The sequence below is a fragment of the Malania oleifera genome, chromosome 9 (genome assembly GCF_029873635.1).
Source record: "Malania oleifera isolate guangnan ecotype guangnan chromosome 9, ASM2987363v1, whole genome shotgun sequence".
NCBI classification, from domain to species: domain Eukaryota; kingdom Viridiplantae; phylum Streptophyta; class Magnoliopsida; order Santalales; family Ximeniaceae; genus Malania; species Malania oleifera.
This window is the reverse complement of record NC_080425.1, coordinates 57,892,875-57,964,963: the sequence shown is the minus strand read 5'-3', so window position 1 is coordinate 57,964,963 and position 72,089 is coordinate 57,892,875.

Sequence of the window (72,089 nt, the reverse complement as noted above, 5' to 3'; positions counted from 1 at the left end):
TTTGTTTTTATTTCTTGCTGTTTTTGACTGTTTAGGTTGTTGAATCGTTGGTTTATCGAGCGTGGGGTATCCTTTGGAGCGGAGGGCTCTATCCTGTTGAAGGAGTGTGTAAACAGTTTGCTCCGCCTAGTTAAAGGAGTGGTATAGTACAATCCTTGGGTGGTGTACCTAAGGCGAGGATAGAGGCGGGAATAGTCGAACCTTATAAAAATATCGGTGTCTTTCTTCCTTACTCTCTTTAAATTTTAGCATATATGTACTGCATGGTTGTGTACTTAATTTGCTGGATATTAATTTGCCTTTGAGAATTGTAGAAATCATAAGGGAGTACGTTGGTAGATCAATATATTGCGGAAACCACTAGGGAGTACGTTGATTGATTAATACCAAAGCTCATTAATATATTAGTTGGTTACATACTTAAATTCAAGTTACTTAATATCAATATTTGAATTTTGGAAGCTTGGTTAAATTTTATATTTTTTTTCATATTGCAATATTAAGCTTACTTCATTGATTGGTTTGAGTGTTGGTTGTTACAAATCAATTGTACTTGTGAAGTTGATTGTTGTCATTACAAATTAACTCAAATTAAAAAAGGGGTTAATACTTAACTAAAAGAACTTGTAACACAAGAAATAAAAAAGAAAGCTTTTAAATCCCAATTCACCCCCCTCTTGGGAGTACACCTTTCTTATCAATTGGTATTAAAGTGGGGTTATAGCAAATCTTAATTTAGAAGCTATATAAAGATCTCTATGGCACACCTAGGCATATCTCCCTTTGCCGAGGGTCAATCCTCAACTAGACCTCCTATCTTTTGTGGGATTAAGTACACCTTTTGGAAACAAAGAATGAGAATCTATTTACAAACTATGGATTGGAAAGCATAGAAAGTTGTCACACATGGTGACCTTATCCCAACTAAAATTGTTTATGGTAAAGAAATACCTAAAGAAAAAAAGGAGATGACTGACAATGATCATAAGATGTTGCAAGAAAACTCAATTGCTATAAATGCATTATATTGTGACCTTGATATAATTGAATTCAATAGAGTCATGGCATGCAAAACAACCAAAGAAATATGGGATAAATTAGAAGCAACCTATGAAGGAACTGTTGACGTAAGAGAGAATAGAATAGACGTGCTCACTAGCAAATATGAAGCCTTTAGGATGAACCCAAATAAAACTATTACTAGTATATACACTAGGTTCACTCATATAATAAACTCCTTCAATGCTTTAGAGAAAAGATACTCTACATATGAGATGATCCAAAAAATCTTTAAAGGACTTCCACCAATTTGGGAACCTAAAACCACAACAATTATGAAAGGAAGAAATCTCAAAAATACCTCCCTGGACGATTAATTGGACCGCTTCTCACCTATGAGATGGCTATGGATGAAAGGAATTCTGAAAAATAACAAAAAAAAAAAAAAAAAAACTGAAATCGATAGCCCTCAGGGCATCAAAAGAAAGTTCTAGTGAAGAAGAAGATAATAATGAGTTAGATGATGATGAAATAGTTTTACTCACTAGAAGACTCGGAAAATTCTTCAAGAAAAATAAGAAATTTGCTAGAAAATTTAGAAGTGCAAAATTTGAAAAAGGAGAAACAAGTAAAAAGGGAACTAAGAATGAACCTCCTACTTGTTACAATTGCAAAAAAGTTGGACATATTAAACCTCATTGTCCACAGCTCAAGAAAGACAAAAAGAAGAAGAAGAAGGTTATGAAAGCTACTACATAGGATGATACAAGCTCAAGTGAATCGGAGAACGAATCAAGTGAACAAGAAGTAGCGAACATCTACTTTATGGCAAAAAATGTTGTGGTAAATTATTATTCTAGCTCATCAGAAGAATCAAGTGATGAATTATGTAGTGACTCATGTGAAAGTATGTCATCATATAAAGAAATTCAAGCTGAGTTGTTTGCATTACATAATAGGTTTATAAAAGTAACAAAAAGAAACATAGCTTTAAAAGAACAAAATGAAATAGTCAAAAATCCACTAGAAACTTCAAAAAAAGTTGAGGAAGAAAAAGAATCATACATTGATGAACTTATGAAGAAAATAAAAAATATGTCTCAAGAGTTGGTAAAACTTCAAGTAAATGGTGAAACCAAGAAAGAGTTAGAAATAAAATACCTTAGAAGTAAAATTGAGGATAAGGATAAAATCATTTACAATTTTATAAAAGGAAAAAAAAACTTTGAAAAATTAATTGGAACCCAAAGAATGTCATTAGACAAAGAAGGAATTGGATATAATGGAATTGAGAACAAAAAGAAAAAGAATCTATATATGAGATACTTTGTATAGGAATCAAATTATTATGCAAGTACATCTTCCACAAATATTTATGAACACACTACGTGCTTCTTGTGTAAGAAAAGGGGACATGTAAAATTTGAATGCCCATGTAAAAGAAAAAATGTTAAAGTCAAGAAAGTATGGAAAGTCAAAGAAAATAAATCTGAATAAAAAGACCTAAAAAGGTTTGGGTACCTAAAAATAACACATTGAACCTTCTTGTAGGTTTGCTTTAGGAGAACCCCATCAAAAGACAAATGGTGCTTGGACAGTGGGTGTTCAAGGCACATGACCAGAGATGAATCCAAATTTACCACACTAATATAAAAAGATGGTGGATATGTCATGTTCAGCGATAATGCTAAAGGTAAAATCATTGGAATTAAAAAAATAGGTAAAGAACCTTCTTTGACCATTGATGATGAAACATAATATCTTAAGTATAAGTCAATTAAGTGATAAAGGATTTGACATAATTTTCAATCAAGACAAATGCATTGTTGAAAAAATAGAGAAAAACATAATGTTCTATTCACCGCTAAAAGAATTGATAACGTATATTACATAAATTTTGAAGTTCTAAAATCTCAAGACATCACATGCTTAGCAACCATGAATGAGGCATGTTGGCTATGACATAGAAGACTTGGACACATTAGTATGGACTTTCTATTAAAGCTATTTAAAAAGAACTTAGTTAGAGGACTACCAAGCACTATGTTTGTAAATGATAAAATATGTGATGCTTGTCAATTAGGAAAGCAAACTAAGTCTAGCTTTAAGAAGAAGAAACATATTTCCACTAGAAAGCCCTTAGAGCTTATTCACTTAGATTTATTTGGCCCTACTAGAACACAAACTCTAGGAGGAAAGTAATATGCTTTTGTCATCGTTGATGACTACTCCAGGTTTACCTGGGTACTCTTCTTAACTTCAAAAGATGAAGCATGCAATATATTGATAAACATGTGTAAAATACTTCAAAATGAAAAAAAGATATGGTGTTTTAAATATTAGGAATGATCAAGGAAGAGAATTCAATAATAAAGATATTCATAAATTTTGCAATGAACATAGAATAAAGCACAATTTTTTAGCACCTAGAACTCCACAATAAAATGGAATTGTTGAAAGAAAGAATAGATCCCTTCAAGAAATGGCTAGGACCATGTTAAATGAGCACAAATTATCTAAGTACTTTTTGGGCTCAAGTAGTTAATACTACATGTTATGTAATGAATAGAGTTTCCCTAAGATCAACCTTAAATAAAACCCCCTATGAACTATGGAAAGGAAGAAGGCTAACATAGCTTACTTTCATGTATTTGGATGCAAGTGCTTTGTACTAAATGATAAAGATAACTTAGGAAAATTTGATGCAAAATCAGATGAAGGAATCTTTTTAGGGTATGTGTTGACTAGAAAAGCATTTAGAACCTATAATAAAAGAACACTCACAATTATAGAGTCAATTCATGTAACCTTTGATGAAGTAAATCCATTTACATAAGCAATTGATATTGAAGAAGTTAAAACTGATGCTACACAAAAACTAGAAGACTTAGAAATCATAGAAGTGAAAAAAGAGAAAAATGAAGAAACTCAAAATAATGATTCTACTGAAAATTTTGAATTACCTAAAGAATGGAAATTTATAAGAAATCATCTAGTGGATCAAATCATAGGAGAACCATCATGAGGAGTATCGACAAGATCTTCATTGAAAAACCTATGTAATCATTATATTTTTCTATCCCAAGAAGAACCTAAGAACATTAAAGAAGCGTTAAGTGATGATTCATAGATCATAGCAATGCAAGAAGAATTAAATCAATTTGAAAGAAATAGAGTATGGAAATTAGTTTCTAGACCCGATGATCATTTAATAATTAGAACTAGATGGGTATTTAGGAATAAAAAGGATGAAAATGTAGCAAGAAATAAGGCAAGACTCATGGCTCGAGGATATAATCAAGAAGAAGGAATAGACTACGATGAGACCTTTGCTCCCATAGTAAGAATGGAAGCCATAAGAATGTTATTAGCCTATGCATCTCACAAAGAATTTAAACTTTATCAAATAGATTTAAAGAGTGCATTTTTAAATGGATTTATAAATGAAGAAGTATATGTAGAACAACCTCTTGGTTTTGAGGATATAAATAACCCTGATCATGTATTTAAATTAACAAAAGCATTATATAGGTTAAAATAAGCTCCTAGACCTTGGTATGAGAGGTTAAGTGGATTCCTACTAGAAAATGATTTTTTAAGAGGAAATGCTGATAGCACCTTGTTTATAAAATCTAAGAATAAAGATATGCTTCTCATTTGGTGCTACAAATGATGATTTATCTAAGGAATTTACAAAATGTATGCAAAAATAATTTGAAATGAGTATGATGGTAAAATTAAATTATTTCGTAGGATTACAAATCGAGCAAGCTAAAAATGGTAGCTTCATAAATTAATCAAAATATATAAGAGACATACTAAAGAAGTTTGACACGGAAAGTAGCAAGCCTATAAGAACACCAATGAGTACTTCCATAAGCCTTGATAAAGATGAAAAAGGAAAACCAGTTGACATGAAAAGGTAGTTTGCTATACTTGACAGCTAATAGACCGGATATAATGTTTAGTGTTTGAATGTACGCCCGGTTTCAATCAGCTCCTAAGGAATCTCACCAAATAGCAGTAAAAAGAATCTTAAGATATTTAATAGGCACTACTGACTTAGGACAATGGTATCCTAAGAACACTGGATTTGAAATGATTAGTTATTCAGATGTAGATTGTGTAGGATGCAAAACTGATAGGAAAAGCACAAGTGGAACTTGTCATTTTTTAGGACAATCTCTTGTGTCTTGGTTTTCCAAGAAACACAATTCCATAGCATTATCCACTGCTGAAGCTGAGTATGTTGCAACAGGTACCTGTTGTGCTCAAACACTTTATATGAAACAACAATTAAAAGAATTTAATTTAAAGTACTCAGCTATAGCCATTAAGTGTGATAGTACAAGTGCTATAAATATTTCTAAAAATCCAATATCACATCCAAGAACAAAACATATAGATATAAGACACCATTTCTTAAGAGATCATGTTCAAAAAGAGGATATAATTCTTGAATTTGTGAATACAAATGATCAATGGGTAGACATATTTACAAAACCACTTTCAAAGGATCAGATTATCTCTATTAGACATGAACTATGATTATTGCATATTAGAGAAGTCGTTTAAAAAAGAAAATATGAACTCTGCATGTCAGGTGACTGACCATATGAGTCAGGTAACTGACTCGTTACTGCCTGGAGAAATTAAGTTCATTAGGTGCCTGACTCTTCGATTGTCAGGTGACTGACATGTGGCTGACCGCATACTTATATATGCAAAACCCTCATTTCTGAAACCCTTAGCCACCTAACTCTATTTCTTCACTCGTCTAACACTTCCTCTCCTTCGATTACCAGCCTCTCACTTCTTATAATCCTTTGATTCTCACTTGAAGTGCATACTCCTACTTCATTTCCTTTCAAATACCTAGGGTTTCCATCGAATCACCATGCCACGTACAAAGACAACTGGGAACAAAGCTTCATCCTCTAAGCATGTTGATAATGATGAAACTGAAAAATGGCTAACCTCTCCACATGCGAAGCAACTATATTGAAATCATATTCATTCTACGGATCTTATATTCTGTAATGTTCTTGTTACATCAGTCCTTAACACTAATTTTCCTAAAATATTGCCTATGTTTAAGGAATTAGGATGGAAGAAGTTTATCACGTATCAAGCCATTGGATATTATCCAACTTTGATTATAATATTTTATGCCAATTTGGTTAAAAGAGATTTGGGACTATCTACCGAGGTCATGGGGAGTTCGATTACACTCACTTCACAATCCTTAGCCAAACTTCTCCATATTAAACAAGGTGAATTTGAATGTCCTCCAGCTGAGAAATCATGGATAATGGCTCAAGACTTCACTCCAGAAGAGTTTCTGTCATTGGTTATGAAAGAAGCACCTATTTATTTTGGAAATCCCCCACTTTACAAACAACTAAACCTCCAAGCTCTGGTCCTTCAAAAACTAATCACATATAATATTTTACCATGAGCTGGATCACATGACCATGTTACATTTCTGGATTGTTTTTTCATGTGGTGTCTTCTTAAAGAGAAGAAGTTAGATTTTAAAAGCCTCATTCTTAAGTAGATGATTACGAGGGAAGAAGCTCATCGTATTGTTCTTCCATGTGGTGGGATTCTAAACCTAATATTTGCACACCGTCATATAATCACACCATCCTCACCGTTTGTTAAAAGAAATCACTATGACATCTTTTCCGCTACTACCCTTAAGATGATTGGATATGAAAAGCATGAACAAGGGTGGTTTCCCAAAGGAGGTAGGCAACGCTACCAAGCTCCTGAACCCCAACCACCTGTTTAGCAACCAGAGCAACAGTTTGTTCCTCAAGCAGAAAATAGTCCTCCATGGTTCCTTCCTTTTTATCACAAATTCTCCACTTTTAGTAGTGACATGAGGACTGGACTTAACTCTCTTCAAGATAATGTTGCATCTCTTTCTGTCCTATGTATCTTAGTTATCTATTTATATTTTCTCTACATTTTAGTTTTCTACTTTTGTACTTTGGTTTGTATCTCCAGATGTTTTTGACACTATGTAAACCTCTGAATGCATATGAATATCTTTTGTATGGTACGTTTGCCTTTACTAAGTTACTTTTATTTTTGATTGATGTCAAAACGGAGAGAAATTTTGAGCAAAAATGAGAGCAGAATTAATGAGCGCAAAATAGAGGAGATAAAATGCAAAGATAAGAAAGCTTGCAAAGATAAGAAAGCTTAAAGCAGTGTAGAATATGAGATATGATATGATATTGTTAATAATGGTTTATGATGAAATGAATTATGATGCACTAATACTTTACTGATATATTATAATGCACTGATACTTATTTGATATATTGATCTTGAAAAATGAACTTACATGATATTTGAAGATTTTTTTTCAAAACATTGTTAAAAATATGCTTATTTTAAGGGGGAGCCTTATCAAGGTTCACTCTCTTTTACTTTTTATTTGTAATCATCAAAAAGGGGGATATTGTTGGCCTAACAAGGCTTACAAATCTTATTTTGATATTTACAAATCAAGAGAATTTAACATGTTTTGGTTAAAGTGATGACGTTTTGGGAAACAAACATTAGAGTTCAAGATCAAAAGTGCTTTGATAGCCTACATTCCAAACAAGTGATCAAAAGAAAGTTCAACAGATCAAAGATTGACAAATCTTATGAAAGCTTAAAGACTTTTGAAGCTCAAAGTCAAGATGGACTCAAAGCAAAATATATATGAAGACTTCACACTTAGAGAGTTTTAAGTCTTAAGGAAGTCTTGTGTAAGTACTTCAATTTAAAATCAATACGGATGTTTTGAAGCTCTTTAGGAATGATTATGGACTTAGAGACCCATTTTTAAAACCTTGGGAAATATATTTTTCAATTTTCAAATCAGAGATTCCAAGTTTAAAAGCCAAAAGAGTTTTCGGAAACAAAATCTTAAAAACAGTGAAATGGCACTCTTAGGCCACTGACTGTATTTTTTCTAGCAACTGACAATTTTTATGGTTTTTAAGAAAGGCAAACAGAACTATGGCAGGTGCCTCACAATTTTTTCTCAAGTGATTGACAGTAGTTTGACGATTGACAAAACACACTCAGGCGACTTACAAAGCACTGACTTTTGAAATACGCAAATTTTTAATGTGACAGGCGACTAACACCTTTTAGTCAGGAGACTGACGTTCATAATTTTTGAAATAAAGCAGCATTGAAAAGTCTTCAAAAATGTTTGCTTGGGCTCCAAACTTTGTATAAACTTGGGAAATACTCCAAGTAAACTTGGGCAACAAGGAATTACTTTTAGAACTCTATAAATACATGGAAAACCAAAGAATTTTTACAACACAACTACTTGCAATCAAGCATTCAAAGTCTCTAATTCTCAATACTCTTTTAAAGCTCTCTTACTCACACATTCTTGCTGAAGTTATTTTGAATTCCTGCTGATACAACCACTCAAGTCTTGTGATCGTACTAAGCTTCTTTCAATCTCAAGAAGAACTCGGTGAATAATTTCTCGAGCTTCAAATTCATTCTTTATTGATATTTAATTTGAAGTATATTCATGCTATAATTTGTACTAATCAGCTCTATTATGAGAGTGTCTTTGTACTTATTATTTTTTACGGTTCAGGTTGTTGAATCATTGGTTTACCGAGCGTGGGGTATCGTTTGGAGCGAAGGGCTCTATCCTATTGAAGGAGTGTGTAAATGGTTTGCTCCACCTAGTTAAAGGAGTGGTATAGTGCAATCCTTTGGTGGTGCACCTAAGGCGAGGATGTAGGCAGGTATAGCTGAACCTCGTAAAAATCTCGGTGTCACTCTCTTCCCTACTCTCTTTAAATTTCAACACATATATACTGTGTGGCTGTGCACTTAATTTGCTGGATATTAATTTTCCTTGGGGCATTGCAAAAACCATAAGAGAGTACATTGATAGATCAATATATTGCGGAAACCACAAGGGAGTACGTTGATTGATTAGTACCAAAACTCATTAATATATTGGTTGGTTACATGCTTAAAAATTCAAGATACTTAATATGAAAATTTGAATTTTGGAAGTTTGGTTAAATTTTCTATTTTATTTCATATTTCAATATCAAGCTTACTTCATTGATTAGTTTTAGTGTTGGTTGTTACAAATCAATTGTACTTGTGAAGTTGATTGTTGTGATTACAAATTAACTCAAATTAAAAAGGGGTTAATACTTAACTAAAAGAACTTGTAGGATAAAAAATTAAAAAGAAAATTTTTAAATCCCAATTCAGCCCCCTCTTGAGAGTACACCTTACTTATCATTGGTTTTCCTAGAAACAGGACTCAGTTGCATTGTCTGCAGCCGAGGCTGAGTATATAGCGACTGGAAGTTGTTGTGCTCAAACACTTTTTGTGAAACAATAACTTATAGACTACAAATTGCACTATGACAAAATGTGATAACACTAGTGCAATAAACATATCGAAGAATCCCATTTCACACTCACGTACTAAGCATATTGAGATGAGATATCACTTTATTCGTGATCATGTACAGAAGGGGGATGTGATACTTGAGTTTATGTGCAATGATGAACTATGGGCCAATATATTCACGAAACCACTTCAAGAGAATAGATTTATCTAAATTTGACATGAATTAGGCTTATTGCACACTAGGGTAGTTGCCTAGAATTACTTGAGTAATCATTTGAGGAATTAGGCCTATCTCGTGGTGATGAGTAGGGTGCATAACTGAGGGGGAGCATATCTATTTGTAATTTCAAGGTTCTGAAAATTAAATACTCTCACAATCTTATCTTGTTTTAGGCTTATATGTTTTTGTGAGAACAGTATAGCAGCCTACTATCTATAATATACTGAATGCTTAAATTTATTTAATGGATGATTAATGTATCTTGATTATAGCATGAATTGTATTGAGCTATATTGAATTGATTGAATGCCATATGCATGGTTGATGCATAATGCTTACTGTAGAAAAACTTAGGAGATTTGCATGCTATTTGAATTGAACGCCATCTACATGGCTGATGCATACCTTATGAATGCATGCTGGTAGTTGACTAAGGTTTTGCATATTGAATTGAAAGATCAAATACAGACATACATGCTGACTAGTTGATTGAAATTATAATTCCATAAGACTTTTTTTAAACTCAAATATTTATAGGTTTTATGTATTATCAGAATTGTGATGGTTTATGGAATTTTTCTGGCCTTACTATGTTTAACATGCCAGTTTGTTTTTAAATGGCCAATTATACTGTTTTGTGTACAATTTTGCCAATTTTTTTTTTCAAAACATCTACAAGACTGTTGTCTAAGCCCATTTTTGTGTCAAAAAGGGGGAGCTTGTCAAGCTAAGGGATTTTTCAAAGCTTAAATAATTTTATGCTTAGCTTAGTCCTTTTGTTGATGACAAAAAAGGGAGAAATATATCTGAGCAAAATTGGAAAAATTCATTGTTAACTCCCTGCCTCTAAAATCGTACAAAACAGGGGGAAATATCTAAGCAATATTGTCAAACCTAAATGCATATTGAGCTGAAATTCAAAATCTCTCAACTTGAAATATTACAATGTCTTCTTCCTAGATATGCTTGAATTACACTGCCTATTTTGAAATTATGCATATTGTAAGGGGGAGTCTTTCAGGCAAACCTCGTTTTTGCTCTTGTATTTGTCATCATAAAAAATGGAGTATTGTTCACTTTCTGAATTATATCCCGTTTTGACAATGACAAATCATATGTATTTCACATGTGCATTTAGTGTATAAAAAGATTTATGTTTCAGAAGGCACAAATGATCTTTGCAATATGGAAGTCATGAGACACTTAAAGCATATATCGCCTAGCTTATTACATGGAAATTGAAGAGCAAAGAGTGAAGACTTTTATTATTTCAATTGTAATACATTTAGATTAAATTGTATGTGCATGCCTTACTTGATCCAATGAGAAGCTCAATAACGACCATAGGCTGACCCTAGGAACTCAAACTTTTCATGGAAAACCTTTCACTTAAAAGTTAAACTTATACAAAAGGTTTGAAATATTTTTGAAGTTCAAAAGTTGCCCAGAATCTCATTTTTATAAAGGGTTAGTCAACCAGCTGATAAGCCCAGTAGACCGAATAGAACAAATGGCTAGAAATCATTTTTGTAAAAGGCCCAGTTAATTGAACTTCTAAGCCCAGTTGACCGACCTTCATAAAATGAAGATCCGGCAGACCAAATCAATGGCTCAGTCGATCGAACCTCGCTAAAAAGGAAAATCCCTAAAAACTAAGGTGTAGTCCCAAGAGAGGGGGTGAATTGGGTTTGTAAAAATTTCTTGAAGAATATTTTTATAAATTCTTGCTCAACCTTTTTATATTCAACAATCACAAATGTAATGTTTAAGTTTTAATCACTAGACCAGCTAAAAATCGAATTCAAATTTTAAGACTCTATGAATGAGTTTATCAACTTGATCTTGCAGCAATTTTAATCAACACTCAACCAATGAATTCACAATGAAATACTTTCAGCTTTTGAATATTTCAATCCACTCAACAAGATATAATTGATTTCAATATGAAAGAATTCAACCAAACATCCAAAACTCAGAAATTAAATAAGTTTGATTAATCAATGAATCAATGAATCTTTGGGTGTTAATCAATCAACGTACTCCCTTACGATTTTCACAATAGATATTGATTAACCAATGTACTTTCTTTCGGTTTCTGCAAATCCCAAGGGTAAATCAACTTGATCTTGCAGCAATTTTAATCAACACTCAACCAATGAATTCACAAAGAAATACTTTCAGCTTTTGAATATTTCAATCCACTCAACAAGATATAATTGATTTCAATATGAAAGAATTCAACCAAACATCCAAAACTCAGAAATTAAATAAGTTTGATTAATCAATGAATCAATGAATCTTTGGGTGTTAATCAATCAACGTACTCCCTTACGATTTTCGTAATAGATATTGATTAACCAATGTACTTTCTTTCGGTTTCTGCAAATCCCAAGGGTAAATCAACTTGATCTTGCAGCAATTTTAATCAACACTCAACCAATGAATTCACAAAGAAATACTTTCAGCTTTTGAATATTTCAATCCACTCAACATGATATAATTGATTTCAATATGAAAGAATTCAACCAAACATCCAAAACTCAGAAATTAAATAAGTTTGATTAATCAATGAATCAATGAATCTTTGGGTGTTAATCAATCAACGTACTCCCTTACGATTTTCGTAATAGATATTGATTAACCAATGTACTTTCTTTCGGTTTCTGCAAATCCCAAGGGTAAATCAACTTGATCTTGCAGCAATTTTAATCAACACTCAACCAATGAATTCACAAAGAAATACTTTCAGCTTTTGAATATTTCAATCCACTCAACATGATATAATTGATTTCAATATGAAAGAATTCAACCAAACATCCAAAACTCAGAAATTAAATAAGTTTGATTAATCAATGAATCAATGAATCTTTGGGTGTTAATCAATCAACGTACTCCCTTACGATTTTCGTAATAGATATTGATTAACCAATGTACTTTCTTTCGGTTTCTGCAAATCCCAAGGGTAAATCAATTTTTAACAATTTAATTCACACCCACGCAATTTATAGATTTGAAATAAACAACCACGCAGTTATATATGCTAAAATTTAAAAAGAGTAAGGAAAATAATGAGACCAAGATTTTTACAAGGTTTAGCTATACCCGCCTACATCCTCACCTTAGGTACACCACCTAAGGATTCCACTATAACACTCCTCTACAGGCGGAGTGAACCTTTTACAATATTTCTTCAATAGGTTGGAGCCCTCCTCTCCAAGTGATAGCCCACGCTCGATTCGACGATTCAACAGCCCTGAACCGTCAAGAAAACAAGAAAACAAGAACAATTTCTTGCATACAAGAATTACTCTCAACCAGAGTAGATTAGTACAAGATATAGCACAACTAATTAATACTTCAATGTAAATATCAATGAAGAATAGAATTGAAGCTCAAAGAGTATATCACTGGGATCTTTCTTTGATTAATTCAAAATGCAGAAGTTTTTCTTAGAGATTGGTGAACAATAACTCAGTAATTCTCAAAAAGTCTCAGCAAGTAGATGTGTGTAAGAAGGCTTTGAGAGAGTATGAGCAATATAGGCTTGAAATTAGATTTTCAATTCTTGGTGTTTAATTTGATTTGAGAAATCATGTATTTATAGTGCTAAAAAGTCATATTTTCGTGTTGCCTAAGTTACTTGGAGTGTTTCCCAAGTTTTGACAAAGTTTGGGGCACAAGCAACTCATTTTGGAAACATTTAAATGTTGTTTTAAAACTATCTGTTACGAAGGTCAGTCAACTGAACTCATCAGGGTCAGTTGCCTTATCTTTGAATTTCAACATATTTTCAAAGTCGGTATGGGGTCAGTCGACTGAGCCTATTTTGTTTCCCAACTTTAATTAAAAAAAAATGTCGGTCGACTAACCAATCAAGGGTCAGTCGCCGCAACAGTTGTTTTTAAACCTTGTTTCCAAAAACTCTTGCCAACTTGTTTTGATACTTTTGAAAGATATTTTCAAGGGTTTTCAAAATAAGGTCCCTAAGTCCATAATTAACACTAATGAGCTTCAAAGCATTCATTTGATATTTAACTGAAATACTTACACAAGACTTCCTTAAGACTTTAAAACTTTCTAAACTTGAAGTCTTCATGTATATCTTTGCTTTTACTCCATCTTGTCTTGAGCTTCAATATCCTTTAAGCTTCCACAAGATTTGTTTGTCTTTGACCTTTTAAGCTTCCTTTTGATCACTTGTTGTTGGAGTATGAGCTTTTAATAATCACTTGTGATCTTGGACATGTAATACTTGAACTTTTGAACTTCATATACTCGATTTCCTAAGACATCATTACTTAAACCATAACATGTTAAATTTACCTTGATTTGTTATCATAAAAATAAGATTTGAAAGCCATGTTAGGCCAAAAATCTCACCATTTTTTATGATAACAAATAAGGAGCAAAGATAAGAGAACCTTGATAAGGCTCCCCCTTACAATAAGCACACATTTAACAATGTATCAAAATCATGGCTTCAAATGTAAGTTCAAAGATCTATATATCATAAAGTGTTAGTGTAGAGACTCAAAGAATTATAGTAATTAAATAATAATAAAAGAAAGAATAGAAAAGGATTTTTTCAAAAGGGTTTTAGCAGGGTCTCGTCGACGAGGTAGAAGTGCTCATCGACGAGCAGGGCTCTAGGCTCGTCGAGAGGGACACATGTTTCATCGACAAGAAATTACCGAGAATACTATTTCCTGAACCTAAAACTCATCAATGCGGAGAAGGTGTTCGTCAATGAGCTCCCTTCATTGACTTGTCGATGAGGGATTGTGGCTCGTCGATAAGTCCACGTGGACAACACTCTATATAAGGCCAAAAGGTCACTTTCTGCGGGAGACTTTCGCATGCAATAGTTTCTCTCTCTAGAAAACCATCCTCCTCTACCTTCTTTTTAGAAATCCGGCCTCATTCTTCATCGGTTCGATGATCCCAAGCCGCCACATTACTCCTGGGAAGATTCTCTACAAATCTGCTTGAGTGATTTGTTGGTTAGGCCAATTTGGGCACCATCCCAAAATGTAGGTAAGTTGATTATTTTAATATTTATTAAGGTATTTGGTATTTTTGGGTTGAGGAAAGGTATTAGATGGGTTTATACTGAAGTTTTGTTAGGGGAAATGTTAATTTCAGGGTGTTGTGCAGGGAACACTATAGGTGGAGGATTGGGTGTATTGAGGGCTTCTCAGTAAGCCAGGTAAGGGGATAAACTAAGTTAGAATTTTTCATGAAATTATTCTTATTTTATAGTATTTGATTTCAGGAAAATATGTATATTATAGAATTATGTTTGGGAAATACTACTATGAATAAGGATATGATTTAAACGTGTTTATTCAGAAATTATGATTTTAGAATAGATTTTACGTTCAGAATGTTACCCATTTCTGTGTGGCATGAGTTAAAATTTCCATGTAGTTATGTATACTAGAATAATATGTTTTCCAGATCAAGCATGATATGATAGTTTTCAAAACAATTACAAAATAATATAGGAACCATGATTTTATGAATATAGTGTTTAACAGTACAGAGAAATCATGTTCAGTAGATTATGATATGCCGACACAGATGCCATGATTCATGTTATGTTATGTCAACGTAGATGTCGGGATTCATGTTGGTGCATATGCCATAATCATGTATGATAAGATATAATTCATGAAATATTATCATGTCAGATATTCTATGAAATACGAAATGGTTATGTTCAGTATATGAAACATATTATATGTTATTAGAACCCGGATGGTATAGTTTACTTCAGTTTCAAGAGTACGGTATCATAGCTACATGGTCAGAATTATGAGAGTGCTACGACACGACTAGTAGTGTGGGAGATAGCAGTTGATATGGCTACAGTGTTGAGTGGAGTTGTTCCCCTGGCAGTCTAGGACCAGGAGGGGTAGGTCCATCGTACTTACGGACTTATGATTGATCGAGCATGGTCAGCCAGCCATTGCTAGGTCCCGCCTTTAGGCTGTACAACCTAGTCATGTGGGGTTATGACATGACATCAGCTAGCTATCCATCCTTGGTGTTATTTCAGTATTATGTAGCTATATAAGATGTTTTTCATGTGTAGTAATTTAGTACGTTATATCACGTTATGAGGAATTATGTTTTATTTAGATATGATATCAACAGTTTTTACGAGATATGATTTATGTATTGATACTATGTATAACATGAAAATACTAATGTTGCCACACACTGATATTAGTTTATTTCCTTTATTGAGAGGTGTCTCACCCCAGCATTTCAAACATTTCAAGAAATCCAGGTAGAGGAGCAGATAGAGCTCTGCAACGGTAGAGTTCGACCGAGCTACCCTGTCAGAATGGTGAGTTGTTGAGCTAGGGTTAGATTTATTTTTGAGAAGTGACCCTAGGTTACTTTTTGGTCTTATGGTGGATGATTTCATATATATCAGATTTAGTAGGACTCTGTATTGTGGTTGGTTGGATGACATGTTTGTAAATTACGTTTCCTGCTGCTTAGGTATCAAATATATATGACAGGTTTATCCCTGGTACCCACGGGTCTAGGTTGAACATGATTACATAAATTTAGTAGGTGTTAGAGTTACTATGAGTATTTATTATGAAAAAAAAAAGTATACAGTAAATTAAGAAATTCATTACAATTTGGTATCAGAGCCTAGGTTGCTAGGTTCTGTAAACTCTAGAGTGCAACGGAAACAATACCAGAGTATAGGAAGAGGGTTTGAGGTTTTGTTCTGCAAGTTAGAGACATGACTTTCGTGGCAGTTTTTGTGTTTTTCCTAGGGCGACGGTTAGAGGAAAGCCATAGTAAACTATTGTCGAGTTGTGTTTTTAAAGTGTAGGACTAAATCTTGAATTTAGATAGGGATGTTAAGATGGAGAGATAATATGAGTTTTGGGTTAGATACATAAATTATAAGGACAGGGTTTTTAAGCCATGTTTGTGTCTTTTCAGGATGGACCTTGGAGGTAGTAGTGCTCATGCGAGTGGTAGTGATGGAGTTGGACCTTCAGGTGTAGGTGGAGGTGATCCAGACATTGTATTACGCAATGTAGCTCAACAGGTCATGACTAAGATTGCACGGAGCTCCAGAGAACTTGGCGGCTCGTCTTTAGTCCTTTGGTGCACGATAGAGAAGTTTACCAAGATGAATCCTCCAGCATTTTCAGGAGGAGTTGATCCTACAGTCGCCGAGAATTGGATGCAGGAAATAGAGAAGGTTTTGGTGGTGCTGCAATGCATTGAAGAGCAGAGGGTCTTATACACCACCTATAAACTAACAGGAGAGGCTAAGAGGTGGTGGATTACGGTAAAATTACTAGAAAATCAGAGGGCGGTGCCTATAGAAATGACTTGGTTTCTTTTTAAGGATTTGTTCTTTGATAAATACTTCCCAACCACTGTCAGGAAGGTCAAAGTGGAGGAGTTCCTAAATCTGAAGCAGGTACAGCAGTGTTGACCTTTTAGGTCGCACCCGATTTTGATAATGACAAATACTCAGGTATTTGATGATTATCAAGTGTTTGTGCAGGCTTAAATGAATATCCCAAGGAATGACACTTGAAGCAACTGGAAGACCTTGAAGACTTTAATTTGTAATTGTAAATTCAATGATTGTAATACGGGCTGTAATAGTAACCTAGGATATTTATCTTACCTGCACATCATGCATGTAGGATATACGATAAGATCAATAAGACCATAGCATGACTCTAGGTACCAACACTCACACACATATCATATAATATATAGGAGTGTTAAAATTATGCCTTAAATTGAACAATTATCAGGAATTTGAGAGAGCTCGAGTGACCGAACCCCTGGAGTTCAAAACTCCTTGGGCGCCTGAACTATTGTTAAGTCAATAGTTGACCTGGGCTCTCAGGTGACCGACCAATAATGTACATACCTTCCTCAGGCGCCTGAACCCCTCAAAAGGGACAGTCCACTAGCTTGGGCAATTGATTGTTTTAGCTCAAAAAGAACCCCGGGCGACCGAACACACGGTTTTGGGCCACCGAATATAGGACTAGGCATCCGAAGTCATGAAGCAATGCTACTGACTTTAATTCGGGTCACCGAACCTGAATCCGAGCGACCGAACTACCTTGAATAACTTTTATTACTGAGTCTGGTCGGGTGACCGAACCTCGGTTCAGCCACCCGAACCTCGGCGGGTTAAAATTATTTTAATCGCGATAAAACTGGGTTAAATCGGGCTAATTGTATTTTAACTATTTCAGACTTTTTTAATTATTCTCAACATATCCCAAACGGTTATAATTTTACCCCTGCCTATAAATATTGCCTCATTTGCAAGATTAGAGGATAATTAGCAATTTAGATTAGCCAAAAGTCTCTCTTTTCAAAATACACTCTTTGGCCAAACACTTTCAAATCTTCACTTCCTTGATATATTATGAAATTGTGAGAACATTTTTAGAGTGCTTGTGTTTTCTAGAATTGCTAGAAACTCCCATTTGATTGATTGATTGCAATATTTTTATTGGGGAGTTTTAGCTTAAATTTATCCCACAGATTTTCTTATCATAAATCTTGTGTGGGGATAAACTAAGCAAGCTTAGGATATTTGCATCTTTGTTGCAAGTATCCAATAGCTTGTTTTTTGTTGTGCAAAGATTTTTTAAACAAGTAAATATTTTCAAACTAGTATTGTGCATATTTCATTGAGGAAAACTCTTTTGAACTAGTTTGATTATCTGATTCATATCGTTAGAATATTGATTTGCTATTGAAGTACTTTGCTTAAATTCCAAGATATTGCTTGTATTGAATACTCTTGAGCATCTTATTGTTAATACTATATTGAGTATTGATAGCACAATAATTTGCAACATTGAGCTTACACTATATCCATATCATTGATGTGTATGTGATGCGCGTATTGGGTACATATATGCTTTACGTGAAAGCATAATCACTGTACCAATTTCATTGTTGTGAAATTACTGAGTGTTTCCAAGCATGGTCTGAGAGGGCGGTAATCCAATCCGATAAGGATTGGTTGTAAATGTTGAGGTCAGCCCTGTGCTAATTGACCTAGTATGTTTAGGTGCCGCTCCACCCGTTTAAGTGAGCAATTATAGTGGTAATCCTTGTGCTTGTTAGCCATGACGGGGACGTAGGCAATTGGCCGAACCTCGATAACACTTCTGCGTGTCACTTTCCTTTACTGCTTTCTGGTGCATGTGTTGTTAACTAGATTGCTCTATTTAATTTCTGGTACATATTATAACTGATTTACATTACTTGCACTAGATTGACCATAGGGTTGTGAACATACTATTGTTAGGATACTTACCTAGGGTTTAAATTTTAAAAGTATCAATTCACCCCCCCTCTTGGGATCATGGTAAAGTTATCAAGTAGTTAGTCTAGTATGTTAGCTTTGGTGCAATCCTAAGTGGGGGGGGGGGGTGAATTGGGTAATTAAAATTTATCGCCTAGGTTAAACCAGATAAACAACATTACTTAACCTAGGGTCTGTTTATGCAAATGTAAACCTAATCATTCACAATATAACATACACGTGCAGTAAGTAAATAACGGAAATGTAAAGAACACACACGATATGTTATCGAGGTTCGGCCAACTGTGCCTACGTCCCTGCCTTGGCCACACTAGTACAAGGATTACCACTATAATGCTCACTTAAACGGGTGGAGCGACACCTATACAACCAGGTCAATTTAAGGGGTTGACCTCAATCCACACGCCTTAACAGGATAGTGCACCTAGCTTTCCTAACCGGGTCTAAGCAAATCCGGGACTATTCAATGGGGCTAGTCTCCCTCTTCAGGCCCGTGCCTGAAAATATAACAGATGTGTATAAAATTTGTACATGGAAATATGCTTCTAGAAAAGCAGATGTGTGCACCGAAAACAACTCAATCAATAATGCAAGCACGAATGATATGTAGATATGCTCAGTGCTCTAATGTGTGCTAAACACTCAGTCAAGTATAAGCTTTTAGTTCATATCTAGAGTGTATACCCAAGAAATATTTGAAACACACTATGTGAATAATACAATATCATATCAGGGTTTCAAAATATGCTAAGCAAGTTCAAACAAACAAACTCAATACAATATTCTAATATTCAAAGCACACTAGAGTTGTTTGAAGTACTAGCTCTTGAAAAAGATTTTTGCACACAAAATCTAGGTTTAGGTATCTTGCAACAACAATGCAAGAACCACAACCCTCAGAGTTTTTCCACACTAAATTTATCAAATGAAATTGGTGGAAAAACCTTGATGCTAAACTCTCACAGAAAATCAATCAAACAATAATATAACTGAGAGTTTTAGCTACAAAGATCAAGCACAATAGCCTTAGAAAATACTCACAATGCTTGTAGAAATCAAGAATGAGGAGTATGTGAGTGTTTGGAAGTATTATTTGGCTAATAAAGGATTTTGGGTGTTGAGAGAATTTGTGTCTAATCAAATTTGCTAATCCCCTTTTTAATAATGATAAATGAATGGGTATATATAGGCAAGGAGGTATTTTTGAACATTGGGGACACGGAGGTCATTTCATAAAAAGTTTAATGACGTTTAATTAAAATTAACCTCATTTTAAAAAGTTTAACCGCGGTAAAAATTCAAACCAACCCGAGAGCACCAGTCAACCAGGAAGGGTTCGGTCGACCAAAGTTCTTGAGGCTCAGTCGACCGGGCTAAAAATGAACTGCAGGGTCAGTCGACCGGAAATGGCGACTTTTCAAAATAGCGTGGTTCGATCGACCAGGGTGAAAATGAACTAAAGGTTCGGTCAACTGGAAGAGGCAATTTTTCAAAACAGCGAGGTTCAGTCAATCGAGACATTTTGAACTGAGAAGTTCAATCGACTAGGTTGTTGGGGCATTTCCCGAGGACCCTCGGTCGACCAGAGCGTTGGAGTACATTTTTGGCTCGGTTGACCAGATGGTCAAATTGTTTACCAGAGAGGGTTTTGGTCGATCGGGGGATATGAACTACTCTAGTTCAGTCGACCAGGGCCTTGGTCAACTGTTGACCCAGGCTTGTTTCGATCGACCGGGGTAGAATGAACTGCTAAGGTCGGTCGAACGAAAGTGCACAAAGTGTGCATTTCGGTCTTGTCTTGAAACATACAAACCCTATTCAAGTGTTTATCAATCATAGGTGCAATGGTGTGTGTCCTAAAGTCACTTAGGGTCCAATTTTGAAGACACCGAAAATGTCCGGTGTTGGTCGACCTTCCCTAAGGTCTTTCTATGGTCCGTGTAGGTACCTAATGTCCAACTAAAGTCGATTTGAGCATAACTACCTATCATGCATGATGCAAATTATTACAAGCCATATGGGTGTACAGTCCATAATAAAATTACATCCCAGAATGAAGAAACTGAATAATAAATACAAATGCAGCACAAGATTCTTCATTTGTCGGCACGAACATTGCACACCATCATGATAAGTCTTTTAGTCCTGAAGCGCGCACAAGGTGAACCTGCATGCAATTCTCAGTACAACCATTAGTACCAAGAGTATTGGTCATAATCAAAACTGGGTGTGACCAATCAGGCCAACATTTTCCCCCTTTTTGATGATGACAAATACTTTATGCAAAAGTGGGTACAGCCAAGAAAGGCTCCCCCTGACTTTATGCATAAAGATAATTAAAGTAATGGGTAATTAAAGATTAAGCATGATTAAGCATTGTTTTACCCATTTTTGCCTTTTCTCCCCCTTTTGGCAACAACAAAAAGGGTTAAGCAATAAAACTCGAAGGCAAAGGTTGTCACTTAGATACAAAAGGGATATTGGGAGGAATTTTTGAAAATTTGGTAGCATGCCATTTGAAAATAGACCATTCTCAATCATAACTTTGTACCTAAGTGACCTGTGTTGAGTTTCAATCAATAGCATATAGCACATATTCATCAAGCAACTCTACCAGTACAGTATTTTCAACACACGAAATAGAGGTATAACTTTCAGTCATTCAAGAAATATAATAGCCTTGCAATGCAAACGGAAATGACAAAGATAACCTCAAAAATTAAGCACACAAACAATACAACTGGTTATTTAAATGTTTTAAATTTCATGAAAAACAAAATTAGACTATAGATATGCACCGACCATTTCAATTGACACATATCATAAGACCCGTGAAAGATTTGAATTAAAAACACACGGCATATGATACCAAACAGGAAGTTTGAGCATAAACACAATCCAACTAGTTCACATGCATTTTTATGTGTAGGTATAGAACCAGTTATGCGACTTTAAAAAAATAATGATAATAAGGCAAGACAAAAACAAAAAATTGTTTTGAGTTTTGAAGATAGTTATTACCATAAAGTATTATAATAATATATATATCCCCCTTATGATGTTTGCAAGATGGTGCTGGGGGTTGCTTGCAGAAAGGAAGCTTTAATTTAAAACAAGCAAGCATAAATTTTCTGGTTTGTCAATTAAGTACATACAAGCGTATAACCAGAAAATCACAACCATGATGATCCTAAAGATTTGATAATTCACATGTGGGATCATATGGCAAACTACGGAAAAGGTCAAAGACATAAGACTAGGGGCCATGAGGGTCAGGGTGCACAGACCTACCCTGTATGTCAGATATGTGGGAAGAGGCATCTAGGGGAGTGCCGAGCAGGGAGAGGTGTATGTTATCATTGTGGAGGATCAAGGCATTTGGCACGAGATTGTCCTACACCACTTGGTATAGCTCCTGCTCCCAAGCAATTCGGGGGAGGTTACCAAGCGCCCCGTGGAGGTCAGCAGAGGAATGTAGCCTCAGCGAGGGTTTATGCTTTGATGCCAGGGGACGTTGAGACTGTCGTAGATGTCATGACAGGTACCCTTACTGTTATATCATGTCATGCTATTATTTTATTTGATTCGGGTGCTACTTATTCTTTTGTGTCTGCGAATTTCATTGAATTGTCTGGGGGCGAGACCCAGTCATTAGATGTATTATTGTTAGTAGTTTCACTGGCTGGTTTAGTGGTAAAGTGTCGTAGGGTGCTCAGGGGCTATCAAGGAAAAATTTAGGGGAGATCACTACCCGCTGATCTAATTGTATTTGACATGCATGAGTTTGATATAATACTGGGTATGGATTGGCTAGTAGCTAACTATGCTAATATTGACTGTCATTTGAAAGAGGTGATCTTCAAACCACCAGACAAGTAAGAATTCAGGTTTGTGGGGTTGCAGGAGTGTTCCCCACCTCAGTTAGTGTCCACTATGCAAGTGAGAAGGCTACTCCTTGATGGATGTCAAGGGCTTATGAATTTTGTAAAGGAGGTGTCAGGAAATGAATTGAAGCTTGGCAACACACTAGTGGTTAAGGAGTGTCCAGATGTTTTCCTAAAAAAATTGCCAGGATTACCTCCTCACTACGAGGTAGATTTTACTATCGATTTATTTCCTGAGATGGCACTGATCTCTAAGGCTTCTTACCAGCTGGCTTCTGCAGAATTGGGGGAATTAAAGGACCAGCTGCAAGATCTTTTGAATAAAGGATTTATTCAGACCAGTGTATCACTATGGGGAGCTCCAGTGTTGTTTGTAAAGAAGAAGGATAGGTGTATGAGGATGTGTATAGATTACAGGGAAATTAATAATGTGATAATCAAGAACAGGTATCCTTTATCTTATATAAATGATCTATTTGACCAACTTCAGGGTACGCGGGTCTATTCCAAGATTGACCTCAGATCAGGCTACCACCATGTTGACCTTATTAGTTATGCCCGGTTTTGATTATGACAAATACTCATTGTATTTAATGGGTGTTTTGAGGTTTTGTGCAGGAACTAAGATTGTTAAGATCAATTTATATTCAACGTTGTAATATATTTCATTTATAAAAATTGGTCTGTAATAGTAATTAGGATATTTGGTTTGTAATAAGCACACACAACACATGCATGGTTTATTATGTAAGCTCAAACCAAATATGAACTAAAAGTGACCTTAGAAAGACCTTAGGGTTTTCCCTTAAGACACTCACCTCTGCACTTGCATGTATTAGGAACTTGAATAGGGTGAGTGTGTATTGAAACGGACCAAAATGCACACTTTGTGCACTTTCGGTCGACCGACCTTGGCAGTTAATTCTGCCTTGGTCGATCGAAACTGACCTGGGTCAACTGTTGACCAAGGCCCTGGTCGAACAAAACTAGAGTAGTTCAAAAAGCCTTGGTCGACCAAAACCCCTTGGGTCAACAATTTGACTATCTGGTCGACCGAAAAAATTTTGTACTTCAACTACCTGGTCGATCAAGGGTCCTCGGGAAAAATCCCAATGATCTGGTCGACTGAACCAGCCAGTTCAAAATGACCTGGTCGACCAAACCTCGGAGAAATGGGAAATCACCCACTTTCGGTCGACCGATCCTTTAGTTCAAAATCCTCCTGGTCGACCGAATCATATGAGATTTGGTTGACCTAAACCTTTCTAGTTGACTAGGCCTCTCGGGTTGCCAGATTTTTACCACAGTTAAACATTTTTTAAACAGGGTTAAAATATTTAAAATGTCATTAAACTTTTCTAATAATATCGAATAGGTCCCTAACGATCATATCTCTTCCCATGTCTATATATATGAGATCATTTGTACAAATTAAAGATTGATTAGCCACTTTGATTAGGAAAAATTCTCTATAATTTCCAAATCCTATAATACTGATATCTAAGCCCCAACCACTCATACTTAACTTCTCTTATTGCTCAAACTCTCTGTAAGTTGATTGAGTGTTTGTTTGGAATGGTTTACTCTCTTTGTTCTGCTTGGTTGATACAATTTTATTGAGAGCTAAACCTAAGTATTCTTAGGGGACTTTGTTAATAAGTCTCTCCTAAGAAGACTTTTATTTGATCTTCTAAGGTTGTATATTCATTGCAATATCTTGAGAAGATCGTATAGTATTTTGGTTGCAAAATCTTTTCATAATCATTTTCAAGTATCTATTGTGCTTTATATTGAAAAATATATTTGAAGAGATATTTGTTTATGAGATAGTGATCTTTGTTGCAATATTCATTCAATCATATATTATTTGCTGAATACAAAGATTACACATCTTTTGCAAACCAAGCATATACATTATTTAACATTTACATGCTTGAGACATCCCGCTGATTGAAATATTTGAGACTTGACATCTTTGTGTGAACTTATTGGCTAAACATCTTGTGATACAAAGATTGCTTTATTGATACTCTCACACACATCTTTTGCAAACAAAGATTAAACTCTTTTTGCAAACAAAACATATATATTACTTGAGCATCATACATCTGAGAAAATCTGCTGATTGAAATATACATATATATTGTCTGGCTCGTATCTTTGTGTGAGCTATTAGATTGAACACATATTGAGATACAAAGATCATACTGGTTGACACTCTCATGTACGCATTACACTGATAGAAAATTCATTTGAGAGTTGAACTATTTAGACCACATTGAGCTTACGTATTAAATCATATTGTGGTGTTTGTGATTGCGCGTATTTGGGTACACATCTGCTTTACTTGAAAGCATATTCATTGTACCACTTGGTTGTATTTCAAATACTATTGTATTTGCAGGCACGGGCCTGAAGAGGGAGACTAGCCCATGAATAGTCCCGGATTGGCTTAGACCCGGTTAGGAAAACTAGGTGCGTCGTCTTGTTAAGGCGTGTAGGTTGAGGTCAGCTCCGCTAATTGACCTGGATAAGGTTGAGGTTAGTCTTGTGTTAATTTAACCTGATTGTAAACAGTGCCACTCCACCTTTAAGTAAGCCTTTAGTGGTATCCTCTGGCTTGTGAGCTAGAGGCGGGGACGTAGGCACAGTTGGCCAAACCCCGATAACATATCGTGTGTTTGTTTATATTTCTGCACTTTATATTTACCACACGTATATGTTATTATGTGAATGATTTGTATGACCTAATTTCCATATTATATTTATCTATGCATTTGGAAATTGCATAGACTGACCCTAGGTTGTGTATATAGTGTTGTTGGATAGATTAACCTAGGAGAAAAAGTTTTAAATTCCAATTCACCCCCCTCTTAGGAATACACCAATTCTAACAATTGGTATCAGAGGCTCGTTGCACTTGACTTAAACGTTTTTGCAAAAGATCACAATGGCTCACATTGGTGTATCCCCATTCGGTGAGGGACAGTCACTATCCAGTCCTCCATTATTTTTTGGTGTCGATTACACCATGTGGAAAGTTAGAATGACCATATTCTTGAAATCTATGGACTGGAGGGTCTGGCTTGTGACTGTTAAAGGAAGATGTGCCCAAATAAATGAAAATGACTTTAATATGATTAATTCTAATGCCATGGATTTATTGTACTGTGCTTTAGAAACTAATATTTTTGTTGAGATTGTGGTATGTAGTAGTGCATAGGATATCTGGGATGAACTCGAAAGAAAATATGGAGAGTCCCAGGAGAATGAGACCACCACTCAGGAAGTAGTAAATAATAGGGCAATTGCAGTAACAGCCGGTGAGGTATATGTTCCTATCTTAGCCTCCGTAGATGATTCTATTGCTGAATGCTATGATGTATCTAATGTTGAATCATCTATTGAATATTGTGATAGTTTTGTTATTAATGCACTTGATGATTCTCATGTTGAATATTGGAATATATCATGCAATGAATCATCCGATTGCCCTAGTGATAACTATGTTATTAGCTTATGCAATAATCCATGTGATGCATGCTACTCTTGTGCCAAATCCTGTGATATGTTGTATGATGAGTCATCTATGGGCTCTGATGATAATACTGTGTGCATTGATTCATATGAGTGTTATAGTTATAAACTTTGTGGTGAATCATGTACTCATTTGAATATTGAAAGCATGTTGTCTCATGAAAAACTAGAGAAGACCTTATTGAAAATGCACAAGTTTCTAGTTAGAATCTCTAAGCATAAAATATGCTTGAAGGGTGAGAACAAAAGAATAGCAAAACAATTAAAGGGGTTGAAAAATCTTCATGCTTTTCTTGAAAAGAAAAGGATTGAGAAAATATTGAAAATTGCATGCTTAGATAAAGAATCAGATGATTATTCAAAAGTTGCTCTTAAGTTTAAAGTGAAAGGAAAAATCATCACAAACCCTTTGAAGTTAAAAGAAGCAAATTGTTTAAAAAGGGTTCTTTTTATAAATCCCATTGTCATCAAAAGTTTCATGCCTCATTGAGTAAAAATAGAATAAATAAGCATATCCCTTCACGAAAATTCAATACCTGCTTATTGTGCAAAATATGGGGCACGTATGGCTTAAATTTCTATTTAGAAGCGCCAGAGGCTTGAGTAAAGAAATGATATGGGTCATCGTGGTATCAAACCCAACTGGAGATGAGGAAGGATGGTTTTAGTAAACATTACTTAAATCATTTAATCTTTTCTTAGTTTCTAGGCTTAGGTTTAGGGGGCTATGATGTTTACAGGTTTGGGAAGTGCTTGTTGCTTAAAATGAAAACCTTAGTATACTCACTATCTTGTTGTACTAAGAACCTTTATCCACTTCCAAATGGGCATGGCATGTACGCCCAGTATTTTGCTCTAATTGCTTAAACCATACTAACATGAAAATCAGAAGTTTAAGCACACTTTTGTCCATTGTACAGAGTTGAGCCTTAGGGACCTTGTCTTGCATTATATCTTTTTATCCAAATCTTATGAATAAAGACCTGGTCACCACTCTAGGTATTATAAATGACAATAAATTCCATATCCATCTTATGCTAATAAATAAGACATCCCTCACACAATCAAAATTAGAGGCATCCACTTGGGAATTCATATTTTATTGTTAAATCAAACTATTCCCTTTAAGCTTATATTTAAATCCTCTAATCTTGATTCACCTATCCTCTTCATAGGAAGTCCTCACCAAACCACGATCATACTCGGTGAGTTTTTCACTCATCTCTTGGTTTATATCCTTGCTTCTCTATTTCATCATCTCTATAGGATACTCTCTAATCACCATAGAGCATAGGTCTAAGAAAAGTTTCATACTCTTTAGTGCTCAGTGCCAAAATAGGTCCATAAGTCAATTCTTGGTACACATCTCACTTGAGCAATATCTCCTCACCAAGATACCCTAAAAATCATATCTATACTGAAATATATCGAATCTGGACCTTAGGGAGAACTTTGGATCAGAAATCAAGTAAAATTCAGAAAATCCACTATGCTCGGTCGACCGAGCATTGTAGTTATATAGAGCCCCGGTCGACCAGAACTATGTTGACTTTGACCCTTACGGTCGACTGAACCACTGTGAGTGTATATCCCATGGTCGACCGAACCTTTCGGTTTTTCCCCCGATCGACCAAATCTTGTTACAATGCACTCTTTCAATCGACCGATCATCCTAGTTCATTCTCTCCTCAGTCGATCGAATTGTGTCGGTGCCTAGGAAATTCAAGCGTCGATTGACCGTATTGGGTTCTGGTCGACCGAGCTGCGATATATATGTTTGATTTCTTTATTTTCAGCTCGTTTGCGCTAGAAATCTTGAGAGAGTTTCCACTCCTTCAGTATATTTCCAAAGATCTAAGCCTCACATTCTTCATTACCATGGCTCACATTGAAGCCCATGATCTTGCACATGCGGAAGATGAGTATTTTCTCTCAAAAAGGTGCAAAGTACGATATATACGGGAATTCCGTCCCAAGGAGGCTATACTAGGTAAGATACTCGACTTAGATTTTATAAACCAGTATTTTAGAAACATTATGGATATGTTCAAGTATCAGGGGTGGAGATACTTTATCTCCTACTAGCCTGGGGTCATTACCCGACTTTTGTCAGGATGTTCTATGCCAACCTGGGCAATGACGAAAATAGGCACTTCTCTCGTGTTCTGAGGATAGATGTGCGTTTTGACGCACAATATATCTCTGACGTCCTTGACATTGGCTGTGGCGACTTTGAGTGCCCCGATGTAGTTAACTCCTGGATCTTTGAGCAGGAATTTACTGTAGCCACATTCGCCAACCTGACCTTGGCTGACCCTAGCACTGCTAGCCAGAACCACCCGCCACATTATAGGCAGTTCACCCTAGAGGCTAAGATAGTGCACCATCTGATCATTTACAATGTCCTGCCCAAGGTGGGATTTAGAGTGCACGTATCATTTTTAGACTACTTTATTATGTGGTGTTTATTCGCTCAAAAGAAGTTGGACTTGCCCAGTTTGGTAATTCGTTGAATGATGGCCGAGACAATTGGCCACCAAGTGATAATGCCATATGGGGGCATTGTGAACAAGCTGTTCAGGAACATTGGAGTCACGAGTACGAATGTGGCTTTACTAAAGAGGAGACGACCGGCGGACACTTTCTCTAGCGTGACCCTTAGACTGATGGGGTACGAGCTCGTAGGGAACATTTGGGCGCCCTCTAAAGTAGCAGTAGTGCAGGTAGAGGCCCCACAGGAGCCACCACAACCTCCACAGCCTTTGAACGTGGATTTCATGGCTGCTATCACTAGCTTGTCTGACATGTTCAGACAGTTTTGAGGATCAGTCCAATCATACTTGTAGGACTTGGCATCGTCATCCGTTGCACTTCGGGAGGAGTTCCAGTAGCACTCCATCTCCACTGTCAGTCGTTTTACAGATTTGGAGCGGTCCATGATAGCTGGCTTCAGTGAGCTAAGTGACCGCATTCAGGAGATGTAGGATGAAAGGGACAGGATGACCATGGACTTCAATTTCGATGCCGGTGACGGTGGTGATGGAGGAGAGGATGGAGGAGATGATGGAGGGGAGTTCTAGACTCTGAAGTTGTCTGCAGATCAAATAGCGTCACCTTGATTCTTTTTATTTTATCTTATATCATCTGGTTTGTACTAAATAAAAACAGCTCTTTCCTTTTATTTTGTACTCTAATGATACTTTGACATACTACCTTGGTTATTTATGATATATATATATATATATATATATATATATATATCTGCAGTTTCTTGACTTGCATGTTCTAGTGGTTAAATGTGTATTGTATTGAAATGCATGAGTAGTACAGAATGCCTACTGCATGGCGGATGCAGTTGTTGAGAATTGCCTACTGGTAGATGATAGGTTCTCACATGCCTTACTTCTATGATACTGTCTGTTTGAGAACGGTTTTTATGCAGGTAAAATTTGGGAAATGTCTTGTTTATAGTCGGTATGCTGCCGAATTTTCTGTAGACATTTGTCCAAATAATTGAAACATTACTTCTTGTGTGTGCAAAATGTATATATACATATAAAGTAATTGTTTCATAATTTGCATACATGTAGGAGGAGCATCTAAAAATAAATGTCTATCTTGTCTTACTCAAAAAATATGTTTGGATTAGATCTGCTATTAAATCAAGTGGGGTATGTGCTTAAATGGAATGCTTTAATCTTAAATTTGAAATATGCTCTTGTTGCCACAATTACTTGATTTGCCATATGATCTTGCATGTAAATCTTAAATTTTCTTGGGGTCACTATGGTAATATATATATTTATTATATACATATGTATATGTATATCTATATATATATATATATATATACATATATATATATATACATATATATATATATATATATATCTATTTATGCAAGCAAGAACTGAACTCATATAGAATATATTTTATGTCTTACTAGTATGCTTACATGCCTTCATGACTTGTGCTTTCTCTGTATTAAAATTTTATGTCATGAAATCTCTTAAGGGTGTTACATTGCATAACTGGTTCATTGATAATATGTGAAAATACATGTGAACTAGTTAGACTATATTTATGCTTAAACCTTCTTTTTGGTATCATATGTCGTGTGTCTTTAACTCAAATCTTCCACGGGTTTTATGATATGTTTCAACTTCAAATGGTTCCTATATATTTCTGGTCTAATCATGTTTGATATGTCATCTGAACCTTGTAATAACCAGTTATATTGTTTGTGTGCTTAATTGTTGAGGTTATCTTTGTCATTTTTTGTGCATAAGTATGACTATTATATTTTTGAATGATTGAAAGATTATTCCTCAAATCTATGCATTCACCATATTAAACTGTTTGAGTAGTCGTGGATAAATTGTTAGGAAATATAAACTCAAACAGGTTACATATTATACAGGATTTATTTTTGGAAAGTCCAATTTACAAACGGCACTCTGCCGAAATTTTTCTAAATCTTTCCAAAATTTCTCTTGTATAATTGTACTATTTACCCATTGCCTAGGATTTTAATCCAAATGGCCCTTTTTATTGTTGTCAAAAGGGGGAGACGGAAGGGGACAAAAATAATGGGGTTTGTTTAAATACATTAGATGCATATTGTGAGGGGGAGCCTTCTTGGCTTAACCCTATATTTTTGCTTGTTGTATTTGTCATTATAAAAAAGGGAAAAATTATTGACCTTATTGGTCACGCCCGATTTTGATTATGACAAATACTTATTGTATCTAATGGGTGTTTGAGATTCTGTGCAGGAACTAAGATTGATGAGATCAAGATGGGCACAAAGCTTAAATCTTGAAGACCAATACACGTTTTTCAATTGTAATATATATATTCAGTAGGGAAATTGGTCTGTAATATTAAATAGGTCTTTTGGTTTGTAATAAGCTCACACACATCACATGTATGATAATATGTAAGCTCAAACAAACCATAAGTGAAAAATGATCGTAGAATGACCTTAGGGTTTTCCCTTCGGTCGACTGGAGGTTGACCGACACCGGACTTTTCGGTGCATTCATTATCATTAATGACCCTAGGACACACACATTTGCACCTATATTTGTTAGGCACTTTATTAGGATTTGTGTGTATTAAAATGGGACCGAAATGCACACTTGGTGCACTTTCGGTCGACCGAACCAGGTAGTTCATTCTGCCCTAGTCGATCGAACTAGGCTAAGGTCAATAGTTGACCAAGGCCCTGGTCGACCGAACTAGGTAATTCAAAAACTCCTAGTCGACCGAAACCTCCCTAGGTGAAAAGTTTGACCATCTGGTCGACCGACCGCTTTTTGTACTCCAACTACTTGGTCGACCAATGGTCCTCGGGAGAAATCCCAGCGGCCTGATCGACCGAACCAGCCAGTTCAAAGTGGCCTGGTCGACCGAACCTTAGAAAATTGAGAAATCGCCCTCTCCTGGTCGACCGACCACTTGGTTCAAAATTTCCCTAGTCGACCGAACCATATGAGTCTTGGTCGACCGAAACATTTCTGGTCGTCCGGACCTCTCGGGTTGTCCTAATTTTTTACCGTAGTTAATATTTTTTAAACAGGGTTAAAATGCTTTAAACGTCATTAAATTTGCCTAATAATACCCAATAGGTCCTCAATGGTCATATTTTCTCTCATGCCTATATATGAGATCATTTGTACAAATTAGAGATAGATTAGCATATTGGATTAGGGTGAAATCCTCTGAAAATCATAAAACCCATAATACTCATCTTTGAGCCTCCAACAGTTATTCTTACTAGATCTTACTTCTCAAATACCTTTGTAAGTGTGATTTAAGTGTTGTTGTTCCTTAAGGATTGCTCTCTCAAGATTGTGCTTGTGTGAAATTCATTTTATTTAAAAGCACATCCTCAAGTGTTCTTAGGTAACTTTATCAATAAGTCTCTTCTAAGAAGACTTCTTTGGATCTTCTAAGTATTGCATCGACATTGCAATATCTTGAGAAGTTTATATTTGATTTTGGTTGCAAAAACTCTTTCTAAATCACTTTCAAATATCTAGTGTGTTTCATTTAATAAATCTTTGAAGAGATATTTGTTTGTGTGACAAAAATCTTTGTTGCAATATTCATTGATTTATATCATTCGTTGAATACAAAGATTAAACTCTTTTTGCAAACAAAATATATATATTACTTGAGCTTCATAAATCTGAGAAAATCTGCTGATTGAAATATACATATATATTGTCTAGTTCGTATCTTTGTGTGAGCTATTAGATTGAACACATATTGTGATACAAATATCATACTGGTTGACACTCTCACGTACGCATTACACTGATAGAAAATTCATTTGAGAGTTGAACTATTTAGACCACATTGAGCTTACGTATTAAATCATATTGTGGTGTTTGTGATTGCGCGTATCTGGGTACACATCTGCTTTACTTGAAAGCATATTCATTGTACCACTTGGTTGTATTTCAAATACTATTGTATTTCCAGGCACGGGCCTGAAGAGGGAGACTAGCCCTGGAATAGTCCCAAATTGGCTTAGACTCGGTTAGGAAAGTTAGGTGCGTCGTCCTGTTAAGGCGTGTAGGTTAGGTTAGCCCTGTGTTAATTTGACCTGGTTGTAAACGGTGCCACTCCACCCTTAAGTGAACCTTTAGTGGAATCCTCTGGCTTGTGAGCTAGAGGCGGGGACATAGGCACAGTTGGCCGAACCCCGATAACATATTGTGTGTTTGTTTATATTTCCGCACTTTATATTTACGGCACGTGTATGTTATTATGTGAATGATGCGTATGACCTAATTTCCACATTATATTTATCTACGCATTTGGAAATTGCATAGACTGACCCTAGGTTGTGTATATAGTGTTGTTGGATAGATTAACTTAGGAGAAAAAGTTTTAAATTCCAATTCACCCCCCCTCTTGGGAATACACCAATTCTAACACGTTGTATTCATGGATTTGATGAATATAATCTTTCATCAGTACTTAGATCGATTTATTATGGTTTTCATTGATGATATACTGGTCTATTCGAGGAGTTTTGAGGAGCATGAGGCACATTTACAATTGGTACTTCAGACACTTAGGGAAAAGTGATTGTATGCCAAGTTCAGTAAATGTGAATTTTGGTTAGAGAAAGTGGCATTTTTGGGGCATGTTGTGTTAGGGGATGGAATTTCAGTGGATCCCAACAAGATTGAAGCAGTAGTGGATTGCGTCAAGTCGAAGAATGTTCAAGAAATCAGGAGTTTCTTGGGGTTGACAGGTTATTACCGTAAGTTTGCTGAGGGATTCTCAACATTATTATGGCCTCTAATGCGTCTGACTAGGAAGAATGCCAAGTTTGAATGGGATGACAATTATGAACAGAGCTTTCAGGAACTAAAACAGAGGCTTGTCACTACACCAGTGTTGATTATCCCATTAGGGGGTGATGGTTATGTACTTTACAGTGACGTGTCTTAGAAAGGGCTCAGCTGTGTATTGATACAATATAGTAGGGTTGTAGCTTATGCCTCCCGATAGTTGAAAGAGTATGAAAAGAACTACCCTACCCATGATTTGGAATTGGTTGCAGTGGTACATGCGTTAAAGATTTGGAGACATTACTTGTACGGTGAGAGATGCGAGATATTCTCCGATCACAAAAGTTTGAAGTACTTTTTCATTCAAAAGGAGCTGAACATGAGACAAAGTAGGTGGTTGGAACTTATTAAAGATTATGACTGCACTATTGGTTACCACCTAGGGAAAGTAAACATGGTAGCTAATGCTCTAAGCAGGAAATCAGTGGGACCAGCGCTGGCAACTATGAAGGTTCAGCATCCGATCCAGATGGATCTAGAGAGACTCAGTGTAGAGTGAGTAGAGAATGATTCTCAGGCTTTTATTGCCAACCTGGTTGTGCAGCCTACATTACAGGAAAGGATTAAGATCGCTAAGAGAGATGACGCAGAATTAGCAGAGCTGATAGCTAAGGTGATGGACAGACAGGGGCAGGAGTTCAGTATTTCAAATGATGAAGCTTTGCGGTTCCGTTCTAGGTTGTGCATGCTTGCAGATATGGACATTAGAAGGACGATCTTAGAGGAGGCTCACATGTCCTTGTACACGGTTCATCCAGGTAGTACTAAAATGTATAGAGATCTGTGAGAGTCTTACTCGTGGAGTGGCATGAAGAGGGAAATTGCTGAGTTTGTGCAGCAGTGCCTGATGTGATAACAGAGTCTTACTGAGGTCGGCGGGCCAATTGTAGCAGCTTTATATTCCAGAATGGAAATGAGATCATGTATCTATGGACTTTGTGACGGGTTTACCGCCAGCAACACATGGTCATAATACTATTTGGGTGGTCATTGATAGATTGACGAAGACTGCTCACTTTATTCTTATTAAAGTCAACTACTCCATGGATAGACTAGCAGAATTATATATTAAGGAGGTAGTAAGATCACATGGTGTGCCAGTGTCTATAGTATTAGACCGAGACCCACGTTTCACGTCGCGATTTTGGAGGAGCTTGCAGGAGGCTCTGGGGTCTTAGTTATCTTTCAGCATGGCGTTTCATCCTCAAATGGACATCTAGACTAAGAAAGTGATTCAGATATTAGAAGATATATTGCGGGCGTGCATGCTGGATTTTGGGAGTAGTTGGACCTAGTATATACCACTGGTAGAGTTTGCATACAATAACAGCTATCAGGCCAGCATCAACATGGCACCTTATGAGGCGCTCTATGGTAAGAGGTGTTGTTCTCCTCTATACTGGGATGAGATAGGTGAGAGGCTAGTGTTGGGACCATAAATAGTGCAACAAGCTTATGATAAAGTTTGACTCATTAAAGAAAGAATCAGTGCAACTCAGAATCGGCAGAAAAGCTATACCGATATGCACCGCTAGGAATTGGAATTTTAAGTAAGAGACCATGTGCTTTTGAAGATAGTGCCACTGAAAGGGGTTATGAGATTTAGGAGGAAGGGTAAGTTGAGCCCTAGGTATATTGGCCCTTTTGATATTCTTGAAAGAGTAGGGTCAGTTGTCTATTGGCTGGATTTACCACCATCTTTATTTAGAAGTCATGACGTATTTCATGTTTCCATGTTAAGGAAATATGTCCCAGATTCCTCCCATGTCATCAGTTATGCCGAGTTAGAACTCAATGATACTATGGCTTTTAAGGAAACTCCAGTGCAAATTCTGCACAGGAAGAAACAAGAATTGCACAGTAAGAGGATTCTATTAGTAAAAGTTCTATGGAGGAATCATGTAGTGAAAGAAGCTTCTTGGGAGCTTGAGGAAGAGATACAATGAAAATACCCTCATTTGTTTAGTGGGGAATAACAGTAATCCAGAAGAGATACAAGTAGATGTGTAATGTTTCTTTTATGCAGGTTAGTCAGTATATGTAATAATTTTTAGTTGGTAGGTAGTGTTTTGGTTTTGGAGAATTTTATTTTAGGTATTTGTAATCCCCTAGAACCCTCAATGTAACCACGGTATACCTCCGTCATAAGTGAAGGTAAGTAATAAAATAAGTAGCCCATTTTCTTTAAATGATGGTGTCAATACAAATAGTAAATTTCAGGGTCGAAATTTTTATAAGGAGGGAAGAATGTAGAGACACAAAGAATTATAGTAATTAAATAATAATAAAAGAAAGGATAGAAAAGGATTTTTCAAAAGGATTTCAGCAGGGTCTCGTCGATGAGTGAAGTAGTGCTCGTTGATGAGCAAGGCTTTGGGCTCGTCGATAGGGACACATGTCTCGTCGACAAGAAATTACCGACAATAGTGTTTCTTGAACTTGAAACTCATCGACGAGGAGAAGGTTGTTCGTCAACAAGCTCCCTTCATTGACTCGTCGCCGAGGAATTGTGGCTCGTCGATGAGTCCACGTGGACAACACTCCATATAAGGCCAAAAGATCACTTTCTGTGGGAGAATATCGCATTCAATAGAGTATCTCTCTAGAAAACCATCCTCCTCTGCCTTCTATCTAGAAATCGGGCCCCGTTCTTCGCTGGTTCGACAATCCAAAGTCACCACATTACTCCTGGGAAGATTCTCTACAAATCTGCTGGAGTGATTTGTTGGTTAGGCCAATTTAGGCACCATCCCAAAATGTGGGTAAGTTGATTATTTTAATAATTATTAATATATTTGGTATTTTTGGGCTGAGGAAAGGTATTAGATGAGTTTATATTGAAGTTTTTTCGGGGGAAATGTTAATTTCAGGGTGTTGTGCTAGGAACACAATAGGAGTAGGATTGGGTGTTTTGAGGGCTTCTCAATAAGTTAGGTAAGGGGATAAACTAAGTCAGAAATTTTCATAAAATTATTCTTATTTTACAATATTTGATTTTAGGAAAATATGTATATTATAGAATTATGTTTAGGAAATACTGCTATGAGCAAGCATATGATTTAAATGTATTTATTCAGAAATTATGATTTTAGAACAGATTTTATGTTCATAATATTACCCATTTCTGTGTGGCATGAGTTTTAATTTCCATGCAGTTATGTATACTAGAATAATATGCTTTCTAGATCAAGCATGATATGATAGTTTTCAAGACAATTATAAAATAATACATGAACCATGATTTTATGAATATAATGTTTAACAGTACATAGAAATCATGTTCAATATATTATGACATGCCGATGCAGATGCCGTGATTCATGTTGCCGCAAATGCCATAATCATGTATGATAAGACAGAATTTATAAAATATTATCATGTCATATATTACTATGAAATACGAAACAATTATGTTCAGTATATGAAACATATTATATGTTAGCAGAACCCGGATGGTATGGTTTAGTTCAGTTTCAGGAGCATGGTACCGTAGCTATATGTTCAGAATTATGAGAGTGGTACCACACGACCAGTAGTGTGGGAGATAGTAGTCAATGTGGCTACAGTGTAGAGTGGAGTTGTTCCCATGGCAGTTCGGGACTAGGAGGGGTAGGCCCATCGTACTTATAGACTTATGATTGATATAGTATGGTCAGCCAGCCATTGCTAGGTCTCGCCTTCGGGCTGCACAACCTAATCATCAGCTAACTATCCATCTTGGGTGTTATTTCAGTATTACACAGTTATATAAGATGTTTTTCATGTTTAGTAATTTAGTACATTATATCATGTTATGAGGAATTATGTTTTATTCAGATATGATATCAGCAGTTTTTATAAGATATGATTTATGTACTAATACTATGTATAAGACAAAAATACTTATGTTTGCACACAATGATATTAATTTATTTCCCTTACTAAGAGGTGTCTCGCCCCAGCATTTCAAACATTTTAGGAAATCCAGGTAGAGGAGTAGATAGAGCTCCGCGACGGTAGAGTCCGACCAAGCTACCCTGTCAGAAGGGTGAGTTGTTGAGCTAGGGTTAGATTTATTTTTGAGAAGTGACCCTAGGTTACTTTTTGGTCTTTTGGTGGATGATTGTATATATAATAGATTTAGTAGGACTCTAGTATTGTGGTTGGTTGGATGACATGTTTGTAAATTACGTTTCCTACTGTTTAGGTATCAGATTTATATGATAGGTTTAGCTCTGGTACCCACGGGTCCATGTTGAACATGGTTACATCAATTTTGTAGGTGTTAAGAGTTACTAAGAGTATTTATTATGGAAAAAAAAGTATATGGTAAATTAGGCAGGTCATTACAGTTAGTGCATCATAGTTCATTTCAACATATTAGCATTAGTAACATGTCTCAAGTCATTATATCATATCATTATTAGAGCATTATCTCATATATTATGCATTATAGCTCAAACTTCTCAAATTGCTTATATTTCCTCATTTTGGCTTTCTACCCCTTGCTATTTATTATTTTCAAAATTTTAAAATATGCTCTCATTTTTACTTTAAAATAAATAAGCTCTCATTTTTGCTCTAAAATTTCTCTCCCCCTTTGACATCAATCAAAAAGAGACAAATAGCTTAATTATAAGGATACTCATAATAGTACACAATAATATGCATAGTCATTCAGTGCACAAGGTGTATAAGTGTCATGAATATAGGGAGTTGCTTGCCAAAAAGAAAACAAAAAAAACATCAGAGATGCAAAGCCAATACATAGATAACTGATATACAACAGAAAAAAAAAAACAACAAATAGATCAAGCATCATCATAGGCATCATCATCATCAGCTGTAGCATCTTCTTCAGTACCCTCATCACTTCCTTTTTCAAACTCCTCATCACTTCCTTCTCCTGAAGCGGCTATTGTCTTAACCGTATGTCACTACTAAATATAGTGAACTGATGATGGAAGGATACAAACCAAGATGGAGTATCAGGTGCAGGTTCTTGTTGCAGATTTGGAGGTGGAGGTATAGCTGTTGGTTTAGGTGGTCGTTGCCCTTTCAAAAACCAACCCTGCTGATTTTTTTAATATCCCATTTGTTTTAGGGACATAGAATTGAAAACAACATATTTAGTTCTCTTAATGAACATCTCGGTAGGAGTGGTGACACTAAGGTGAGCAAATAGGAGATTCAGGATGCCACCATATGGAAGAGTGACTTGATGAGCTTCTAATTTAGACCACATCCATTTCAAAATTAAGCTAGATAAATCTAGTTTCTTTCCTTTTATCAAACACCACATAACAAAGCAATCAACGTACAACATATGATCATGTGAACCAACTTGGGGTAGGATATTGTACATGATTATTTTATGGAGTATTTGAGCTTGAAGGTTCAGCTATTTATACAATGGAGGATGCCCAAAGTATACTTGTTCTTCCTCCATGATCAACGGTAAAAATTTCTCAGGCGTGAAACCTTACTCCATAATACATGATTGAGAAAATGTTAGACATTCAAATTCTCTTGGACTAATGTGTAAGATAGGAGCCAAATTCTGTGGAGTTAAGGCAATAGCCTTTCCTCTATTATGAGTAGTCAATACGGACTTGCCTTGTACCATATTTGCATAAAATATTTTCACTAAGTTTAGACAAAGGCCTTTTGATTGATAAACCATAAAATTTTTCCAACCAATTTCCTAAAACATTGGTAGGATTTCTGGACATTCTGAATGAAAGAACGCGGTGTCAAGGATTTTACTGAAAATAGGATCCGTAGAATGAAGATGCGTTCTATATCGATGCTTGGATTGATGAGTTACAAGTCATCTCTCGATATTCATGTTATCTCTCCCTAAAGAGGCACCTCGGTTTGTCGTTGTCTTGGTGCGAGACATCTTGATGCGTGAAAGATGAAGGAAACCCTAGAAATCCGTAGGAAGGAGATGTGAGAGGATGATTTCCACACTTTGATTGAAGGATTTTTAGGTTTAGAGCTACTGAAGTTCAAAGGTAGGGAGGTTCGGGTGAGTGATGGAACAAGGTCAATTGACTGGAATGAAAAATTTAGGGTTTTTGCATTGGGAATATTTAAAGTCCCATAAGTTCAGTCGACTGAGTTCCTTGAGGTCAGTCGCTTGACCTTTGAATAAACTGAATTTTGCAAGTCAATAGCTTGTCAGTCGACTGAGGTCATTGAGCTCAGTCGCTCGACCTCTCCAAAAGTTCAATTTTATCCTGTTTACTCATCTTATATCCTTCCTAAACCACTTCTCTACTGTGTAATATACCAAGTTCTCTTCTTATTGATATTAACCTATCTTCTGGAAGAGGTTTGGTAAAAATTTCCGCCCATTGATCATTTGTATTTATGAATTCAAGTATTATATCCTCTTTTTGCACGCGATCTATTAGAAAATGATGTCTTATATCTATGTGGTTGGTTCTTGAGTGTGATATCGAATTTTTGGAAATGTTTATCACACTTGTATTATCACATCTAATGGCTATGGCTGAGTACTCTAAATTAAAGTCTTTTAATTGTTGTTTCATATAGAGTGTTTGAGCACAACAACTACTTGTTGCCACATACTCAACTTTAGCGGTGGATAAAGCTACGACATTTTTTTTTTCTTGGAGAACCAAAAGACAAGAGACCATCCTAGAAAGTGACAAGTTCCACTTATACTTTTTCTATCAATCCTACAACCTGTATAGTCTACATCTGAGTAACTAATCATTTCAAAATCGGTGTCCTTAGGATAGCGTAGTCCTAAATCAATTGTCCCTATCAGGTATCTTAGGATTCTTTTTATGGCTATTTGATGAGATTCCTTGGGAGCTAATTGAAATCGGGCGCACATACATATGCTAAACATAATATTCAGTCTATTAGCTGTCAAGTATAACAAACTTCCTATCATACCTCAATAGTATTTCATGTCTACTGGTTTTCCTTTTTGATCTTTATCAAGGCTTATGGAGGCACTCATGGGAGTTCCTATGGGCTTACTTCCTTCCATGTCGAACTTCTTAAGCATGTCACTTATGTATTTTGATTGATTTATAAACGTTCCATTTTTAGCTTGCTTGATTTGTAGTCCTAGGAAGTGATTTAACTCTCCCATCATACTCATCTCAACCTCATCTTGCATACACTTTGCAAATGCCTTACATAATTCATCATTTGTAGCACCAAATATAATATCATCAACATAAATTTGTATGATAAGCATGTCTTTATTTTTGGATTTTATGAATAATGTGCTATTCGTCTTTCCTCTTGAAAGACCGTTTTCTAGTAAGAATCTGCTCAACCTCTCACACCAAGCTCCAGGAGCTTGTTTTTAACTCGTACAATGTTTTTGTTGATCTAAATACATGATCAACATTGTTTATGTCCTCAAAACCAGGAGGATGTTCCACATAAACTTCTTCATTTATGAAATCATTTAGAAAAGCATTTTTTACATCCATTTGATATAGTTTGAATTCTTTATGAGATGCATATGCTAACAACATTCTAATAGCTTCCATTCTTACTATGGGAGCAAAAGTCTCATCATAATCTATTCCTTCTTCTTGATTGTATCCTTGAGCTACAAGTCTTGCCTTATTTCTTACTACCATAAAATTTTCATCCTTTTTATTCCTAAATACCCATTTTGTCCAATTATTGAGTGGCCATCGGGACTAGAAACTAATTTCCATACTCTATTTCTTTCAAATTGATTCAACTCTTCTTGCATAGCTATTATCCAAGAATCATCACTTAATGCTTCTTCTATGTTTTTAGGTTCTTCTTGTGATAAGAATGCATAGTGATTACATAAGTTTTTCAATGATGATCTAGTAGTTACTCTTTGAGAAGGTTCTCCTATGATTTGATCTTTAGGATGATTTCTTACATATTTCCATTCTTTGGGTAACTCAGAATTTTTTATAGGATCATCATTTGGAGTTTCTTCATTTTTCTCTTCTTTAACTTCTTTGATTTCTAAATTTTCTAGTTTTTGTGAAGCATCATCTTGAATTTCTTCAATCTCAATTGTTTTTGTATAAGGATTAGCTTCATCAAAGGTTACTGGATTGATTCAATAATTGTGAGTGTTCTCCTATTATAGATTCTAAAAGCTTCACTATTAGTTGCATACCCTAGAAAGATACCTTCATCTGATTTAGCATCAAATTTTCCTAAGTCATCTTTATTATTAAGTACAAAGAACTTACATACAAATACATGAAAGTAAGCTATGTTAGGTCTTCTTCCTTTCCATAATTTATAGGGAGTTTTATTTAAGTTTGATCTAATGGACACTCTATTTATTATATAACATGCGGTATTAACGGCTTCAGCCCAAAAGTACTTAGGTAGTTTGTTTTCATTTAACATTATCCTAGCCATTTCTTGAAGGGTTCTATTATTTCTTTCATCAACCCCATTTTGTTGTGGAGTTCTAGGTGCTAAAAAGTTATGTCTAATTTGTATGTTCATTACAAAATTTTTCAACATTTTTATTATTAAATTCTCTTCCTTGATCACTTCAAATGTTTAAGACACCAAGCCTTTTTCGTTTCGAAGTCTTTTATACAAGTTTATTAATGTATTACATGCTTTATCTTTTGAGGCTAAGAAGAGTACCCGGGTAAACCTGGAGTAGTCATCAATGATCACAAAAGGATATTGCTTTCCTCCTAGACTTTGTGTCCTAGTTGGGCTAAACACGTCTAGTGGAAATGTGTTTCTTCTTCTTAAAGCTGAACTTAGTTTGTTTTCCTAATTTACAAGCATCAAAAATTTTATCTTTAACAAACTTTGTGCTAGGTAGTCCTTTAACTAAGTTCTTCTTAACTAGTTTTGATAGTAAGTCTATACTAGCATATCCTAGTCTTCTATGTCATAACCAACTTGCCTCATTCATAGTTGCTAAGCATGTGATATTTTGAGATTTTAACTTTTCAAAATTTATGTAATACGCATTATCAACTCTTTTAGCGGTGAATAGAATATTATGTTTTTCTCTATTTTCAACATTACATTTGTCTTGCTTAAAAATTACGTCAAAACCCTTGTCACTTAATTGGCTTATGCTTAATAGGTTATGCTTTAACCCATCTACCAATGGCACATCATCAATGGTAAAGAAAGGTTCTTTACCTATCTTACCAATCCCAATGATTTTGCCTTTGGCATTGTCTCCGAATGTGACGTATCCACCATCTTTTAGCATTAGTGTGGTGAATTTGGATTTATCATCGGTCATGCGCCTAGAACACCCACTGTCCAAGTATCATTTGTCTTTATATGAGGTTGTCTTAAGGCAAACCTACAAGAAGGGTTCAATACATTACTCTTAGGTATCGAAACTTTCTTAGGTTTCTTTATTTCAGATTTGTTTTCTTTAATTCTCCAAAATTTATTGACTTTCACATTTTTTCTTTTAAATGGACAATCAAATTTTATGTGTCCCTTTTTCTTACACAAGAAGCACGTAGTGTGTAAATAGATATTAGTTGAAGATGTTCTTGCATAATACTTTGATTCCTTAACAAAGTATCCCATATAAAGATTCTTTTTTTTTTTTTTGTTCTCAATTCCATTTAGTCCTATTCCCTCTTATCAAATGACATTTTCTGTTTTCCAAGCAACTTTTCAAAGTTCTCCTTTCCTTTAGTAAAATTTTAAATGATTTTATCCTTGTCCTCAATTTTACTTTTAAGGTCTTTTATTTCTAAGTCTTTCTTGCTTTCCCCATTTACTTGTAGTTTTACCAAATTTTGAGACATCATTTATTTTCTTTATAAGATCATCAATATGTGATTCCTTTTCTTTTTCAATTGATTTAGAAGTTTCCAGTTGATTCTTTAGTTTTTCATTTTGTTCTTTCAAGGGAACCTATTCTGTAATGCAAATAATTCAGCTTGAATTTCTTCATAGAAGGCATACTATCACATGAATCACTACATGACTTATCACTTGATTCTTCAGATGAACTATAGTAGGAATTTGCCTCAGCATTATGAGCCATGAAGCATATGTTGGCCATTTCTCGTTCACTTGATTCGTTCTCTGATTCACTTGAGCTTGTATCATCCCATGTAGCTTTCATTGCCTTCTTTTTCTTCTTCTTGTCTTTCTTCAGATGTGGACAGTTAGGTTTAATATGTCCAACCATTTTACATTTGTAATAAATAGGGGGTTCATTCTTATTTTCCTTTTTGCTTAATTCTCCTTTTTCATATTTTGAACCTCTAAATTTTCTAGCAAATTTCTTATTTCTTTTAAATAAATTTCCAAGTCTCTTGGTAATGAATGCTAGTTCTTCATTATCTAATTCATTTTCTTTGTCTTCATCACTAGAATTTTATTTTGCAGCCTTAAGGGCTATAGATTTTTTGTTTTTATTTTCAGCATTTCTTTCATTAATTGCCATATCATAGGTGAGAAGTGAACCAATTAATTCGTCTAGGGAGGTATTTTTTAGATTTCTTCCTTCCATAATTGTTGTGACTTTAGGTTCCCAAATTGGTGGAAGATCTCTAAGGATTTTTCGAATCATCTCATATGTAGAGTAAGTTTTTTCCTAAGGCATTAAGAGAGTTTATTATATGAGTGAACCTAGTGTATATATTGGTAATGGTTTCATTCAGGTTCATCCTAAAGGCTTCATATTCACTAGTGAGCATGTCGATTTTATTGTCCCTTACGTCAACCGTCCTTTCATAGGTTACTTCTAATTTATCCCATATTTCTTTGGCTGTTTTGCATGCCATGACCCTATTGAATTCATTTATATCAAGGGCACAATATAATGCATTTATAGCACTTGAGTTAACTTGTGACATCTTATGATTGTTTTCGGTCATATCTTTTTCTTCTTTGGGTACTTCTTTTCCATCTACAAGTTTGGTAGGGATAAGATCACCATGTGTGACAACCCTTCATGCTTTCCAATCCATAGTTTGTAGGTAGATTCTCATTCTTTGTTTCCAAAACATACAGTTAAGACCACAAAAGATAGGAGGTCTAGTTAAGGATTGACCCTCAGCAAAGGGAGCTATGCCTAGGTGTGTCATAAAGATATTTGTGTAGCTTCTAGGTTAAGATTTGCTACAACCAAGCTCTGATACCAATTGAAAACTAAGGTGTAGTCTCAAAACGGTGGTGAATTGGGTTTATAAAAAAAATTTAAAAATCTTTTTATAAATACTTTCTCAACCTTTTTATATTCAACAATCATAAAATGTAAAGTTTAAGTTTTAATCACTAGACCAGTTGAAAATCGAATTCAAATTTTATGACTCTATGAATGAGTATATCAACTTGATCTTGCAGCAATTTCAATCAACACCTAACTAATGAATTCACAATGTAATACTTTCAGCTTTTGAATATTTCAACCCACTCAACCAGATTGAATTGATTTTAATATGAAAAAATTCAACCAAACATCCAAAACTCAAAAATTAAATAAGTTTGATTAATCAATGAATCAATGAGTCTTTGGGTATTAATCAATCAATGTACTCCCTTATGGTTTCCATAATAGATATTGATTAACCAACGTACTTCCTTCTGGTTTCCATAAATCTCAAAGGCAAATCAATTTTGAGCAATTTAATTCACACCCACGCAATTTATAGATTTGAAATAAACAACCACGCAGTTATATATGTTGAAATTTAAAAAGAGTAAGGAAGATAGTGAGACTGAGATTTTTATGAGGTTCGGCTATACCCGCCTACATCTTCACCTTAGGCACACCACCTAAGGATTCCACTATAACACTTCTTTATGGGCAGATTAAACCTTTTACAACACTCCTTCAATAGGTTGGAGCTCTCCTCTCCAAGAGATACCCCACGCTCGATACGACGATTCAACAGCCCGGAACCATCAAGAAAACAAGAAAACAAGAACAATTTCTTGTGTACAAGAATTACTCTAAAACAGAACAGATTAGTACAAGATATAGCACAACTAATCATTACTTCAATGTAAATATAAATGAAGAATAGAATTGAAGCACAAAGAGTATATCATCGGGATCATTCTCTGATTGATTCAAAATTCAGAAGTTTTTCTCAGAGATTGGTGAACATGTAACGACCTACTTAATTTATTATATAATAACACACAAAATACAGTCAACTTGAACCCATGGGTAATGGGGACACACCTAACATACACAGCGAAAACCTAAATAGCAGTAAATATAAATTACATCCATCAACCATAAAATATATAATACCAGAGTTATCTACAATCCACAATAATATTGTACTCATATACAATCCCCAAACTATCCAAAAATATATCTAGGATCCCACATCAAAAAAATATCCTAATCCTAGTTCAAAACTTACCCTTCTAGCGGGGTAGCACAATTAACTCAATGGCAGCCTTGCTTCGTCGGTCTTTCTGGGTTTTCTGAAAATTATTTAAGCCGGGGTGAGACACCTCTCAGTAAGGGAAAATAAAATAAATACAGCTGTGTGACAACATTAATATTTAATGCTAATATAGTTATATAGTACATTTTGCATACTAGAAAACATTAATCATTTAATAACTGCATAAACATATACTTTCATATTTCTAATTAATTGTATAGTTCATGAACTGTCTGGTATAGCTAATAATACTCAAAATTTACCCAAGATGTATAACTAGCTTATATCATGTATTATCCCTATGACAAGTTCTGCAGTCCGAAGGTAGGACCCGATAATGGTTGTCCGACCATTGCTGAATTAAAAATGTCTATAAGTATGATGGGTCCGCCACACCCTGGTCTAGACTGCCAAGTGGACGTCTACAACTCTACATTGAAAGCCACATCGACTATCCATCTCCCACCCCCTCTACTTGCAAGGGCGGTTAGCATAAGTCTGAAACATAATAATCTGATCCATATAGCTACAGTATCGTGCTTCTGAAACTAAAATGAACTATCATCCGGGTTCTGATAACATATAATACATGATACACTACAAAAAAAACTGGTTTTTAGTGATGAAATTATTAGTGAAGGATTCAAATTCGTCACTAATAGTTTCGTTACTAAAACCGGAAAATATCGTGCGAAAATGTTTTTTGCACAAAAATTATTCTGGGAAAATATTAGCGACAATTTTTGTGGTATTAGTGACAAATTAAATCCGTCACTAAAAGATAAACATTAGTGACGATTAATAACCGTCACTACTATTATTTACAAAAAAAGTAAAACTTTTTAGTTTAGAGTATTAGTGATGAATTTGTATATTCGTCACTATTGCCTAATTATTAGTGACGGATTTGGGAACCGTCACTAATAATTCCTTTTAAAAAAAATTAAAAATTTTTAGTTTAGAGTATTAGTGACGAATTTAGAAATTCGTCACTATTACCTAATTATTAGTGACGGATTTGGGAACTGACACTAATAATTCCCTTTTTAAAAAAAAATTAAACATTTTTAGTTCAGAGAATTAGTGACGAGTATAGAAATTCGTCACTATTGCCCGTTATTAGTGACGGATTTGGGAACTGTCACTAATAATTTTTTATTTTTTTAAAATTTTTTTTTATTTAGAGTATTAGTGATGAATATAAAAATTCGTCACTATTGCCTAATTATTAGTGACGGATTTGGGAACCATCACTAATAATTCCTTTTTTTAAAAAAATAAAAAAATTTTAGTTCAGAGTATTAGTGACGAATTTAGAAGTTCGTCACTATTGTCCCCTTATTAGTAACGGATTTGGGAACCGTCATTGATACTTCCCTTTTTTTTTAAAAAAAGAAAAAAACTATTTGAAACTATTAGTGATGAATTTAGAAATTTGTCACTATTGCTCATTTATTAGTGACGGATCTGGGAGCCATCACTAATAATTCCTTTTTTTTTTTAAGAAATTAAAATTTTTTAATTTTAATAAAAGCTACCCTCTCCTTCGTTCCCTCCCTTAACCCGTAACAAAAATGGCGCTGAAGGCCGACCTCCTAATTCCACCGATCTCCTCCCTTGTATCTCTACTCCAAGTCTATACTCTCCAGTTCCTCTTCATCGCCATCCTCCACCTCTAGCTCCAAGAAGGTCTCCGATCGCATCGTGAAGCTATTCGCGATTGACCCCGATGGGTAAAAGCGAGAGGTGTTAGGGCTGGCAGGGCACACTCTTCTGCAAGCTCTATCCAACCACAGCCTCATTGACCTTGCTTCATACCGCATGGAGGACATTGACACCTGCTCTGCCGAGTGCAAGGTCAGCATTGCCCATGAGTGGCTTGAAAAGCTCCCTCCTCCATTCTATAACGAGCAGTACGTGCTCAAGAGGAATTCTAAGTCTAGGGTTCTCAACAAGCATTCCAGGCTCAGTTGTCAGGTTGTCCTCAACTGTGATCTCCAAGGTATGGTTGTCGCGGTCCTCAAACCCAAACCTTGGGATACTGCCTAAACTCAAATCGACAAATTAGGGTAGTACTGTTTGGGAAATGCTTGTAAGCCAGAATTTCTTTCTATTTGTTCTTCCATTTTTGTGGGTGGGGGGGAGGACGTGAGCGCTTCTTTGCGGCATGAGTTACAAGCACAAGGCGAAGTATAAGCTCCAGGGACCTGTTCATGATGTCAGGAACATGAAGGAGTTGATTAAACATTTTCCTTTTCCTGCGGATTCAATTCGAGTTCTTGCAGGTACCTGTTAGTTCTACTTGTTTACTTTCTACAAATGATGTTTGCTTCGAATTTGCATTATAGTGCCCTAAATTCAGAGAAATTTTTTTGAACAATGCTATCAATTGGATTCTTCATTCTGGAATTTGAGAAAATGAAATGGGTAAATGGAAATGGACTTGATTTTTGGAAGAATCGGAATGCCCCATTCTGGTTCGATAATTATTTTCTTTACGATGCTATGATATTTTTGTCTTGCTGGAATGGACCTAGAAAGTTGTAGTTAGAATTTTAAAACATAAATCACTTGTCATCTGGAAAAGTGTGGCATTTTCGAACCCCGTTTGGGGAATTCATTCCCTCTCTTAGGGCAAAAACCAATCTTGAATGTCACGTGGGCTTCTCATTCTGATTAATTTCCTATTGGTACAAAGTTCATAAACTATTTGCAATTGAATGGTTTCCTTATTCCCTTATATTGTGATTATGCATAGTCCACCAAGTTAAGAAGAAGAATAGGGCTATAATATTTATGGACCGTACTTCATGCATAAAATGATGCACAATTTGATAGATTTGAAATGTCGCCATTCATCAGACCATATAATAGAATCCAAAACTGGCTGAAGACTTTGTTCGACTGTGATTGATTAGAATTTCAATTGGAGTTTGATCTAGATAATTAGAGTAGCATGAAAGGCAATATGATTGCCAGATGCAGAAGAAAAACTCTAAAACCTTTTGGAGTTGGTCTTCTCTTCAATTTCATGAAAGCTTTGATATATTTCTACATGAAAATTAATTAATACTTTCACTTGAACATGGATTGACCTACAGTGTATTCTAACCCAACAAATCACACATAATGCAACTTCATACTAATATAAAATGCTTAGTAACTACTGTCAGTTTATGTTCATGAGTAGAAGGCCATGCTACTATTTTTCTTCCCTAAATTTTAAACTCTGTTTGTACTTTGGTAAGAGTCAAGTATTCTAATTAATTTAAGACAACTAGATGGACATTGTGTCCTCACACAAAGTTTATAAAGTTAAACAAGAAAAGTGTGCAAAATATTACAACGGTTGCAGCTATCACGCCCCGAACCCGGAAATGGGACCCAGGGGTGAATTTAAGTAACCTAACCTGTCTCTGTATCAATTAGAACATACATGATACAACATACAAAGAGGGTCCGACCCCGTGGGGTGAACGGATGCCCTATATACATACACCTGACCATCCATACTCATTAGAATACGCAGCAGAATACGGTCTTTCATACATAAAAAGTATCATACCAGAGTCTATACATTCTTGGGTAAACATCCCAATGAATACCATACATACTACGGCCGTCTACAAAATCCATCACGACAACCCGGATACAAAAACTCATACCTATCAGGCACTAGTAGTAGCTAAACAACACCCCTCACTTCCGGATGCTAGGATGCTAGTTTCGGCTACCCAAAGGACCTGAAAAACATTTGTATATATTCGGGGTGAGACACCTCTCAGTAAGAGAGAAAATAGGTTATATCAGTGTATGGCATACCGGTGTCATTTACATACATCATAACACTATACATACGATACAGTTTGAAACAATTCCTATAGTTTCAAAACAATTTCCATACAGTTCCATACAGTTCCAGAATTTTCATAAAAACCATTCCAGTTCAAACGATACCCAACATACATACATACATACATACGGTCAGTGTTGTCACACTAGTTGGCAACTACACCAGGTCACCATAGACTCACAATGATTACATTGCTACACACACAACTACACTGCGACGACTGAGGCCCAATGGTGAATCCATTGCTACATACGCAACTACACAAGGTCACCTAGTCTCACAGCGGTTATGTTCCAACATATGTAACAACGAAGATCTACGACTCAAGCCCAATAGTGAATCCATTGCTACATATGCAACTACACAAGGTCACCTGGTCTAACCCCAATTACATTACCATGTGACAACTACGGTGTGACGACCTAGGCCCACTGTGAATCCATTGCAACATACGGTGTAGATCACACCATTCGTGACCAGCCGAACCATACTAGTGATATTTCACACCCTGGATATAGAGCCAGCCACTCTCGGCGTACGGTAATTAGCCGCCACTAGCCGATTTCACAAAACCTAGAATCATTTTGGGAACTCACGTCCCTATACATTTCAGCATACAGTAATAAACCGCCACGTAGCTGTTTCACAAATATCTGGAACAACATACATATATTCATACGTACCACACTTATTTGGTTTACGGAAAATCATATCGTTTACAATTCCAAGTATACAGTTTATGCAAATATGGATTAAGGTCACCTCAATAATACAGTTTAAACAAGACAAATGGTTTTCCAAACAAAATAGAGATGATACCCGAAATCCCCAATTTTCCCAAAAAATTATAACCCAAAAATCCCGTACTTTTACCTGATAGATTTCCCTAAATAAGTAGTCAAAACATACATACGATAGTAGCCTACAGGCTTACCGATCCTGATTTAAAAAATGGACTAATATAAACAGAATCCCCTTACCTTAACCTGAAATCCAACTATGAACTCTACGGTCCTCAAAACTATGAATCGAGACTCCGAAATCTACAAACCACAGTACAAAACATACTTACAATCCGTACTACTACATGTATACCGAATCAGAAATGAAAACCAAGCCTTACCTCGATTTTGGCCCAAAACCCGAAATCCTTCAAAATGAGATTCTGATCCAGTAGAAATGTAGAGAATCCTTCATTGATCCTCGCAGTAACTGTGGATTTATGAATCCGGTGACAAACGGCGAAGGAATCAAAGAGAGAGAGAGAGAGCTTCGAAATCCCAGAGAGAGAGAGAGACAATATCCAAAACTTAGCAATGAAGAAACCCAAAATATCCTTTTATAGACCTTTGACCCGTGGGATTTCGTCAACAAAAAGTTTCTTCGTCGACGAAAAATCTGGCATTTCGTCGAGCACTCGGAGGCCCCGTCGACGAAGTCTGATATTTCCCATTTTCTGCCTCTCGGCTTTCCTTCATTGACGAACCTTTGAATTTCGTCGACGAAAATCCTACTACCTTCGTTGACGAATTCTAGCTTCGTCGATGAAGCTTGCAGAAAGTCTATTTTACCCCTCTTTTACCAAAATCAACTCCACATACAATGGTTCGGGTTCTTATAATCTCTCCTCCTTACAAAAATTTCATCCTCGAAATTTACTATCTATCTTTAAGAATACATTCATACTACTCATACATACATACTCTGAGATGAAATGATGACTATCTATACATAGTCCCTCTATGATACATACATTCTCACTCTAGAGGATACGACGACCATTTATACGTAGCCCTGTCACCATACCTACATACATACTCTAAAGAATACGGCGGCCATTTATATGCAGTCCCGTTACAATACATACATACATTCTCTAGAGCATACGACAGCCATTTATACATAGCCCCGTTACCATACATACATACATGCCCTCACTTATGGCGAAGGAATACCGTGGTCACATACATACACGGTCTCAGGAGCTCACAATACTACAAAACTCTCCCTGAGACTAACTAGTAAATACAATACGATAATAGAGGATTACATACATACTCATACCACCCTGTTATCTGAAAACTACTCAAACAACTGTGGATACTTCCGGCGTATTTTCGCCTCTAATTCCTAAGAAGCCTCCTCAACCCTGTGGTTACACCACAATACCTTCACTAACGGTATCTCTTTGGTACGAAGCTTCTGAACTTTACGGTCCTGAACCTAAACAGGTATCTCCTCATACGCTAAAGTATCCCCAACTTCCAACTCATCGTAACTAATAACATGTGAAGGATCCAACACGTACCTCCTCAACATGGATACATGAAACACATTGTTGACCCTCAAGAGTGCTGGGGGTAGTGCAACTTTGTAGGCTACCGGACCCACTCGCTCATGTACCTCGAATGGTCCGATATACCTTGGGCTCAACTTGCGCTTCCTTTCGAATCTCATTACTCCTTTCATCGGAGCAATTCTAAGGAATACTTTACCCCCTATCTCGAATTCCAACTTACGACGGCGAACATCTGCGTAACTTTTATGCCGACTCTGAGCCGATCTAATCCTCTCCCAGATCAAACCTACCTTCTCAGAAGCCTACTGCACGAGTTCAGGTCTTAAAACCTGACGTTCACCAACCTCATCCCAATACAAAGGAGATTGACACCTCCGACCATACAAAGCCTCGAACGGTGCCATCCCTATACTAGCCTGGGAGCTGTTATTATAGGAAAACTCCACTAGTGGCAGAAACTGAATCCAAGTACCACCAAAGTCCAATACACAAGCCCGTAACATATCTTCCAAAATCTGTATCATCTTCTCTGACTATCTATCAGTCTGGGGGTGGAACGTTGTACTGAAAGTAAGCTTTGTCACCAATGCTTCTTGCAAGCTCTTCCAAAATCGAGAAGTAAACCTCGGATCCCGATCGAAAACAATGGACACCGGCACTCCATGCATTCTCACTATCTCATACACATACAGGTTCGCTAGCCTACTCAAAGGGTAGCTAACCTTCATCGGTACAAAGTGAGTAGATTTCGTCAACCTATCCACAATTACCCATATAGCATTCTGCCCGTGAAGCGTTGTCGGTAAAAGTACGTGAGGCTTTTGTGGTCAGTGAAAATTTCACACTGAACACCGTACAAGTAGTGTCGCCAGATCTTTAAGGCATAAACTACAGCAGCCAATTCCAGATCATGCGTAGGGTAATTCTTCTCATACTCTTTCAGTTGCCGAGAAGCATAAGCTACCACCTTACCCTGTTGCATAAGCACACATCCCAAACCCTTCAAGGACGTGTCGCTATAAATCACAAAAATCCCATCCCCTGAAGAAATGGTCAATATTAGAGCAATAACCAGTTGGTGCTTCAACTCGAGAAAGCACTGCTCGCAATCACTAGTCTAGTCATACCTCACCCCCTTCTTAGTTAACCGTTTCAGAGGTCTAGAAAATTTAGAGAAACCCTCCACAAACTGACGAGAGTAACCCACCAGTCCCAGAAAACTCCGAACCTCCTGCACACTCTTCGGTCTAGCCCAGTCGACCACAGCTTCAATCTTACTGGGATCAATGGAAATTCCGCCCTCAGACACCACATGGCCTAAGAACGTGACCTGATTCAACCAGAACTCACACTTCTTCAGCTTAGCATATAGATTTTTCTTATGCAGAATCTGTAATACTAACCTAAAATGTTCCACATGCTCTGCCGTACTCCTCGAGTATACCAGAATGTCATCGATGAATACCACTACAAATCGATCTAAGTACTCATGGAAAATCCTGTTCATCAGATCCATGAACACTGCCAGAGCATTGGTTAACCCAAATGGCATAACCAAAAATTCATAGTGGCCATATCTGGTTCGGAAAGCAGTCTTCGCTACATCCTTTACTCTAACCCTCACTTGATGATATCCTGACCGCAAGTTGATCTTTGAAAAGACTTGCGTCCCTTGCAAATGGTCAAAAAGGTCATCTATATGAGGCAAAGGGTAATGGTTCTTCACCGTCACTTTGTTGATCACACGGTAATCAATGCATATATGCATGACCTGTCCTTCTTCTTTACAAATAATACTGGAGCTCCCCAGGGCGAAACACTAGGTCGAATGAATCCCCTGTCCAGTAATTCCTGCAACTGCTCTTTTAACTCCCAAAGTTCTACTTGAGCCATCCGGTACGGAGTTTTAGAGATCAGTGCCTTACTAGGAAGTAACTCAATCTTAAAATCTACCTCACGATCCGGAGGTAAACCGAGTAAGTCGTTTGAAAACACATCCGGAAACTCGTTGACCACCCGAATGTCCTCGAGTCTCAACTCATCCCGCAACGGTTCCTTCACATAAGCTAGGTACCCCTGACAACCATCCAAGAGTAACCTTCTCGCCTGTAAGGCTGATAGAATCTATGGCGTAGAACGCACACACGATCTGACGAACTCAAATTTCTGCTTCCTAGGAGGTCGAAACACTGCCACCTTCTTCCGACAATCAATCACCGCATAGCTGGAAAACAACCAATCCATTCCCAATATGACATCAAAACCTGATATGTCGTATACTACAAGATTCGCCGGTAACAGTCTTTCCCGAATCATAACTGGGCAGTTTCCTAACATTTTACTACAAATTGTTATACTCCCCATCGGTGTAGTTACAGCTAAACATTCCTCCAAAAGTTGGGTTTCAACCCCACACAATTTCACAAATCTAGAAGATATGAACGAATGTGTTGCCCCTGAATCAAATAACACAATAGCTTTATTCGAAAGTTACAACACGGTACTTGTCACCACGTTCCCAGCATGTTCTGCATCTGTAGGAGTAAGTGAATATACCCTCGCCAGAGCCGTGGTTGCCTGGTAGTTCCCTCGAGGCATCTGATTACTCCCATGGTTCTAACTCTGTGTAGGCATAATCCTCCTCTATTCTTGACAACTCTTCGCCATGTGGCCTTTCTAGCCACAATTGTAGCAGACACCCCAGAATGGTCGGCACTCGCCATCATGCCATTTATGGCATTTGTCGCATGGTGCGGAGGATGGATCCCCCTGAGCATTGGGCCACTCGGTGTTCTGCTGATACCCGGAGCTGTAATTCTTCTTCTTCTTCCACGGTCCCTGCCGAGGACCACTATGAGGACCAGAAGACACTAGCCTCTTTCCCTGAACCTACACTACCTCATCTCCCCGAAGGTCGGTCTCAAGTATGGTGGCTTTATCCACCAGGACAGAAAACTCAAGGATCTGCAGCATCCCCACCAGACGGCAAATGTCTTTCCTCAGACCCTTCTCGAACCTCCCAGCCTTCTCCTGCTCATTCGGAACCAAATATGGTGCAAATCGAGATAACTCGATATATCTGGAAGCATATCTCTACACCGTCAAAGTCCCCCGCGTCAGGCCTAAAAACTCATCAGCCTTCGCATCCTAAATGGAGATCGGAAAATATCTTTTGAAAAATACCTCCTTGAAATGGCCCCACGTCATATCAGATGGACCAGCTCTCTGCCTCTCCAGCAGGCTCACTGCCATCCACCATCGCCCTGCCTCCCCAGTCAACTGGAAGGTAACGTATAAGACCTTCTGCTTCTCAGTGCAGTGGAGGACTCCCAAAATCCTCTCGGTCTTCACAATCCAGTCCTCCGCCACTATTGAATCAGGTCCTCTTGTAAATGTCGGAGGGTGCATGCGTGTGAACCTCTCAATGGTACACCCCGCATCAGTAGGAGAGCTCTTGCGTCTCCTAACACTCCGTCCAATTTCTCGAATCACCTGTCTCACCAAACCATGAGACACAGAAGGAGACTCGTCGCTCGCCATCTCCTCGGAGCCACTTTCCAAGTTATTATCCTTGGGCTCCATACTGAAAAAAAAAATAGGAATCTGTTAAAATTCCTATATCGTACACAATTAACACAATCATAGACCTAATCATGTTAACTATTACTCTCACAGGTCTAAGCTTGTCCCGTCACACCGACACAAGTCTATCAATGGTCTGCCCTGCCTTTACTGGAATTGTCATTCCAGGAAAAATACGGAACACCATCGACACCTCCCGATCTAGCAACAGAACAACCCTCGACCAACACTACCCATTTCCTACATCCTATACTCTGGTATGTACACAACAATACTTCTAACCAAGTCTACAAGACCTAACAACCTGGTTAGCTTTAATACCAAACTGTCACGCCCCGAACCCGAAAATGGGACCTAGGGGTGAATTTAAGTAACCTAACCTGTCTCTGTATCAATTAAAACATACATGATACAACATGCAAAGAGGGTCCGACCCTGTAGGGTGAACGGATGCCCTATATACATACACCAGATCATCCATACTCATCAGAATACGCAGCGAAATACGGTCTTTCATACATAAAAGTATCATACCAGAGTCTATACATACTAGGGTAAACATCCCTATGAATACCATACATACTACGGCTGTCTACAAAATCCATCACGATAACCCGGATACAAAAACTCATACCTATCAGGCACTAGTAGTAGCTAAACAACACCCCTCGCTTTCGGATGCTAGGATGCTAGTTTCGGCTACCTGAAGGACCTGAAAAACATTTGTATATATTCTGGGTGAGACACCTCTCAGTAAGGGAGAAAACAGGTTATATCAGTGTGTGGCATGCCAGTGTCATTTACATACATCATAACACTATACATACGATACAGTTTGAAACAATTCCTACAGTTTCAAAACAATTTCCATACATTTCCATACAGTTCCTGTATTTTCACAAAAACCATTCCAGTTCATATGATACCCAACATACATACATACATACATACACATGGTCAGTGTCGTCACACTAGTTTGCAACTACACCAGGTCACCACAGACTCACAGCGATTACATTGGTACACATGCAACTACACTGCGACGACTGAGGCCCAATGGTGACTCCATAGCTACATACGCAACTACACAAGGTCACCTAGTCTCACAGCGGTTACGTTCCAACACATGTAACTATGAAGATCTACGACTCAGGCCCAATAGTGAATCCATTGCTACATACGCAACTACACAAGGTCACCTGGTCTAACCCCAATTACATTACCATGTGACAACTACACTGCGACGACCTACGCCCACTGTGAATCCATTGCAACATATGGTGTAGATCACACCTTCGGTGACCAGCCGAACCATTGTGGTGATATTTTACACCCTGGATATAGAGCCAGCCACTCTCGGTGTACGGTAATTAGCCGCCACTAGCCGATTTCACAAAACCTGGAATCATTTTGGGAACTCACATCCCTATATATTTCAGTGTACAGTAATAAACTGCCACATAGCTGTTTCAAAAATATCTGGAACAACATACATACATTCATACGTACCACACTTATTTGGTTTACGGCAAATCATATCGTTTACAATTCCAAGTATACAGTTTATGCAAATATGGATTACGGCGACCTCAATAATACAATTTAAACAAGACAAATGGTTTTCCAAACAAAATAGAGATGATACCCAAAATCCCCAATTTTTCCAAAAAACTGTAACCTGAAAATCCCGTACTTTTACCCGATAGATTTCCCCAAATAAGTAGTCAAAACATACATATGATCGTAGCCTACAGGCTTACAGATCCTAATTTCAAAAATGGACTGATATAAACAGAATCCCCTTACCTTAACCTGAAATCCAACTACGAACTCTATGGTCCTCAAAACTACGAACCGAGACTCCGAAATCTACAAACCACAGTACAAAACATACTTACAATCCGTACTACTACACATATACCAAATCAGAAATGAAAACTGAGCCTTACCTCGATTTTGGCTTGAAACCCGGATCCAGTAGAAACGTAGAGAATCCTTCACTGATCCTTGCAATAACTGTGGATTTATGAATCCGACGACAAACGGCGAAGGAATCGAAGAGAGAGAGAGAGAGAGAGAGAGAGAGAGAGAGAGAGAGAGAGAGAGAGAGAGAGAGAGAGAGAATATCCAAAACTTAGCAATGAAGAAACCCAAAATATCCTTTTATAGACCTTTGACCCGAGGGATTTCGTTGACGAAAAGTTTCTTCATCGACGAAAAATCTGGCATTTCGTTGAGCACTCGGAGGCCCCGTCGACGAAGTCTGATATTTCCTATTTTCCGCCTCTTGGCTTTCCTTCGTCGACGAACCTCTAAATTTCGTCAACGAAAATCCTTCTACCTTCATCGACGAATTCTGGATTCATCGACGAAGCCTGCAGAATTTCCATTTTACCCCTCTTTTACCAAAATCAACTCCACATACAACTATTCGGGTTCTTACAGTAACAGTTGAAGTTTGTGGAGATGAATAAACTCCAATGTGATTAGAAACTGAAAATAATCTTTGTCTAGATTTTTGAATCCAAATCTTCTATCTCACTGGACAATTTTATATGCACCACTCTTTCTACCATTGATTTTGATTGGCTCTTGTTTGCTTGTTTGTAGACATTTTAGAAAGAAAAAAGAGTAAACGCTTAAGATACATGGACTCATAAAAATCAAAATAAAAAGGGTATAGAGTACAAGTACAATAACGAAATTCATGATCAATTATCTGAGGATTATCGGACATTTTTTTTTTCTAATGAAAGTTGTTGTACATAAATCCTAGTACGCATATTGGTATTTATATTTATGAAAGTTATTCGAGATAAAACTTAGTACACATATTGGTATTTATGTTTTCTTGAAATATTATGTCCACGTAAACACTTAAATATTTGACCTCAAAGATGCCTGTGGGTGGGGGGTAAATTTACTAACATCATAAATTTTAGGAATTTTGTGGACAATTACAGCAAATAACATTCTTGGTTACATCAAAACTTACTCTACCTAAAATCTTAAACTTAATAATTGTATGATGAAGGCAAAGCCTGTATTTGGATTAAACTTAACAATGCAGGAATCTTAGAAACAAAATTTGCTAAATTTGATTATGTAAAAAAGTATCATTAAATAAGAAAGCTAAAGAGATAAAAGTTAAAAATTTTAACTCCTAGATTTTGAAATACTCTACATCACCTCTTAAATATACAAGTGCCATTATACTTTTTAACCATCCATTTATTTCAATTTCAAGAAGAAGCTTTCCATCCCCTATAGAAAGATTAGATGGGGTATCTATATCTGAAAATGATGATTTGATTAATGAGATGCAAAACAAGAACAATATTTTACCAACACTGGTGGATGAGATTTCAAGGATTTAGAAGTTCAAGATCTCATGGATAAATTGGATTTTAAGTTTTGTGATCCTGGGGGAAATGAAGTGCATTGTGATGGCTGTAAAAATAGAGCTAAAAAGGGTCCAAGGGAGTTAGCTAACTTGAAGTGTTCAGGGGGAAATGAAGTGCATTGTGATGGGTGTAAAAACAGAGCTAAAAAGAGTCCCAATGAACATTTCTTTAATCAAGTTTTTAATTTGTTTTAGTTGTTTAGGAATATTAACCAAATAGGTTTGCCGGCTTTTGATTTTTAGTTTCTGTTTTTATTTTTTATTTTTTCGTCGCATAATTTTTTATTAGTAATACAAAATGGCCCCTTATATTCTCTAATCATGTTTACTATGGTAGTAATTTGTGTGATTGTAGTTGTACCTTAATCATTTTTTATTTCTTGCAATTTTAGCATGAAACAAAAGCAAACAAATGACTTATTTTCTATCACATCATAGAAGTCATTGAAGAATATTAAATGTTTGGAAAGAAATTGAAATTAAGGTTCCTACAATCATTCCATGTCACTAACCAAACTCACTAATTGTACTCCAAAAACAATTCCATTCCTACCCCAATTCCTTCCCTACTTCAATTCATTATATAAACCAAACAGATTGTTAGGGATAAGGGTTGTCATTGTCGAGCCTAAATCATTGAAAATCTTAAAAACACTTGGCTAAGGATTTGAAAATTAGAAAAAGGCATAAGTTGAATATATACATAACTCGGAAGGAGCATCATCTTAATAATTCTTTAAATTAAATACTCTCATCACCTCATAACATTCATGTTCATATGCCTAGATGAATAACAATACTACACTAAACTCAATACTATCCACTGTTCTCTGCTATTTATATTCTTAATTTAATGGATAGATTATATATTATGATTTGTTGATTGCTACCTGATTACATGCTAGTCTAGAATGCCTTCTGCATGGTGGATGCAGTTGATGTGTATTGCATGCTGGTAGTGGATATGGTTCTTGTGTGCCTTGAACTGAATTATAAATGGCTTATTTGAACCTATTAGGTACAGGTTTTATGAGAAAATGTCCAATTTACAAATGACATGCTGCTGAAATTTCGTTAAAATTTTCCCAAAAAAAATCATGTACAAAGATAATTATGATAAAATGAATGTTAAAATATTTTTTAAAGGATGAGTGTAAGTTAAAAAAAAAGTCCTTTCATTAAAAATGCAAGTGTTGCACTTGACAACATTTATTTTAGAACAGGTCTTGTGGATTAGATTTTGTTGACCTGATTGGTCACACCCAGTTTTGATTATGACAAATACTCTTGGTACTAATGGTTGTACTGAGAATTGCATGCAGGTTCACCTTGTGCTCGCTTCAGGACTAAAAGACTTATCATGATGGCCTGCAGTATTCGTGCCAATGAATGAAGAATCTTATACTGTATTTGTATTTATTATTCAGTTTCTTCATTCTAGGATGTAATTTTATTATGAATTGTACACCCATACGGCTTGTAATAATCTGCATCATGCATGATAGGTAGGTATGCTCAAATCGACCTTAGTTGGACTTTAGGTACCTACACGGACCATAGAAAGATCTTAGGGAACACCCTTCAGTCGACCGACACTGGATTTTTTTGGTGTCTTTGAAAGGACCCAAAAATGACTTTAGAACACTCACTATTGCACATGCATGTGTTAGAATTTTGAATAGGGTGTTTGTTGAATGAAATAGGACCGAAATGCACACATTGTGCACTTTCGATCGACCGGCCAAGGCAATCCATTTTGCCCTGGTTGACCGAAATAGGTCTGGGTCAACAGTTGACCAAGGCCCTGGTCGACCAAACATGTGTAGTTCAAAACCCGCCGATCAACTGAAACCCTCTCTGGTCAACAAATTGACTACCTGGTCAACTGAGCCAATTTTGTACTCCAACTACCTGGTCGACTAAGGGTCCTCGGGAAAAATCCCAATGGTCTGGTCAACCGAACCAGCCAGTTCAAAATGGCCCGGTCGACCGAACCTCGCTAAAATGGAAAATCGCCTTTGGAAAGGCACTTTCGATTGATCGACCATTCAGTTCAAAAATGCCCTTGTTGACTGAACCATATGAGTCCTAGTCGACGGAAACTGTTCTGGTCGACCAGTGCTCTCGAGTTACCCCTTATTTTTTTACCGCAGTTAACTTTTTTAAATGGGGTTAATTTTTGTAAACTTGTTTAAAACTTTTTAATTATTCCCATTGGGTCCCCCACGGTAAAAAATACCTCCTTGCTTATATATATCCATTTATTTATCATTATTAGAAAGACATTAGCAAAACTTGATTAGGGAAAAACACTCTCAACTCTCAAAACCCTATATTAGCCAAATACTTCTTATAAACACTCACATACTCTTCAATCTTGATTTCTCTAAGCATTGTGAGTATTTCTATAAGGCTATAGTACGTAATCTCTTTAGCTAATACTCTCTCTTGGTATAAAGTTTGATTGATTTTATTTGAGAGTATAGCCTAAGGTTTTTCAACCAATTTCATTTGATAAATTTAGTGTGGAAAAACTCTGAGGGTCATGGTTCTTGCATTGTTGCTGCAAGATACCTAAACCTAGATTTTGTGTGCAAAAGTCTTTTTCAAAAGCTAGTACTTCAAACAACTCTAGTGTGCTTTGAATATTAGAATATTGTATTGAGTTTGTTTGTTTGAACTTACTTAGCATATTTTGAAACCCTGATCTGATATTGTATTATTCACATAGTGTGTTTCAAATATTGCTTGGGTATATACTCTAGATCTGAACTGAAAGCTTATACGTGACTGAGTGTTTAGCACACATTAGAGCACTAAGCATATCTACATATCATTCGTGCTTGCATTATTGATTGAGCTGTATTGCTGCACACATCTGCTTTTCTAGAAGCATATTTTCGTGTTCAAATTTTATACACATCTGTTGTATTTCCAGGCACGGGCATGAAGAGGGAGACTAGCCCTGTTGAATAGTCTCGGATTGGCTTAGACCCGGTTAGGAAAGCTAGGTATGCCATCCTGTTAAGGCGTATCGGTTGAGGTCAGCCCCTTGAATTGACCTGGTTATATAGGTGCCGTTCCACCCGTTTAAATGAGCATTATAGTTGTAATCCTTGTTTTGGTGTGGCCAAGGCAGGGACGTAGGCACAGTTGGCTGAACCCCGATAACATATCGTGCATGTTCTTTACATTTACGTAATTTATTTACTACATGTGTATGTTAAATTGTGAATGGTGAATGATTGGGTTTACATTTGCATAGACAGATCCTAGGTTAAGTAATACTGTTAATCTGGTTTAACCTAGGTGATTATTTTTAAATACCAATTCACCCCCACCCCCTCTTGGGATTGCATCAAGGCTAACATATTTTATCTGGTGTGTTCTGGGTTTCCTAAGCCCCTTACCATCTTGTGTTTGGCAAAGAATTTAGCTGAGTTGTTAAAAGTACTATTAGGACGCAGATGAAGTATCTGAGGGAACTGCTAAAGAAATTCTTATTATGTTTGATAGTACATGCTTTAAATTTTGAAATACCAATTCTTGATATTTAGAGCTACTTGCATGTTGGTTGAAAAATATAATTAAAAAAAAGAAACTGCAACACCCAGTGCACAAGGGTCTCAAGCCATTCAGGGTCTAGGGAGGGGGAGGGCATATTTTATGCAATCTTACCTCCTCTACTTGAGGAACTAGTAAGGGAGTAAAAAAAGTTAATTAATTTCCTATATTTTACTGAGGCTTATCATTAGAGCCTATTTGCTTCAGTGTCTTATTCCCAGATTCATGTTTTCGGTGACAATTGCAGTTGAAGTAAATGTGGTGAACTGATAATTGAACTTTTTGTTCGATGAGACGCATATTCTTATGAAATTATATTAGTCTACTTTTCTGTGTGCATAGACTGTTGTAGCTTCAATTGCCATTGACCGAAATGTTTGGGATGCTATTATGAAGAATGAGGCACTTGTGGAATTTTTCCAATCACAGAAAATCAGTAAATCTTAAAAACATTTGACTAAGGATTTGAAAATTAAAAAAAAGGCATAAAATAAATATCTTATATTTAGGATAGAAGGACAGACTAACCTCATGTCCTAAAAAATTAATCAACTATTTGAAATTTCTTAAACACCATCATAGAAAAAAATTATAAAATAATTTTCATGACTAAACATGCCTAAAAGACTTAAAACACTATCACAAAAAAGAAAAAGAAAAAGATAAAACAACCTCCATAAGTAAAGGTGTCTCAATCTTAAGATAATAATTATTGGTAGTTGTTTATTAATGAATTCACTTGGTTTTATCTTTCAAAAAATTAAAAGGTAATTACACATATAATATATATATATAAGTAGTTGCAAGTATACTTGTGTGTGTATCTTCTCATGGTTATTCAAAGACCCTTTCATTCCTTCGACTTTACAGGCTACCTTTCAAGTGTGCAACTCAATGGAAATATGTGAACTCAGTGTTTAGTTTTAAATACTGACATTATTTTTTTCAATATTGATATTACCACCATACAAATTGTGTAATATGCACTAGTATGAAATCTTTGCAAATTTGTTATATCATATAATTATTTTTCTTCATTATACTGAGTGCTAGCTCTCCATTTGTATACTAATTTTTTTTAATGACTCTTAATTTGTAGGGTTCACGGCTATCATAACATCAGCACGATGCCATGCATGCATGCACTACAGCCGTCAGATGCAACTTTTGATTATTTCTTTGTAATTTTTATAGTTATTTGAACAAATGAAATTTTTGTATTTTAATTTGAATTTGTACTAGTATTTGTTTTTGAATTTTGAATATTTTGAATCTTTTTTTTGTTATCTGAACAGATGTTATTTCTTTATTTTAATTGAATTTGTATTCGGATTCAAAATTTTGAATGACTTATGAATTTTGTAGTAATTATGGTTTCATGTTATGTATGCGAAAATGTAATTACAGATTTTTATTATGGTTGCTCATTAAAAAAATTAATATTAAAAGTTTTTTAATTTTTCTAATTATTAGTGAAGGATTCAAATTCGTCACTAATAGTAGGGTATTAGTGAAGGATTCAAATTCGTCACTAATAGTAGGGTATTAGCGAAGGTGACGAATTTGAGTTGAACGATCTAGAATTTATAGTGACGGTATTAGGGTTTTAGTGACGGTTATAATCCGTCACTAATATTCCATTATTAGTGACGAAATTTTGAATTCGTCACTAAAAGTTAGTAGTAACGGTAAATATAGCAACTATTTTAAAACCGTCACTAATACTATTAGTGACGAATTTATAAGTATTCGTGACAGATTTGATCCTTCACTAATACCCTAATTTTTTTGTAGTGATATAGTGTTTAACATAAATGGATTGATGACATTTTCTATAATATCATAAATACATACGACCTTGTGTCATTTACTTTCATATTTGTGGCCTTGTACTAGCTATCATTCACGGCCGTGCGCCGAACATTTTATACATATCAATCTGAATACATAATTTATTTATCATGTATTTTAAAATCATAATATACTACATTATTCCATAATTCTTGAAAACATACTTTAACTGTAAAACTACCTTAACATAGTACTTTTCACATAAAATGATATTCATGCCACACAATGCTGAATAAGACCATATATTTTATACTGAAATCATATTTTCTGACATTTTATACTAATACATACATTTCAATATGATTGCAGTATTTTCCCAAATCAACATTTTCTCAATAATACTCAAAAGTAATACATGCTTTCTGAACATAAATCTACTAGTAATTAAATAATATTTTCATGAAAAAGTAACTGCTTTAGTTTATTCTCTTACCTGATTTCTAAGAAGAAACCCTCTAAAATATACTCATCCTGCACCCGCAGGGTTCCCTATACAACACCCTAAAATCAACATCTCTTATAACAGAAATTCAGTATTTCTACGCGTACTACGTTTTCTTCAACTGTAGGGAAGGTCAAATACTAAATAAAAGTCTTACCCTGAATTTGGGATGGATTCCAAACTAGCTCCACCAACGATCCACTCCGGTAGGTTTGTAGAGAACTTTCCCCGGAGCGTTGTGGTGGCTTTAGATCGTCGAACCGGAGAGAATCCAGCTCGAGATTTTAGAGAGAAGGGAGGAGGGACGAAGTGAGGAGAGAGAGAGAAATTCTTGTAGAAGTTTTGGCTATAAAATGAAGGTTAGACCTATTTATACACTGGTCTTCGTCGATGAGTCACATCACCTTGTCAATAATGTCAAGAAGGATGTTCATTGACAAACATTTGCTTCTCGTCGACGAAATTCAGAGATGGGCAAATAGTCTCTTGGTATTTTCTCGTTGACGAAGCACACCCTCATCGACGAGCCCAAAATGCCATGTCGTCGACGAAGTCTGCTGTCGCCCTTTTTACTATTTCCATTTTCCTCTCTCTTTATTATTTGAATACCATTATTCTTCGGGTTATTACATTCTTCCCTCCTTATAAAATTTCGTCATCGAAATTTATTATCCATACAATTTACCATATTTTAAGAAAAGTAGTCTACTTATTTTATTACTTACCTTCACTTATGGCGGAGGAATACTGTGGTTACATTTCAAGTTTTGAGAGATTATATATATAAATTAAAATAAAATTCTCTCAAAACTAAAAATCCATTTATAACTAAACTATTACATGTACTTGCAAAAGAAATACTGCATATTTACTTACATTTCCTAGTTACATCTAAACTTCTTGGAACAATTCTGGGTATTTCTATCTGATCTATTCCTCGAACTCCCAAGAAGCCTCTTCTATAGCATGATTCCTCCATAGAACCTTTACCAAAGGAATCTTATTATTATAGAATAGTGAATCACTGAGCTCTAATTCACCATAACTGATTATATGAGAAGGGTCTGGGACGTATTTCCTCAACATGGAAACATGGAATACGTCATGCATCCTGGATAACGTAGGTGGTAAAGCTAACCTGTAGGCAACCGACCCTACTTTCTCTAGAATCTCAAATGGACCGATAAACCTAGGGCTAAGTTTACCCTTCCTTCCAAACCTCATAACCCCTTTTAATGGAACTATATTCAAAAATACATGATTGCCCATCTCAAATTCTAATTTCTTGTGGAGATTATTGGCATAACTCTTTTGTCGGCTTTAAGCTGCACTGATTCTATCTTTGATGAGCCAAACTTTATCGTATGCGCACTGCACAAGTTCTAGTCCCACAACTTGCCGCTCACCCATCTTGTCCCAATACAACAGAGAACAACATCTCTTACCGTACAATGCCTCAAACGGTGCCATATCAATGTTGATCTGATAACTGTTATCATACGCAAACTCTACCAACGGCATGAACTGAGTCCAACTACCCCCAAACTCCAATATGCATGCTCGAAGCATATCTTCTAATATCTGTATCGTCCTCTTAGTCTGACTAAGGATGGAATGTCATGTTAAAAGACAACTGAGACCCTAGAGCCTCATGCAAGCTCCTCCAAAAATGTGACGTGAATTGCGGGTCTCTATCTGACACTATAGACACAGGCACTCCATGAGAACGAACTATCTCCTAAATGTAAATCTCTGCTAAACGATTAAGGGAGTATCTAATCTTGATAGGAAAGAAATGAGCGGTCTTAGTCAACCAATCTACAATCACCCAAATCGTATTTTGACCATGTAATGCCGACGGTAGACCTGAAACAAAATCTATGGATATATGATCCCACTTCCACTCTGGGATAAATAGCAGCTATAACTAACTCGCTGACCTCTAGTGCTCAGCTTTTACCTGCTGGCATGTCAAACAATACGCTATATACTCAGCAATTTCCTTCTTCATACCACTCCACCAGTAAAACTCTCGTAGATCCCTATACATTTCCATACTGTCGAGATGAACCGTATACAAAGATCTGTGAGCCTCCTTTAAAATGGTCTTCCTGATGTCAGCATTGGTAGGAACACATAACCTAGAATGGAATCGTAAAACTCCGTCATCTGACTAACAAAATTCATCCCCCTGACCATTCTACACTCTGACTAATACCTCTGCTAATTCTAGGTCTTCCTTTTGAGCAACTTTATTCTTTCCTGCAGAGTATACTGTACCACTAAACTGGAGATACACACCAGAGGATCACTCTCTACCAACTCTATGCTAAGTCTCTCCAGATCCTTCATGATCAGATACTGGATCCCCATAACTGCTACCACTAGTCTCGCATACTTCCTACTCAACGCATCAACTACCACATTTGCTTTTCCTGGGTGATAACTGATGGTACAATCAAAATCTTTAATAAGCTCCAACCACCTTCTCTGCCTCATATTCAGTTCCTTGTGAGTGAAGAAGTACTTCAAACTCTTATGGTCGGAGAAAATTTCACATCGCTCACCATACAAATAATGCCTCCAAATTTTCAATGCATGTACCACTGCAGCTAATTCAAGATCATGGGTAGGGTAGTTCTTTTCATATTATTTCAACTGCCTGGAAGCATACGCTATCACTCTACCATGCTGCATCAGTACACAACCAAGTCCTTTCAAGGACGCATCACTGTAAATATTATAACCTTTACCTCCTGACGGGATTATCAGCATAGGTGTCATGGCAAGTCTTTGCTTTAATTCATGAAAACTCCGCTCACAGCTGTCGTCCCATTCAAATATGACGTTCTTCCTAGTTAGTTGTGTTAGAGGCCCTAATAAAGCTGAGAATCCCTCAACAAAATGACGGTAGTAACCAGCTAACCCTAAGAAACTCCTAATTTCCTGGACATTCCTTAGTCTAGCCCAATTCACTATTGCATCAATTTTACTGGGATCCACAGAAATTCCATCTCTTGAGATAACATGCTCTAAAAACACAACTCTTTCGAGCTAGAATTCACATTTACTGAACTTGGCATACAACTTCTTTTCTCTGAGTGTCTGCAAAACTTGCCTCAAATGTATCTCATGCTCCTCATAGCTCCTCAAATAGACCAGTACATCATCAATAAAAACAACAATAAACAGGTCTAAAAATGGATGGAAGATCCTATTCATCAAATCCATAAATATTACAGGAGCATTCGTTAGACCAAATGGCATAACAAGGAACTCGTAATGTCCATACCTAGTCCTAAAGGTCGTCTTCGCTACATCTTCTACTCTTACCTTTACTTGATGGTAACTTGATCTGAGGTCAATCTTAGAATACACCCGTGTACCTTGGAGCTAGTCAAATAAATCATCTATATGAGGTAGAGGATACTTGTTCTTCATGGTCACTTTATTAATCTCCTTGTGATCTATGCACATCCTCATAGACCCATCTTTCTTCTTCACAAATAATACTGGAGCTCCCTAGGGGGATACACTAAGTCGTATAAAACCCTTATCAAGTAAATCCTACAATTGATCTTTTAATTCTGCCAACTCTGCTGGTGCTATTCAGTAGAGTGCTTTAAAGATTGGCGCTGTACCTGGAAGCAAATCAATGGGAAAATCTACCTCATAATCAGGTGGCAAACCCGATAATTCTTCTAGAAACACATCTATAAATTCTTTCATTACTGGTGTACAGCTTCAATTCATTCCTTGACATTTCCTTCAAAAAGGCCATGAATCCCTGACAACCACTCTAAAGCAATCTCCTTGGCTAAATAGCTGAAACCATCTAAGGTAGAGATTACACTCGTGACCCTATGAACCTGAATTCTGGTCTTCCTGGCAATCTGAATATCACTTCTCTTGAACGAAAATCAATACTAGCAAAATTAGCTGCTAGCCAATCCATGCCGAAATATGACATCAAACCCATGCATGTCCAGTACTATCCGATCAGCAGACAAAATTCTCCTATGGAAATCTACTAGACAGCCTCGGAGCACCCTACTATACCTCATTGCTGACCCAGTCGGTGTAGTCACTAACAATTCAACATTTAATGATTGTGCGTCTGTCCCACATAATTTAACACACCCCAAAGACACAAATGAGTGTGTGGCACCTGAATCAAATAATACAATGACTTTAAATAAAAACATACTAACCATACCTGTCACCACGTCGCCAATTGCCTCTGCATCACCCGACACTAGAGCAAAAACCCTGGCTAGAGTCATGTTCCTCTATTGGCCTCCACGTGGCGCCTGATAGCCTCCTCGAGCAGGTCTTGGAGTGGGAGCAGCACCAATCTGAGTCTGACAATCTCTTATCACATTTCTTGGCTCCCCAGACCGGTAACAAATACCTTGCCTGGCACGACACTCTCCTGGGTGTCTCTTCCCATAAGTCGGGCAAGCTGGAAGTGGTTGCATACCCTGAAAATTGCGATTGTTGATTAAGGTGTAATCCCAAGAGGGGGGTGAATTGGGTATTTAAAAAAAAAATTCTTTGAAACCAATTTACCGATCAATCCCTATATCTAAGTTTAACTAGTCACTTATCAAGTTGATGTGAAATTATTCAACATACACAAGCAAGCTAGAAATTGAAATATGATGCAGAAAATAAAAAGATAAGGAAAGAGAGAATGCAACCACGATTTTACGAGGTTTAGCCTACTTAGCCTACGTCCTCGCCTTGAGCAACCACTCAAGGATTCACTAACCCTGCTCCTTAACACGGGACGGAGCTTCCCTTACAATCCGCTGCTTACAAGAGGCATAGCTTCCTCCTACTTTGCTACTTACAAGAGATACAGCTCTCTCCTCTCACACCGGTTCACACACCGAACTGTGTATACAATAGAATCTGGAAAATACACTAAAAAACAATGCTTCTAACAAAAGCTGGTGAGTACAATTCAAATTCCTAAAAACATTGACATATGATATAACTTGAAGCTCATAAAAGAATGAAAACGATAAATCGTTTTATGTATGATATGCCTCAACACACAAATCCCTTTTTAGCCAAAACTTTCAAGTAAAAATAAATTCAAAACGTTTTGGAATAATCTAGGGTTCTTGGTTCACTTTGCAAAAATGCACACTTATATAATTGAAGTGAACTTGTTGGCAAAAACTTTGTCTTGAATAAACACTCAATCAAAATCACAAAGTTTTATTTCAAGTACTCAACCACAAAACTGAGTATATTAATTTGCAGAAAAATATCCCTCAATTAAAATTATATTTATAAGTATCGAGGGTATTCAATCAAATTCTAATGTATCTAAAGATAGATCCTTTTAGAAACCACACACTTGAATCAAACATTTCAATGAGTCACACACCATAAAACAAATAACAATCTAGTTCAAAAAGACTTGATATATATAAAGATACTTTCAAGATCACTCTTTTAATAAAAAACTAGGTTTTTTTTTTAATAAGAAGCCCTTTGAGACAATATATGTATATTTATATACTCTTGAACCAAAATTTAACCGACCAAGTTAGAAAAACTTTCTCAAGTAATGATCTCTTAGAAAATTAATTTTTGTACAAAAAGCACACTCAAGATCAATACTTTTCAATACTAGTCAAGAAACAAATAATGAGATGATATGCAAAAATCACAAGACTAATAACTTGAAAGATCAAACCTCAATACTAGATTGAAGTACAGTAGAGTAAACAAGTTCCTTTTGAAAATCCGAATTGATTTGCCCAAGCTTGAAGATATGATATTGATGTATAGGCAAACGAATAGCACTAAGAGTAGATAATCAACAAACTTGCAACAAGGTGTTCTTCTCTTTCTTGTGTGTCTCTCTCTCTTCTAGGGTTTAGATATTCATAATATATAGTATATTACCCTTAGAATTGATCTCAGCCATTGGATCAATAAGATACCTCGCGTGTCTTTTTAATAAAGAACCGACTTTTAGGCTTTCCCATGAGTTCAGGCAACCGAACTCAACTTCAGGCTCCTGAAGTGTCAACTTCAGGCGCCTGAGGTTCCAAGGTCAAGCGACCGAGGTACCTCTGTCAGGTTCTGTCTTTCCCATTTAATTCTTCAGGCTACTGAACTTAATCTTCAGGCTACCGAAGAAATTCTTTAGGCGCCTGAGGTTAACTTCAGGCTAACGAAGTCCACATATTCATTTCCAATTTAAAATTCTACTTTGATTCTTTGCTTGGGTCTTTTACAAAACAAGTTTTCATGATTATAAACACATTTCTAAGCCCATGTAAGTACTCTAATGATGTACATGAAATGAATGAATCCTAAAATCATTCTAAATTATATTGAGCCTCAAGATAAATCATACGAAAATGTAGATACATGAGTTCTAAATACCCATTCCCAAGACATTCTTGAACTTTGCTGCTTGTATCTTGATTCTCAAACTCTTTGAGTTCTATGGTACTTTCTAATATGTATAAGCTTTACTTTATGGCATCCATGACTCGTTATCTTTCCATGCATGCTCAGTGTAAGTCCTGGTCACAACTCAATGCACAGATCAAATATCAAGTGATTTGTCATTATCAAAAATCAGATTGGACTCATAGAGTCAACAGCGATTCCCAGTCTCCTGCCTCTGGTCTCTATAGTAGCCTCCTCTTTTCCATGAACCACGACTAGACCCCTTGCTAGGAACTAGATGGCGTGGATCTCTTCCTCTGTCTCTGCTCCCCAACCTCCAAACGCTCTCCAATTTCTGCTATAGTGGCCTTATCTACCAACTCAGCAAAATCTTGCAACTTCAGTATCGACATCTACTTATATATTTCTCTCCTCAGTCCTCTTTCAAACTGCCATACCTTTTTTGCCTCATCTGGAACAATGTACAGGGCGAAGCGAGATAACTCAATAAATCTCGCCACGTACTACTGCACTGTCT